This window comes from Astatotilapia calliptera, chromosome 5, assembly GCF_900246225.1.
Source record: "Astatotilapia calliptera chromosome 5, fAstCal1.2, whole genome shotgun sequence".
Classification (NCBI taxonomy): Eukaryota; Metazoa; Chordata; class Actinopteri; order Cichliformes; family Cichlidae; genus Astatotilapia; species Astatotilapia calliptera.
The window spans coordinates 33210720-33281885 of record NC_039306.1 but is presented as its reverse complement, the minus strand read 5'-3'; the positions used below and the strand labels follow the sequence as shown (position 1 = coordinate 33281885).

Below are 71166 nucleotides of genomic sequence, written 5' to 3'. Positions count from 1 at the left end.
TACACTGGCAAATGGATCTTTTATGATTCAGGAACCACAGTCGTCAGTGTTTTTCCCTCACAAGCAAACTCAACTTTAAGTTGCCATCTGTAATTCCAGTGTTATGAACCAGCAACCCATGTACTCCCATCAGAATATGTCACTTTTTAAAAACATATATTTGCATACTTATTTATTTTTAATGATGAGCCTTCATCAAGAGAGATGCAGAGTCAACGAAAATCAAACAAGTTTGTGACACCAAACTTCAGCTGTTGGACAAACGGTCTCACATTTGAGTCTAGAATACTTTGATATACGGGGGACTTCATCAGCAACCCAGTGATTGCAAGGTACCTAAATCATCACTCCTCCATGACTGTTTGACAGTTGATATGAAGTGTTTATGCTGCTGTTTGGTTTTTGCACAACATGACGCTGTGCATCACAGCCAAACATCTCCACTTTGCTCTCGTCTGTCCGAAGGACGTCAAGCGGTCTTTTAGTCTGTTCATATAGAACTTTGCATATCTTAGCCATGGTGCCATGTTTCTTTTTAGCTTTTTCCTGGCAACCCTTCCAAACAAGCCAGACGCGTCTTTTCCAAAATATATTGTCATGAACTTTAACATTTAACATGCCAATTGAGTCCTGTAGATGTTCTGAGAAGTACCTCTTGGTCTTTTGCAGTTTCTCTGTTGAATCTGACCTTGTGGTGAATTTACTTGGACTATAGCTGTCAGGGTTTGGTCTCTTTTGATAGTTTGCCCCTTCATGAAACCTGTACGGTGATTAAACAATTGGAAATTGGCGATGTTGACAGCCAGCTGTGCGGGCATGGAAGGCTGGACGATTGAATAAGCAAACTGGACCTGTCTACCATTTTTGTGCCACTGTTGCCTTATTATTGCCTTGTTATTGTTACGAGATAGTCTATGGCTCATGGTGTACCAGTCTTAATCTATTTTTAAACAATTCATCATGAGTACTATAGCAGTGCAATCATTTGCACTGGAGCACTGTTTCACACTACAGTACACCAATGCTGCTTATGTGTCCCCACAAACATAAAATGCCACGCTGTCCACATAAACCTCACAGTTATTTATTCTGATGCACTTTTCACAGCGTCGCAGCAGTATTCTCCCTCTTGCCTTTCAGGTCGAGCACTTTTGTACCTGCTGATGAAACCTGACAAACCTTACTAAGCAGTGCCAGCCAGCTCTATTTCTACTGTCAGGCCGGCCACACTACAGCACCCCCAGACACTGCAGCTGTAGTTTGTAGCATATTCTTATATTACCGCATTCTCCACAGCCTCAACCTCAACCTCTGTACTCTTCAAGCACCAAAGTTTCCATAGTAGTGAGCCAGCTTGTTTGGATGATGAAACTTTAATGATTCCCAAGAGGTAACTGAGCTGTTGCAACAGCAAATAATAGGATCCAGCAAAGAAAAGGATAAAATAAAAAGGTATAAGGTTGAACAAGTTGGAGATATTTAACATACAGCAACCTGTGAGAGCAGAGTTTAAAAGAAAACTCTTGAAAGTATTGACTGATTGGGCACGAAAACTCAAAGAAGCCACAGTTTAGTTGAGTGCATGTTTCAGTTGACTATGTCTGCTTTCTAAATCTAACCACATTTACTACAATTTTAATGATCTTAACTCATTTAAATGGTTCTGTTGCATTCTTGGTAGATGTGCTGGTTGTTATGTAGCAGTTTTCTATTCTGTTGCAGAGCAACTTTGCGATGACTGGATCCATCGGTGTAACTTTGTGCTGAACAATGGGGGGGGGGGGGGGGGGGGGGGGTCAAGATCTCTGTCTAAATAAATAAATAAATCTGGGTAAATTCCCAGATGATTAAACATGCAACTACTTTGCTGGTATTAACTGAAATGAGTAAAGAAAATCAACAGCCAATTTATGCAAGATAATTCATAATTTTATTGGGGGGGGTTATATTGGTTGGGTCTGATTATTGGAGGGGGTCATAACCCCCCTAACCCCCCTGGAAATTACACCCCTGACTGGATCAGACAGGAATTGAACGACCAGTCATTCGATTATTATGTGACCTGCTTAACCACCCACACACCAACTTCCCATGATAACAATAACTTGGCTTTGTCATTGTTGAGTGTCATTCCTCTGTTCTTCCTCTTTGTTTTCTGTCATTTGTCTGCTGGCTCTTAATTAATACAAGAATCAAATGTCTGAAAATAAAACAAAGGACAAAGGAAATTCTTCCAGAAGTCTCATGCTTTGTTCAGCTGCAACATTGCAAAGGTAAGTCATGCTGCTGCGTTGCCCGTTCAAGCATGCAGGTAAGGAAATTCCAACAAGTTGATTCTGTTCATCTTCACACAGTGCGGTCGTTGAGAGGCATTCAATCACTCATCCAAGTGACTGACAAAGAAATTGAAAAGTTATCTGCTTCAAACGGTTTAATCTGTAAATCTCAGAGTTTCTGTACCAATATATCCTTGAAATGGTGATAAAAGGTGACGTGACCATGCACTCGTGTCTTCAACCCAGTTGCAGATGCAGCAGCATAGTCAGATGAGACTGAAGAAGTCACTTGGATCAGTGGTGAAACATTTTTTCCTTGGAAAACGCTGCATCCAGATAAACATAATCAGCTCTCTGGGATGCTGCCGTGTTCATTTTAGAGAGCAGTTTTGTTTTGTTTTTTGGCAGGTTGTCTGTGTTGCATGGTGTGATCTCGGGGTGAATTTGCTGGATTGTCCACTCCTGAGAATTTGGCATTGTGTTAAACACATCTGAATGCTCCAGACAAGCAAACTTCAGTTTTTATAGATAATGTGCAGCACATACGTGTCTTAATTCCTATGGAAGGGTGTAATTAGTACATGAGATGTTAGTGTTTAGGACGTATTCACTCACTGCTTCTACGTTTGGCATCATGTTTATTAAATAAATAATAAGATGATATAAAATGTCCTGTGGTGTTTTTCATCTGAGATCATATTTACAACATTTGACACCTAATAAGGGACAGTTTATTTGTTCTGTGGTATTTATGGAAAAATTGATACATAAATAGTTGTGTAGATTGCTTATGACTGTTTCAGTTCATTAATCTGATTTAATCGTTTTATAAAAACCAACAGATTGACTCCTTATTTAATATCACTGTGTCTCTTTATCTGCACCACAGTTACTTTTTTGTCACTGACATTTCCTTTATAAAGGTTCATTTTATTTATTTGGACTGATGATGATTCTTTTAAGACAAACTCTCAGCAGACTGACAGCTTTGGTGTCTGTAAGTACACATGCTGTACTTTGTGAACTTTATTTTACGTTTTAAATCGATTAAAAAATACCTTCACCACTACAAATCTTAATACAGATGGGAATTGAGAACTGGTTCCTAGTTAAGATAAGATAAAATAAACTTTATTAGTCCCACACATGGAGAATTTGTTTTGTTACAGCTGAAAGTAGACAGTACAAAGTTACATGGCAAAAATTACGGTAGAAAAACACTGGAAGATAAGATGATAAGAATAAGACTAAAATGCTGTACACAATAGAATAGAATAAAATAAAATACTATATACAATAGAACAAAAATACTATACACAACTGAGTAAAATACAACGCTGTCAGAAAAAGAGAATTGCACTTAGTGATCAATTCCTTTGAATTGTTGTCTGCCTATCGATCCCACTTGTCAGGTCCAGTTGTATTTGCGCTACAATCAGATTATTTCGGTTCCTGCACAAAACAATGAGCGCACAGTTTTCATCTTTGCTTTCTTTTGTGTTCATAGCTAAATACTAAGAGAAAGATCACGTGTGTCCTCATCAGGACAGGGACTTGTGTTGGTGTGTGGCGCTGTAGCCTGTAGGTTTATACTGTTAGATGTTAATGATGAGACAGCGTGTTTCAGCTCAACAGGTAATGCCATGAATTGTATAATGAATATTACACCATAATGCATTACTCTTAAGAAAAGTGCTCTGTGTAATATGTGTAATAATTCCTTTTTTTGCGCAATGACCTCAACAATGATCACGACAAAGAGGGAAAATACCTGCAACATGCACAAAAATTGGACCACACAGCACATAATGTCTTTGCTGCTTAGAAATGGTGCCGACTCTTAAAGCGTCTCAAATAAGAATCAATAAGAGAATCGAAATCAGTAACTGATATGGATCAATGAAATTGGAATTGCTAAATTCCTTTCATTTCCCATCTCTTTTACTAACCACGTCAACAACCATAAAAATAAATAAAACATAATTCAGATGTTTTTTTGTGTGTTACTTTATTATGGATTTAAAAAATGTAAATATTCAATTTACAGAAGAATTTCTGTGCTTTGCTGTGACATTTAAGACTGTGGTGCTAGTTGCATTAGTTTTCTCTGAGATGCACACAGCACGATGTATAATATATAGAAATATAAATGATATTACATAGGGCCAAAAGGCAAACTTCCAAGGAACTCTCTGTAGACCATAAAGCTGTGGGTACAGGCAGGAAATGACCAAAACACTCATGAAAATGGAGCATATATATATATATATATATATATATATATATATATATATATATATATATATATATTTACACAGCGAGTTTAATAGCCGACACATTATTTCTCTGATATTAACTTTAATATAGGAAGAAAAGTGACTTTTGGCTTTTTGTGATCTCTTAACAGTGTTTCAGTTTGCCTGAAACGCGGCCGTGCTGTATGACAACAAATAGAAAATATGTTATTAGATCAATTATGAGTTTTTTTTTATGCACACTAACACAAACCCCTCTGGCCACAGTGACAGTTAGTGGAGGCTTGTTGTGCATGAACAGCCTGTGGTGATCTACATGCCACATGTCATAACAACTCTGACCTCAACTGAAGTCAATTACCCACACTGTCTTCCTGTGTCCCAGTTTGCCCCTCTTTTCTGGGGTTGTTAGACTCTGATGGTAGAGATTGGAATCAGGTCACTCGGCTGCTATCTCCACTCACCCATTAGATAGATATCTGCTCTATCTCAGCGCTGCTGACTGCACAGCTACCTGCTGCTACACTCTGCTCCTCACGCACACACATATATATGCACTTTACAACTCAAACCGGGCATGGTTTGGGCATGGGAAGAACCTGCACATGAATAAAATTTAAAACACCCATTATTTGCCAAGTGCTGTATTTTCTTTTGGGAAAACTTTGCGGTGTCCTGCACTTTTTAGAAAGATAGAAAGAATAACGTAGGCAACAGAACGGACTGATTTTTGGCGAGATGAAGACTGCTCAGTTCACTAATTGATAGTGAGAAAAGCACACTACAGTGGATAAATACTGACATGCTATTCAAAGCGAAATCCTGCACGCTCTTCATGGGCCGTGATTACTGGAAAGCACAGAGGGAGACATGTCATCCATACAAAAATGACCCTGACAAAGACACTCTTGAGTTTGTTGGGTCACAGAACTGGTTCAAAGCACGGAAATAGATGTGAGAGACACTGGACTAAAGAGAGAAGTAGGCCCACAGCCACTGCAAAGGGGAGATTTTGGGGTCACTGTTTCCACTAGAGAGACTCTGCCATAATGACCGATAAGAACATTGTTTATATCTGTAATATGAGCCCACTTCAAGCAGTGCAGTTTTGTTATCAGTCAGCAGTGTTAATGACAGTGAATTTTACACAGTCTGTTGATTTATGTTAACTTCATTTCATCCATCAGTCCTTTGTAGGGTTTGGGTCAAGGTTAACCCTCATAGTGATAACCCTAACCCTTAACCCTGACTCCAACCTTGTGCTATCAGACTATGTAATATTTATTCTTTTAAAAATTGTTCTTCTAAGTCTTGACAATCAGTTTTAACTAAAACAAATCAATAATTTTCCCCCAGCACTATTTGCTTGTCTCCAAAATGGTTAGAACTTATGGCACCTAATGGAAGCTTAATAACTGTGAAATGAAAATTTGGGAAAATTTTGAAAATGTTTCATATTCTGTGACCAAATACCTCAGCAGACTCCAGAGAGTCTCATTAGGTGAAAAACCTTTTGTATTTCTGTCTTTGGGTAAAGTGATAAACAGCTATTCAAGGGTTTTTGCTGCTAAATCAAAAGCCATGTCACCGGTGTTATTACGGATGCAACCTGTAGTTATAGCCAAAGTTATTATAGTCAACAACTATCAACTAATTAGACGTGAAAAAACATTTTCGTGAAGTAAAATAAAAATAATATTTTGAAAAAAAGTAAACTAAATATAACGAAATCAAATTAAAATAACTTTTTAGAGAAAATCTCCTTAGTTTTTGTTAGTTTGTTAAAAATGTGGAAACTTTGATGAACGTGTTTATTGAGACTGAACGTCTAAAAGACTGCTTTCAAAAACAGTCTGTTTGTACTGCAATACTTCTACTGGTTTTACTACATTTAGCCTCTGACACGTGCCCTCCATACAATGATAATTAGAACTAAGAACTTAAAAACAAACACTGAAATAAATTAAAGCTAAACTAAAAGTAAACAAAAACTAAACCGAAATGGCCAAACCGGCTCTGGAAACTAACTGAAACTAAACTAAAATTTAAAAAAGTAAAATAAAAACTCATTAGAAACGTAGTTAAAACTATAAACCAATCGGAATTCCACAAATACACATATTTCAGGAATCTGTGCACATGTTGGAATTCCAGTGAAGCTAACAGGCTAATGGCGGCGTTAACCTGAGAACACTGACTTTGTTTCTGTGTCCAACACGAGCGATGGCCCTCTTATGATTGTCTTCTTACACAACTTCATGATAAACGTTAGCTTTCATAAGAACGCTGAGCACAGTTCAACTTTTTAAAACAGTTTACAGCTCCTGAAAAACGCCAGGCTTTTCATTGTGAGCGTCAACCCTTTACCTGTTCGTTGCAAGTGTAGTTTCCTGCAATAATGTGACCCGTGACATCCACCCTAAATACGGACTGCACCATGCACACCAGAAGGAGGGAGGGGTGGCCCCTGACTGACAACCCTCTGAGATAAACACCAACAGTGGAAAAACCTCATAAGATTATTCTGCTTAGCTGACACAATATCACAGCGATAGTGCAGATCTGCTTATGTGTGCATTTAGAGCGAGCACGGCCTCTACACCACCCTCCAAGAAAGCGACAAACAGCACACACTCATACCAACACACACAGCAAACCGCACGGGGCGGCTGAATGGGACTCGAGACAAGCGTTGGGTTTTTTTTGGTTTTTTTGTGAGCGTGTCAACGTGTTACAGATGCTCCCATCCGATAAGCAAAGTCTGCATTATTTCTGAGAAGCGAGCACACCGCAACACCCTGTTTTCCGACCCCTCATCCGCTGAATGCAGCAAAACAACGCTGCGGAAGCGTGTCGAAGGCGAGAGCTGCTCTTCGCAAACATTACCCTATAGAGATACGCAGGCCACAATGACCCGATTGAGCCGATAGCAACATGCACAATGTTCTACAGAAAGCCTCCAGAGGACGGCGGGGACGCTTCGGAATCGGCGCTGGCTGAACGTCCCAGGTCAGCCGTGATGGGGTCAGATACTCGGACACCCATCGCCCTCCTGCATCTCCTTTTTTTCTCCTTGTCGTCCCTTCTGTCGTTCCCATCCTCTGCGTAGCAGGTTACACTTTGCCCTCCACTGATGGAAAGCAAATAACAAGCAGCATAAAAGGCCTGCTCTCTGTCCACGGGCACATACACGAGCACACGCACGCACAGCCTTGCACAAGATAACAAGGCCTCTGCAGGGGCGAGGGTGCGCAATGGCTGTGGTGGGTAGGTGGGTGGGTGATTCAGGGAGTTGAGGATCGAGGAGAGGTGGAAGGGATGGTGGTGGTGGTGCGGGGGGGGGGGGCTATGGCACTACCCCACACAAAGGCAGCCCTGAAATAGCCCCCTCACACAATGAGACCTGCCACTCTGTCTATGAGATAATGTCTAATTGAAAACACTGCAGCCATTGTGCTCCTGTCACCGGCTCTATTGTCCAGATAGCCCTCTCCCCCCCACCACCTCTCTTTTTCCATTGACGCAGCGCGATTGTTCCTTGCCATTGTGGCAACCCTACCCTCTCTCCCTCTCTTTCTCTGTCTCTCTATCTCCCCTTCTCTCTGTATTGTTATAATTTCATTACTTATTTGTTTTTTGTTCCGCTTCTCCTTTCACTCCCCTGCAGACCTTTTGTTCACCATATTTAGGCACTTCATTGGGATCTGCTGCCAATGTGTGTCATTGTGTGCCTGCGTGTGTGTTTCTGTGTGTGTGTGTGTGTGTACGTGTGTGAGCAGGTGTCAGTTTCATGAGGAGATAAAAACAGGAAGCAAGATAAAATAGCTCTCTGAGATGAAATAAAGCCCTTGCAGGCATCACATAGAAGGGGAGAGATTGGCTTTATCCCTACACAGCTCCTCATTCTGGCAATATGAAGCATGGCCCTCGGGCTTCATGTAACTTCAAAGTACAAGCGTTTATGAGGAAAACAGACATTATCCTGAACGAATTACAGTCTGCGTGGAAACTGGCTTTTATTGACATTGTGGCGTCCTTCCAGAAACGATGGATGACCCGTCACCTAACGATGGGGAAGAGGCAAGCGGGGGTCATGAATCACTACGTGGGAGAAGTGTGCCAGAAGACCGATTAACTAATGCTGAAAAACGTCCTGCCTTTGAACTTAAAGCTGACTTTTACATGGTTCTTCTCAATCTTTTGTTGCTCATAGAGTTTTAAGTGCTAATAAGCCCAGAGTGTTTGAATCGTTGATAGAGACCCGTGCCGGGTCTGTTTACCTTTGTGGTCAGGGAAACAGGGAAATGTTGACAAGAATAATATTTTGACACTTTTAATAGAACTGAAATCCCAACAGCTATGAAAAGGCCCAGGATGCTTCATGAGGCTAGGTGCTGTGAAACAACTGTAACAGTGAAATTGTGCCTGTGGCTGGAGGCTAGCTGTCATTTACTTTATGTGCTAACAGGTTAATTAATGAAGGGGCTGAATTATTGAAGTTTTGACTTCAATTTTTAGGTTTAGGACTTGCATCGTCATTGATGATGACTTACACCTCAGATGGATAACGATTTTTTGGGCATGAACATCATGTCTTTATGCTTTGGATCTGATAGAGAGCTGTAGTTCTAATAATAGGGTTTGGACACGGCACAAAAGAAACGAACAAAAAACAAAAACAAGAAACCTCCATCAAGGTAACTCACTATAATAGGTACTGACTTATAAATAACTGGACATGAATAACTTGAGCCTATTATATAATATTTCACAACAGTATATTTGTAATGAATTAAGCAGCTGATTATCTTTCTCTTGACAATACTTTCTTTAAAGATGTAAAGAGCGGTCAGGGGTCAAATATGACATATTTCAAATCTTTAAATGGTCATTTTTATATGTTGGCATTAAACACCACATTTGTAAAAATCATAGTTTCCAAAGTTCTAAGGCTTTTTGTTCATCTTTGACCAATAAGTCATTTGGTTGACCTTGAAGACATCTGTGGGTGTAAGGCAAATTTAATGGACTGTTAACATGATCCCACTCTACACCCCTAAAAAGTCTGATCAGAATTTATTCAAAACTTTTTTAGTTATCGTGTTACAATGCTTCCAAAACCATAACCCCCTTGGCGGAGCGAAAAACACAAACACCTGGAGTCACAGACAATCTGTTGGATGCTCTGTGCAATCGTCAGAGCTACTAACACCATCAGTCTTTCTAAGATTTAGAAGCTAAGTAGATTTTTCTGTAGGACAAGCCCCAGCAGCTTGCAGTAAAAGTGTGCTCCAAGATTGTCACTGGGGTGAATGAACACCACTCCTTACTCTTAGACGATATTGCTTTTACATTGGTCCACATGTTTGGACGCACACAGCCATTCAGCCCGTTGGCGTCAGCATGTGGGACTGACAAACAACAGCAGCAGAGAATAGAGATGAATCCTCCTTCCTGTTTCTGCAAATGGAAGTTAAGTAACTCATTTAGCAGCATTTGTGCACCAACACGTCAGGCTGCAAATGTCATAGTGGTTGAAAGAACGGCTCCAAACAATGTCAATTATTCATTCCTATGAACTTTGCTGTCAGCTAATCATGTCAAAGGTATCTCCTTTGGCTCTGCGAGCTTCTTTGCCTGTGGGGAAAAGCCCAAAGACACTGGATTCTTCTGCCATTACACAAGCAACAATACAGAGAAACCTTTAACTGTGAAATTAAGATTACTTGCAGCCATGGCAGCACTTAACACAGAGTCTGTTTTATCTCAGCTCACATTGTGTTTTGAATGATCTACAAGTGGTCTGATTGTTTTAAAAGGTGTTTTACTTGGTTGACATTCACTAACTGTCTCAACTGAACTAGACAGGTTTGTTGAGTACACACTGTCACTATATTTATAATGCACAGAGCAGAGGGAGAACAATTTAATTTTAGTGAGATTTTAAATGAGAATCACATCAAGGCCAGTGTGTTTTAAAGGAAAGTGTTTTACTGACGTGTTTTAGTTTAATGATTTAACGCATGTTTCACACTTGAGAAGGGATAAAATTGTGTTAATAAAAGTAAATAAAACAAACAATGCATTCTGGATCCATTTTTACAAGAAGCCTACTACACAGCTAATTCCTAACAACCTTCATAAAACCAAACTTTCCACAGGTAATCCGCTGAGGTCTAAGTTGTTGTAGGTGACGACCCCAAACCTTATCCTAGACAATCAAAATATGTTATCTTTGCAAAGAAATCAATATGAAATGGGTCGACCCTGACCCCATTTTGATTCTTATTGGACTATCGGGACAATCTAAAAAACTTAAGAGCACACTCCTATGTGCAACGTCATCCCCGAACTGCTGTGTTGTTTCGGAGCGGTGCGCCGAAAACATGCCAAAGCGCAAGTGCATCTTTTCAGACAAACTGCGAAAGAAATTTCCCTCGTACCATCCCGGTCGGAATAAATGGGAGGCGTAGTGCACTGTGTGCAGAGCTGGCACAGACTTTTGTGTGTCTAACAAAGGTGCCGGAGATCTTGTTGCTTACATGGACACAGAAAAACATAAAAAGGCTGTGCGAGGCGAAAATTCATCTAGTAAGTTGACTGAGTTCTTTGTTACACCTGGGAAAAACTAGGATGCTGTTGCTCTGCAGCAGAAGGTGCACTGACATTTCATACTATGAAGCATCACAGTAGCTACAGATCCATGGATTGGATGTTGTTGCTAAAAAAAGAAGGGAAAAAAAGCATTTCCAGACTTTAACACAGCTAAAAAGTTCAGCAGTGCCCGCACCAAGACTGAAGCTATTGTCAATGGTGTGATAGTGCTACATTCAGTGAAAGTCACTCTTGAAGCTCTTAATGAAATCCAGTACTGTGGCATTTCTCAGACTTCGGTAACCATGGAACAGGGAAAATATTCCCAATCATACTTTGACTGGAAGAATGGTGGCGTGCAAACAAAATTATTTGAGGTTAGAAACGCCAAATGAGACAGCAGAAACCATTGCACAATACCTCACTGGTACCTCACTATAATTTTTCTTGTACAGATTATTTCTGTAACATTATTTAATTCCAGAGGTTTCTAAGTTATTTTTTTTGCACTTGTTGACTTGTACAAGACTATATGACATTTTTTATTTAACCATTCATTAACTGCACAAAGAAGGCATCTTTTAAATATGTTAAAATCTTCTTTAAACAAACAGTATTATTAAAATTCTTCATGACTGGGCCAAATGTCCTCTTTTTTGGAAATCAAAATATGGTCACCCTATCTTTTGGAAAGTGGCAACTACCTTATGGTAAATTAATAGCTGGGCTTTACTTATACAAATTAACTGACTCGTGTCTTCATGATGATGATGACTTCAACTTGAGTTCTCCCTTTTTATACCTACAGTGGTAGTTAGCTAGTTAGCTAGCTTACAGCTGCAGCAAAAGAGCTGCAACACGAGCCAACGTTTAAGGAGAGTCTAAATACAGGCTGTCCTAAAATTTTCAAAGGGTAGGCTTGCATATGACACATGATATGCAGAATATTAATAAAACATTCTTACCTACAATATGTGCAAATACATGTGATTGACACACATGTATTTGTGTGTCAATCACAGGTTTTAAATGTCTACCATGTTTGCTGGTGTTTACTCTATATTTGATAACTACTGATTATATTAATTAAAAAACATTTACTGTGTGATTTGATGGCTGCTTCTTCAATTGTTAATCTCTATTGGATTGAGATCTGGTGAATGTGGATGCCACTTGAGTGTAGTGAACATATTTCCATGTTCATGTAACCAGGCTGAGATGATTTGAGCTTTGTGACATATGTTATCCAGCAGCCATAACTGCAGCCATCAGACGATGGGCATGCTATGGTCATGAAGGGATAGTCACCAGCAATACTCGGGTAGGTGTGGCATAAATCAGTTTGTATATGTGGTCTTCTGCAGCTGTAGCTCAACTCCTTCAAGGTTCGATGTGTTGTGTTTTCAGAGATGGATGTAACAAATGGTTATTTTTGAGTTATTGTGGCTTTCCAGCTTGAAACAGTCTGGTCATTCTCCTCTGACATCTGGCATGAACAAGATATTTTAACCCAGAAATCTCTTGGTTACCAAACCAAATCTGGTTTGGGTAGACTAAACAAGTCAGTGAGATGATTCAGCCCAAAAAGACTGGGGAAAGAAAAGAAAACAGGTTTAGCATCACACATGCTTTAACCATCAGTCAGTACAAATGCTTTCAGTCATTCATGTAATGTATTATGAGACAGCATTGTAAATTTGTAAATTTCAGATTACCATCTTGCAGTGTAAATTGCTTATATAGTCATGTGAAACGGAAAGCTTTCAGAACTCTATGCAGTCCTGTGAAAAACTAAGTAAACTCGTACGGCTTTCATAGGAGGGTAAGTAGTAGCTGAGTTCCACTAATCATATGCACAAAACTGATCATCAGGAGGTGAGAGCACCTCTTTAAAAGCACAGGATTTGGCTGAAAAGGAAAAGAATCAAAGTGTTGGAATAGTTCAGTCAAACTCGATACCTCAACTCGACTGAAATGCTGTGGTGGGGCCTTAAGAGAGCTGTGCACAAACTAATGCCCACAAATTCATTGAACTGAAGCAATGCTGTAAAAAAAAGTGGGCCAAAAGTCCTCCACAAGGATGTGAGAATCTAATAAAGTAATACACACAATAAGTACTTTGTTGCCTCAAGGATCTTTATATTGTAAAGACCTTAGAGTAATGGAGAGAAAAACCCACCAAGATGAACCCGTATGAGCACTTAGTGACAGTGGGAAGGAAAACCCCCCTTTTAACAGGAAGAAACCTCCAGCAGAAGCAGGCTCAGGGAGGGCAGCCATGCGCCATGATGTGGTGGAGGTGAAAGGAAAGAGACAGGATAAAGGACATGCTGTGGAAGAGAGCCAGAGATTAATAATAACTAATTATTAAATGCAGAGTGGTGTATAAACACATAGTGAGTAAAGAAGAAAGAGTGGATCGTGGTAAGCCTATTACAAGTAACTAAAGGGAGGATTCAGGGTCACCTGATCCAGCTCTAACTGCTTTATCAAGACGGAAGCTTTTAAGCCTAACCTTAAAAGCAGAAAGTGTGCTGTCGCCTGAATCCAAACTGGGAGCTGGTTCGACAGACGAGAGCCCCCCACGTGAAAGGCTCTGGCTGGGATTCTACTTTTAGATATCTCAGGAGTTAGTGTGAACCACGGCCTGTGCATAGTTTCTCACAGCACTGCATAGAGTCCTGTGAGAAACCTTTGTCACGTGACTCTATTTGCTGTGCATATTTCAGTCTAATAACGATCATTAAAAAGTTACTTTAAATATTTCCTGCACTGAGCAACAGGTAAATGAATAATATTTCATATCTAATCATTGATTACATCTTCTGTTGATCAGTGTCTGTGATATTGCTCAAGTTTTCCTTCCCCTCCTCTCTCTCCACTTTCCTCAAGCAGTGCCTCTGCTCACTGACCCCTTGCCACTTCTGGAGCAGCTTTGGCTGACGCGCACATCAGATTCAGTTACAGCCAAACAAGCTCACAATGAAAAATGCCTCCACATTTCCCCGGTTTCACAAACACTGTTTGAAACAAAAAGCCCTTATCAGACCTGTGTATTATTCACAGTGTTAATTGGAGGGAAAATAAGTGCATTGTGCATCTCAACGGTGCTGTTAAAACAAGATAAGGACCGCGCAAGCAGGTCCGACGCAGTGGCTATTGAATGAATTGTTTAATAGCGAAAGTGTGAACAAGTTGGGAACTGTGTGTTTTTTTTTCCTTTTTCTGGTGAACTGTGCTCTGGTGGGGCTGATGTGACCATTCTGGTAATCCCCAGGTAGGTGTCATTTATTTATTGTCACTAGCTGTAGCGTTATGTATTCAGGCAGCAAAGGTCAGCGTTAAACATGCGCACAAAGAAACACAATCGCCACCCGTGAAAATGCGATAACTCAGTAGGCAGCGGTAAGTGACACTGAACATAAGAGTGAAACATGGCAGCTAAGGAGACCCGCATGCAGGTTTCTTTCAATAGAGAAGTTTTGCTTCACTCTAAGCAGCTGTCGAGCTCGGGCCGCAGTGAACCTCACCCCCGTGTTCCTGACAAGTACGGCCCTCTAATAAAGTGGCAGCATTGCATGAATTAAAATGGTCCTCTTTTATCTTCAGGCTTTCAGAGAAGTTTCAGCAGCCTAACGGTTGTAGTTGCTTCGATTACTGAGTCAAACAGATGAAAGAGAGATGACAGATTAAAAAGGAAAAGATCATGAGGTCAGAACTTACGAAATCATTCTGTACTTACAAATATGTTTGGTGGTTCAAAACCACACACCATAACCCGGTTTGCAGCAAAGCGGCACTAAACTGAAGCAGTACAGTAAGAGCTGTTTCATTCACCCTGATTCACTTTAGTAAAGTCCATATTTGGTAACGTTAGGGCACAGAAAAGAAGTATATGGTTGCATGTGTTTCTATAAAGGGTTTCTGCATCACAGGTTAGAGCAGTGACAAGTCACTCCACCCTGTGCAAACCGAGGCAAACCGATTGTCCACTTTGAATAAAGCCAATAAACATGTCAGTGAAGCTGTTTGTTTGGTAGGGGCTTTACTGAACGCTGCCACGTCTCGGAGTGATACCATCTATCGCAGAGAAAAGCATCACAGAATGAATGAGTGCGTGAACAGGTACAAGGTTCACATACAGGTCGAACTCATCTGCCATCACAGTTTTACCCCAAAACTGCTGACTGACAAAGTCTTCAGCTGGTAATTATTAAAGATATTAGGTAACTGGTTAGTATCTATGTGCATTTAGTTTAGAGTCTTCACTGAGCAGTAATGTCCATTGCAGGGTCTTACATCATTTGACATAAACATGTCCTAAAGACAGAATTTGACAGAGTTAGTTGGAATGTGTTGATCTGGGTGAGTGAATGTCATAAAATTATTATTATTTCAACTGTTTAAAAAAATGCATTAAAACATTTAGCATTGCATTATGGGATTTAAAGAACTACATAGTTTACAGGCTACAGATACTAGGGACTCCAATTACTATTTTTACTGTTTGCCATTTCTGAGACATGTTGTGAAACATCAGACGTCAGATATGATTGCTGTCAGAGCCAAAACGGAACCTTCAAGTTTTAAGAATCTTTCTAAAAAGACTTTTCAGTGTCATAAACAGGTGAATGACAAAATAAAACTGCAATGCAGTTCACTCATGATGTCAAGCGATGATCATCAGCAAGTTCTTGGACAGGAGTTCAAAATGCTGTAGATTCTTAGCAGTGCTTTTGACATATTGAGGTGGCTGTAGCTCAGGAGGAAGAGCGGGTCTCTCTTGATGATGGTTGGAAGGTTGATGGTTCGATCCCTCCACAGTCTACATGCTAAATATCCTCAAGCAAGATACTAACCCCAAGTTGCTCTGTGATGCATCCATTGGAGCATGGAGTATCTGTTAGTTAGAAAGCACTTAAAAGCAAAGAAAACATTACTTGTGGCATGTTGCACAAAGTGCTTTGAGTGATCCAGGAGAGTAGAAAAGCGCTATATAAGAATCAGACCACTTACCATGTTTTATACTGAACAGTAGCCAACATCAGCCACTGTGAACTGCAGTTGATTATGATGACCCAAGTGTACCCCAAGAATTAAATGTGTATTTTAAAAGTTATCACTATTTAGGCTTTAGACTGCATGCGCTTTGCTGGAGATCTGTTTTTTTTACCCACTATACACAAAATCTCTTTCAAGTTACATCGTTTAAATTAATAAAAAGAAAGAAAATTCCACATCAATTCTACATTACTAACTTTTGGTAGATAAAGGTCAAAGTTGAGCTAATCTGTGTCCACAGTCAGAGATATGGATCAAATAGACCCAGAAACACATCAGGTTTGATGTTTGTAAACTGTCAACACAACTGTCGCTACTTCTGTCCTTACCATGACTTTTATGCTTCATCCTGGTATGGTTACTAGTGGAGGGCACACAACACAAACTAGCTCAACTGGATTTTTCTTCTTTGCCAGAATCCAGAACACGTTGTTTAGCATAATTTACCAACATCTTTTTGTTGTCTTGTCCATTGTGTCATTTCAAACTGCATTCCTATTGATTGATTAACAGCCATAAGCCATACAGACAGAAAGCAACTCCAAAGGACTGTATGCAAATCAGCATATGATTCACAAGCTTGTGGAACCACTTTTAGCAGCAATAGCAACTTGAAGCAAACTTTTTTTTTGTGTGTACGACTTTAACAGTCTCTCTCACATAGAGGAGTTTTAATTAACCCCTCTTTTCAATGCAGTTTAAGTTCATTGAGGTTTGTAGATGCGGCTCTTTTAAGATCCCACCACATCATTTCAATCTGGTTGAGGTCTAGGCTTTGTCTGGAACATTGCAACACCTTGATTTATTTTTCAGCCATTCTTTTGCAAAGTTGCTGTTGTTCTTGCAATCATTGTCTTGTTGCATGACTCAATTTTAACCAAGCTTTAGCTGCTAGGTAGAGCTTCACATTTGAGTCTAGAATACTCTGGTATACAGAGGAGTTCAGGGTTGACTTATTAATTGCAAGGTGCCCATGTTTGGTTTTTATCGAAAGGGGTGCTGTGAAAACAAGCTCCACAATGGTCTCGTCTGTTCAAAGGAAACAGTTGGAGAAATCTTGTTATTTTTTTTAGATACAACTTTATAAAACTAAACCACGTTTAATCTTCTTTTTATAGAGAGAAGCCTTTCTCCTCTATCACCATGAAGTGTGGCCAGATGGGCCACCCTTAAAACAAGCCATACTTGTTAAGTGTTTTTCTAATTGTGGTGTCATGAACTTTAACATTTAACATGTGAACTGAGGCCTGTAAAGTCTTACATGTAGCTCTTGGTATTTTTGCAGTTTCTCTGAGTCTTACACCGTCTGGCCTCTGGGTGAATTGCTGAGACAAACAATCCTGGGACGACTGCGACATTGTGAATGCTCCAGACCAGCAAAGTGCTAAAACTTCTTTTAGAGAGATGCTGAGACTTGATGATGATGAGCTAATCAAGTGCATTTGATTTGCAGCACCTCGCTGCTACTTACCCTCTTAATTCCTATGGAAGGTGTAAGGTGTATGGATGTTTTACAGGATGCTCTGCAGCCCACTCTTACTGTGCGATGTATGGCATGACTAAATATATTGCCATGATTGTTTCAGATTGGTACTCTTTAGTCTGGGACAACAGTCCATAATCGCAGTGTATTCCTGGATTTAGGCTACCAGCCAATAAAGCACGGCATTCAAAACAATCCCAGCAGAGGTTGGGAATCAGTTACTGTCATCAAGACATGTGACAGTTAAAAACTCAACCAACTGGTGAAACTGAAAATGCTCATATACCTCAAGGCGAAAAAGCAGCACATCACACCTTTAAAGCTAACCAATAATTTGGAGCAAGAACAAACACCCTTACTTTGTAAATATGCAGTCAAACAACATGTGACAATATTTAGAAAAAAAATCCATTGTGAACTCAGACTTGCAGTCTCGCTTTGACTGTGGCCCAAGTACGTTATGAATATCCTGCCAGTCAGCGAGGCAGGAAACAGACAGCCAGTGGCTCACTCTACCAGGGCTGCAGGGGTCAAAAGCCTGTCAGGTGGTGCGGCGGTGGAGGTGGTGGGGGTCAGGCAGGTGAGCCAGTGAGGAAAACAAAGAACCACTACTAAACCCCCACCCCCTTTTCCTTCCCCTATCCCGTCTGCCTTCTCTTCCTCTCAGAACAATCACCACCAACAGGACCAGGAAGTGATGTAGAGAGGAGGTTGATCTAACCGGGGCAGTTCCTTTCAGATAGGTCAGACAGGGGAAGAGAAGGTAGGAAAGACAGGCGTGGAAATGGGAAAAGATAGAAAACATACACAGCAAGTGGTGGCAGAGTTTCCTGTTTGGGTGTGCGTGTATGTGAGTGTGAGACTTTCCTATTTATAGAGTATTCCAGTCCTGTAGTGTTGTTCACTGATGACTAACGGTGTCCAGTATTGTTTTAAGCCCTGTGCTATTTCTTTTTTAAATATTCCTGCACTGTTGTGTTCTTTCCTTCATATCTGATCCTCATAGGTGTTATAATTATAAAAATAATGTCCGATGCCCAAGTGACCCTGACTGTGACAAAGGTCATGACAGCACTTTGAAGCTACCATTCTGTTCCGTGTTAGCAGCTGCCTCCATTATTGTTATTTTGACTTCAGGGCCTCTGTGGCTCGCCAGCATCTGCAGCGTCTCCCTTCGCTCAGTCTTCCTTGAGAATGTGAGCAGGCATGTGGCATTGAGAGTCAGTCGGGCCATTCCTGCGCTCATAGCACAGACACAAAGCATGTGGCACTTGACAGGGATGCCAGATGAGGGACGCACGCCACCACGAGCCGCAGCAGCCCCCTTGCCTTTTAAGACACACACTGAGGGGTTCCTGCCCTGAAAGGCGACACCTCGGCCTGCGCCACCGAGGCTCCTTGCGTCTTGTCTTTCCCCCCACTTGCGGACTCTTGTCTGTCCTCGGCTCCTCATTTCCGTCACACTTTCTCTTCCAGGGAGGGTAGCGCGGGGGGCAAGACTGTGTCGTATGTTATTAATACTATTGTTAACTGCACACTCAAGGCTGGCCTTCCTGACTCAGCTCATCATGTTACAGGTATATTGTGCACAGCAGAGAAATGGCCAATCCTGCTTTATATAATGCCATCTATATATATCGCGAGGAATGCCTTGGCCAATTATGGTTCGAAGCCGGCTGATTGTCATGATGGATCTGTCAGCAGACTTAAAGGCTTTCTTCTTGGACTAAAAACAGATGATGTCTTTTGACTGAGGTGATATTCTCCCTGTGAGCATCATTAAAAATGAGTAGACACAAGACAAATGCAAGAGACATTTACTTTACAGGCAGAAGAGATAGGGGTCTCCCAGTGATCGAACAGAACTGTTATTACTACTTTACTGATCGATTCTGACACTATAACTTTTGATAATTGTGCTGCGTGCTGGAATATTAGATGTGTTGGAGCGCCCTCTAGAGGCAGGTACCTGAGAGTACTATTGTTGGATGTTACTTGCAGATTTAAAGTTACTTATTGCAAGTATTAAATGATATGTATTTATTTATATTGGATTTAAATAAGAATTTGCTCTTAATCACTTGTCTGGTTAATCAAAGATCACACTGACTGACTGCATCTTTTTGTAGTACAAACCTCAAATTAAACCAAAATACAGCCTGGCCCTGTTTCAGTCTTGGCTGAGCCTTCTTTAGCACGATGCATAGACATCTGGGACATATAGTCAGAGTGGCTCTTTCTTCATATTCTGTTGATAGCTTTATTCATTTTGGAAAGTTTTAAGATATGTTAAAAGACTGAAATTTACCATAAATTTGAAAATTTGAAAATTGAGCTGTGCAATGGTTTTGAGAACCCTGCAGCTACAGTAAAGTTTTTATGTTTAAGGTAACAATAATAAAACACACACAAAAGTATGGAGAGATTTAGAAATTGTTCTGATTGCTACATAAGAATTTAGTTTTACTTGAACATTAATTACTGATAGATGAATATTTTTTAAATTACTAATTTAAGTGAAGCTTAAACTTTTTTTTGTATAGAAAAACTCTGTTATCATCATGCACATGTGTTGTCAGGCAGTGGACTGTTTTGCATCTTCTCTTAAAATGTATTAAATCTACAGCAGTGCTGAACAGATGGTGCTGTTCACTGCTAGCAGAGTGGGTTGGTTTTCCCATGGCGCCACCCAGTGGCGGTCCTAGCCTGTTTGGTGCCCTGGGCGAACACGCCCTCTTTTTTCTAAACTGAGCACCTGATGGCTTTGACCTTTTCTTGTCCATCTTCCACTGGTTTTAGTGTTGCACTACGGTATGAACATCCATCCCCCAACCCGAGGATCACCACAACATAACGTAATAGACCTACACCTTAAATCATAGATTGGCTTTGTCTAGACTCTAGGGTTTATTTCTGGGATTTTGCACAACCGAGGAGTCTAATCATGAATACATAATGGGCTTGGATTTACATCATTATGAATGAAATGTGCTCTATTTGGAAGCAGCATGTCTCCCTCCCCTTTCGACAGGTTGCGTGTGAGACTTTAAATCATCAAACTGTAAATTATACATTTTAAATTGTTATTGATCTCTTTACCCCGAGTCCTAAAGTGTATATTTATTTTCTTATTCTTCTTAGATTTATTGTTTGTTTACTTGCACTGCTGTAACTGGAGGCTCGCCGTCTCGTCTCTCTATATACTGTACTTATATAGTGGAGATGACAATAAAGTTTACTTTGACTTCAGCAGCAAGTAGGTGCACCGAGGGCTCTCGCGCTCACTTTTCGGTATAGAATTTCGAAAAAACGTCGGTGCAGATTATACGTCTGTATCATAATGTCTGGTGTTTTCGTGTTTGTTTGTTTTATTTTGCGAGTTGATTATTAGATGGTGCTAATAACCAACTGAGGAGGATGTCAGGATCTGAGGAGGAAGTGCGTCAGGAAGGTGAACGTACGCAAAGCTACTGGTCCGGACGGGATTCCCGACCGCGTCCTCAGGTCATGCGCGGCTCAGCTGGCTGGAGTGTTCACACACATCTTCAACCTTTCCCTCTCTCTGTCTGTAGTCCCAGCCTGCTTCAAAATGGCCACCATCGTCCCTGTACCCAAATCCTCCACCATCTCCTCATTGAACGACTGGCGACCTGTAGCCCTGACCCCCATCGTGAGCAAATGCTTCGAGAAGCTGATCAGGGACTTCGTTTGCTCTGCACTGCCTGACTCACTGGACCCTCTACAGTTCGCATACCGCCACAACAGGTCCACTGATGATGCCATAGCCCTGACACTACACACTGCCCTGTCACACCTGGAGAAGAGAGACACGTATGTGAGAATGCTGTTTGTAGATTACAGCTCAGCATTCAATACCATCGTTCCCTCAAAGCTGGACAGGAAACTGCAGGATCTAGGACTGAGCAGCTCCCTCTGCAGCTGGATCCTTAACTTCCTGTCTGACAGACAGGAAGCTAAGTGGTCAGACTGGGCAGCATCACCTCATCCACACTGGTGCTCCACAGGGGTGTGTACTGAGCCCTGTCCTGTACTGGTAAACGGACTGATTCTTATATAGCGCTTTTCTACTCTCCCGGAGTACTCAAAGCACTCTATACAACATGCCTCATTCACCCCCACTCATACAACTCAAGTGCAACCTAAACTACATTCATACAGATTCATACTCCGATGAACGCATCGGAGGGCAACTCTGGGTTAGTATCTTGCCCAAGGATATTTGGCATGCAGACTGAGGAAGCCAAGGATCGAACCACCAACCTTCCGATCAGTAGCTGATCTGCTCTACCACCTGAGCCACCCCACTCTACTCACTCTACACCTACGACTGCACGGCCATTAGCAACTCCAACATCATTGGGAAGTTTGCGGATGACACTACAGTGGTGGGTCTTATCACCAAAGGTGATGAGATGGCCTACAGGGAGGAGGTCAGCGCCCTGACCCACTGGTGTCGAGACAACCATCTCACCCTCAAAGTCGCAAAGACAAAGGAGCTGATAGTGGACTTCCGGAGGTGCAGAGAAGTACACACCCCCATCACCATCAACGGCGCTGCTGTGGAGAGAGTGAGCAGCTTCCGGTTCCTTGGTGTACATCTGGCTGAGGATCTTACGTGGTCAGTACACACAGTGAAGAAGGCGCAGCAGCTCCTCTTCTTTCTCAGGAGACTGAAAAGATTCTGCAAGCCATTCTTATATTTTGCTTGTTCTTATGTTATTGTATTTTGCACACCTCTGTTGCTTGTGAAGCTCGCACACAAGAATTTCACTCACATGTACTGTACCAGTGTATCTGCACATGTGATGTGACAATAAAAGTGATTTGAAATCCCCCGCCGCCACGCCCTCTCCTCCCTGTGCCGCAAGCAGCAAGCGCAGCTCGCAGCTCGCAAACGGAGGGCGCCCTTACTCCCCGCAAATGGCCGCAAGAACACCGATCGGTGCCTATGACATCCCCAGAATGCGCTGGCATGATGTCGGGGCAGCATGAGTACGAGCAACTTTTTTTTGCCGATGCCCGTTATGCCGCCCCCCACTACGATGCCGCCCCGGGCAACCGCCCATGTCGCCCATATCAAAACCCGCTAGTGGCGCCACCTGACTGCAGCGGTGGTAAAATTTACACACACACTTGTTATTTGAGCAAAAGTGCAGATAAGAATTACTCTGGCAAGGACTGATTTGACTTCTTTACTCGGCAAAAGTGTAAAACTACAGGCTCTGAAATGTACTCAAAGAATACAAGTAACAGTAGGTCTTGAATGAAGGTGCGCTAGCTTTAAACTTCCAGTTCATCAGATGTCACTGAGCGCTCCTTTTAAAAAGATAAGCGCTCTTCTTCCTCCTGTCATGTCTTTCTTACATCTTTCTCCATCTCTGCGTGAAATTATCTCACAATCATCAAACTCATCTTTTCTCTGGTAAGCAGCTGCAGGACAACTGTATGACAGCCTTTGCTGCTACTGTCTGATCTATTGGACACTGTAAACCTGAATAAGTTACCAGAACTCAAAAAAATTGAGGCAATCGATTGCCTCAATTTTTTTGAGTTGATCAACTCAAAAGTCAAATTTTTCCAGAACATAAAAGTTTGGATTACATGGTACTTGTATCTTTTGAGAACGGTCAACTCAAATATTTGCAGTTAATATGACTTAAAGTTTCAAGTTTACAAATTCAAAGAAATAAGTTCACAGAACTTATAAAAAATAAGTACACAACTACAACATTTTTATGTTAACAAAACTCAAATGTTTATTAGTTTGTGTTGTCATTATTTTAAGTACACGTTAGTCAAATATGTTGACTACTTGATACTTAAAAACATGTGACCCAAAACTTAAAATTTTTGAGGCAATTGATTGCCTCAATTACACTGAGTATCGGTAACTTAATATGCAAAAGTCATAAACATCTGCCATTGAACAGTATCTTGACTGCTCCCTTTTAGCACTATGTTGAAATTAAATACATTTTAAAAAAAAAATTTAAATACATTAAAAATAATTAACAAAAACATTTATAAATTAAAATAAGTACACCAAAAATTGTTTAGTCAGGAAAACTGTCAGAGTAATGAAACATAATGCCAAATAATAATATCAAAATGTGCTTTTGGCTCTCTGGCTAATATCTGAATAAGACAACAAGGCAGCAATTTGAGTGAATTACAATGCTATTTGTTTTACATTAACCAGTATCAAACAGTGAAATTTAGGTCATCTTGTGCAGCCCACAATGTTTTGGAAATAGTATTACGAAAAACATTAAAACATACAAAACATTAGTGTTGCTTTGCATTATGTTAATGAGAACAAAGGCACGTTGTATAGTTTGGACCTATTGGCTGAACACCTGTAGAGTAATGCAGGAATGTTTTGAGGCATTATTTAGATGAAAGGAGAGAACTTTGAACCAGTCTTTTATAATGCTTCACCCTGCATCCTTCTTTCAGATGAGTTCCTACATAACCAAGTCATTCTTGAGGGTCTGTAACCTGGGTGACAGTTTACCACTTTCTAGACCAAATAAAATCTTTTGAGTAAATTCTAAAGTGTTGGTCAGGCCTTTGGGGTAGCTGAGGTGAAGTGCATAGATCAGTCCAAACATTACCAGGAAGGCTTCACCAAATCTGGGGAGACTGAACACGGCATCACTTTCAATGACGACAGAGATTTTCACAGGTTGGTAGTGAACTGGACTTGTTGTGTCATGGTCACTGATGACAGTGAAGAGGGCCACTTCAACACCATCAAGCTCCAACTCATCAGATTCGTCCTGAATTAATGAAAAAGAGATACTAATCACAATCTAAACCAAGAAATACAACAGACGACATATAATTTCTCATTTTACCAACTCCCACTGAGATCCAATACCTCTTTTACAAGGGAGACCTGAGTCTCACTGTAAGAGGTGAAAAACAGAAGATCCATGTTCTGCACACATAAATCAGCTAATTCACCAGAGAATCAAGTGGTGTGAGATAGACTGAAACTAAGCTAAAGGAAATACACAGGAAAATGTTTTACTAAACATCTTATCACTTTCAACAAAACACCAATTCAGTTCATTCGTAGTGAGGAGACAGAAAAGACCATACATGGAAACCATATGGGTAGACTAAACAAAGGTAAGTCCAAACAGTGCATCAAAATACATGTTTGTACTTTGATGCACTGTTTATATACACAGTAGTATCTGTTAGATACTTAAGGACACTCACAGTGCAGGTTCTGAAAAATCCAGAGACATCCTCACGCAGATAGACAGGAAGGGCATGGAGAACGGTAGTGCGCTTGGTGTGGATATCATGGATTTCCTATTTCCAGATAAAAACAGAATTGTATATACTGGTGAGTTTACTGAACAACAACAAAAACAACAGTCAAATCAGAACATATGTCCACAAATAACCTGTTCACATCTTTAATACAGTCAGACAAATAGCAAACACAAAGTGGAGTAATAGCAAAATTCAAAAAGCTCATTTAAATCATTGAACCTGTCCAATGTTCCACTGGTTCAACCTATGAAAATGTGTAACAATCTATTATTACCTGTTCATTGTGAATTCTTAGAATTTCAGCCAGGGCATCTGCTGTCTGCTGTTAAAAATTTAGAGAGATTAAAATACTTTGTTTCATACTAGGCGACCGGGCGCCACCTCTAGAACAAGTAGTATCTAACTTTTTAAACAGCCTGCGACCCTCATTACAACAACTTAATGCTAGCTCTGCAAGCGCAAAGTTTCCTTCGGGGAGAGCAGCAAAGCACATAAAAAACACGGACCGACATTTCTGCTATTCTTTTCGACACGCACCCAAAATACAACTAAATATTCGTATTTTAACAATAAACTAATATCAACATTGAAAACTTACTGTAAGTCCAGTGATGCTAGTTGCTGCCGTTAGGTCCAACTTTCTCCAGTCGTCCGTGTTGCCTCTTTGGTGCTGTTCCCGCCCATATACCTTTACTTCTTCTGTGTTTCGTATTAATGCTCATTAGCGCCGCCTTCCGCTTCGGAGGGTGAATCAGAGATTAACTCGGAATAAAAATTGATTCCTGCAGCTGCTCAACATTTACGGAAAAAATTAAAAATATATATGTAGGACACATTGATAAAACAATGAATATTAAATGTCTGTGAAGGTTCTCAGTCATCCAGGTCATCGTAGTCAAAGGAACTTAAAGAAGTCCAGACGCTTTTCTTTGCAAGCTCCTTTGACAATGAATATTAAAATAAATACATTTTGTCTTTCACTAATGCATTTAAGACAATTTGATTTTACTTATTTGGTGAAACACTTTGAGATTTTATTGTATTTTAGCATGTGCTACATAAATTAAGTTTATTATTAAATCCTACTTGAAACAACAAAAATAACAGGACTTTACCATTCTTATATGTCCTAACTTAACTGTGTTACGTTGTGCTTAAGTTATGATTTTAAGTGATGCTTACTTAATATAGAAATAGTTAAATTCAATCAAATATTATTAGTTTCATTTACTCAAAAAGAAGAACATGTTATACGAACTTGACATATTTAAGTTAACAGAACTTTTTAAAGACTTTGAGTATACACTACTTAATCTGTTTAATTACTTTGAACATTCGGGTTTACAGTGGAAACATTGCACGTGAAACTGCATTATTTTGTACTCCTGGTTATTTGTATTCATGTTCTACTCTCTTGTATACCTCATCTGTTTGTATGTTGTACTCACTGATTGATTAATAAAGTTCTTGTTAAAAAAAAAAAAAAGCAGTGGGTGCGGACTTTGTCACTTTGTCCACCAAAAACGGAGCTGAAGAAGGAGGCTCTTGACTTTTAAGCCATTTTCGTCTTCCTTCGCTTACCTACAATGGAGATACCAGTGTACACGCTGGATTCCTTCACCAATTTGCCGTTCAAGGGAAACCCTGCGGCAATTTGTCCACTTCTGCATGTGAGTAAAACTATTTAGGCCACAGCTTAATGTGTAGTCTGGCGCTATGGCGGCCTGCATCGGTGCTTCGCACAAGTGCAGACCAAAGGCAGAAATTCGTTCTGCAAAACAAGCTCGACAACATGTGTTTTTAAAGGTATTTTAACTCAAACAATCTTTTATCAATCAAACCATGAAAATTAAAGTGGGTTTTTTTTTGTTTGCTTTCCCCTGAAAACTTTCTTATCACACAAGAACAGATACACACAATAAGATACATCAGCCTGCTGCTTCTAATTAACTTATTTAGTTGTTTATTCTTTTTCAGTCAGCAAACTTCGTCTGTTTGCCTGCCAGAAGCTTACAATAATCTGCTTTAGAAAGATGAACTCAAATGGAGGTCAGTCCACTACTGCCACCTGTGGCCAAGTGCTACTACTAGATTAACTTGTGACATATCTGCAGAAGAAGCTGAGTGGCTACACTTAAAATCGACCCACAAACATGTTGAAAGATGCAATGACAGCAATGTGGATTGTCAGGACTAAAACCAATCATTAAGTAAAGACAACAGGGATCATTTGTTTCTGTTTATTTAGCATGCACAACATTTGTAGTCTGGCCTCCATTTGAGACTGCTCCAGCTGCTATGTGATAGTCAGTAGATCTGCTACAAATTGCAGATCATATGCAAGTTTTGGAAATAAATCATGAATATTCCTTGCTTAGCATTAAAAGTAAACATTTCTAGCTCTCCCCCACACTCAAACACAGATGACAAACCAACTGACACACCTGAGTCACTCACTTTCTTAAATCCAATCACTCTCACTGGCTCTGTTTATTACTAATCACTGTGTAACAGCTGTAAATTCACGGTAACTGCCATCTCCTTACAAATGTTTATAGATTAACCACAATTATACAACTCATACAAACTCTCTCCAGCCATGTTGTTGTTTTACCTATACTGGCTGAAAATGTTCATTTCCAGAGAAAAGACACAGGCAGACTATGCTTACAGGATGTGATGTTACAACACCAGTGAAATATGAATGTGTCATATATTTGTTCAAGACGTATTTCTTTGTTATGGGAAGAAATATTGAAATCATCATGAACAACGGGAGTGGTGATTTCTATAACTTTGTGTATATAATTGTGCATTTCTTACTGATGTAGGCCACAAATAAATACATAATGCCATTTCATTTATTTTAAAGGTTTATTTGCAAGACATGCAATCAGACAAAATAGAAAGTTCCAAATGTATTGTGCATGAAACGAATTCAAACGTGGCGATAGAGCCAGGTGCAGATGTGTCACAAGTTAATCTGGCTGTAGGCTGTGGCGCTCGGCCACAGGTGGAGCTAGTTGACTCGACTCCATTTGAGTGAACACAAAGTAAACTGCACGCTTTAGTTGTGAAGCGAAAACACTGAAATCGGAGCAATAACACGTACGAGGGGAACGATAACGACGACAAGATTCTCCCGATCGTTTGCTCTTGCTGCCCTGTGAACAGCATCGGCGTGGTGTTAATTGTTTGCCGTTTTCACGATCGCCTCCTGCATGAGAATATCACCAGGTACACTCGCGACATTTTTAAACATTTAGTTGTTCATCATGAGCAACAAGATTGAGGTAACCTCACAAATATCACAGATGAAGTATTTGGTGTTTATTTGCTGTTTTGTTGGTAGCGGCTCCTGAAAAGCAAGTCGACCACACATCTGTTCGACCAACCCCTAAGGTATGGAACGCCAGGACTGCCATAATGAATTAATTAAATACACCATTAAATAATTAATAAATGTGGCAATAATTAATTAAAATTGGAATTAATTAAATAAATAGTTATGACACATGTAATTAATTAATTATTGACACATTTAATTAATTATTTATGTATTTCACATTTTAATTAATTATTGACACATTTAATTAATTAATTATTGACACATTTAATTAATTAATTATGTATTTCACATTTTAATTAATTATTGACACATTTAATTAATTATTGACACATTTAATTAATTATTTAATGATATATTTATTTATTTCATTTTGGCAGTCATGGCGCCTGGCTCTCATCATGAAATAATTTTATCTGTCAGCCTCACCCATCAAACTCAGGGGGCGGGGTTAACGCTGCCCATGCAGCTTCTCTAACATTTGATTGGTTGCCGTGCAAAGTAAGTCAAAACAGGTCGATCCTAGATAATCGATTGCTTGTGTAGACTTGGGGCAGCCAGGTATCCCAGAATGCAGATCAAATCACAGGCAGCAATGGTGGTGGTGTAGTTTTAAAATACCCCGTTTTTCTGTCACCAGCTACACTTTTAACAGTGTTTTAGCGGCGAATGTCGCGCCGTATGTCTGGTCAGGTTGTCAACATAGAACATGTTTGCAAAAGTGCTCAGATGTTTTTAGAGATTTCACTAGCTCTGCTAACAATTAGCATGCAGAGTGCACCGAGGGGGTTACGTTAACCGGTTTGTTTACATATTCCACTCTCCGTGTTCCACATGTTGCATTCGCAGATTCTCATTTTCACCGAACGATCGTCTCTTTCCGCCTGGTCTTGTGTCTCTGTGCTTCTGTAACATAAAGAACGAGCTGACATTTTTCTCACGAAACCAGCGATCAGCTCAACAGACCCTCAGTTTACCTGCATGCATCCTCCTCCTCATCTGTCAGCTGTTTAACACCTGCTGCTAATTCAAGAAACACGCCTAAGTTACCTGGTGATAGTCACAGTTTAACTGGGCAGCTCGATATAAAGCAATGTCAGCGCATTTTTCTGCACAAGATAAGTAAATATAGTGTTTTCCCCGAGCGCAGAGCTGCTGGAGCTTGTTTCCTTACAGAGCACTTTATAGGCGAACAGCTTCATCGGCGGCTGATGTCCAATCACCGGCACACAGCTTTGAAACCTCAGCTGAGTTTTAGCTCTCAGTGGTTAAACGCTGGACTTCATTCACTCAGGTTCTGTCTGTCGGGTCACGTTTACTTCGCTGTTTTATTTACAACTGAGCAAATCGGTTTGGCTGAGGTTAAAGTTACGTTTCATAACTGCATAGTTTCACAGACGTTTAATGGTTCAATGGCACATGTGTTAGACTGAACTATCATCTAAATATCATCTGTTTTTTAATAGTTATTCAACTGTATTCTAAGCACCAGCTGTCAGTTAGAATGTGATTTTTTTTCTCTCTGTTGGCAGAGGTATAAAAATGCGCAGGAAAATCTGACGTGCATGGCAAACTTCACCGACAATATTTAGGGAGGAATAAACACACATCAAACATAAATGAACCATTTGTCTGTCTCCATAATTGAGAGCATTTTCTCTTCTTATGTCAACACTCTCTCTCTCTTTTTTTTTTTTTTTTCTTTTTCGGTCATGTTATGTTTACCTGTCAAAGGCTTGTTACAAACTATGAAACACATCGTGCAGACTTCTGGATGTTAGAAGAAAACTAATACTGCTCATGAATGAGACTAAAGGCAGGAAGGTGTCCTTTAAAACTAAACATGTTAATAGGACCTCCCTATTTATATCATAGTTTATGATATAGCACGTGTATTTCAGTAATAGCCTGCTGAGGCCACTATACGTGCTGGCCTCATATCAAATGTGAAGGCAGACTGAGTCTATGTTTGACGTTTGTTTATATCTAATCTTCCTTTTCAAACATTTAAACAGCAGCGAGTCTGCAGCTGAGGGAATACAAACTCAAATTGTCGGAACAGGTTTGCTCGTTTCTTGGATTCATTTGGTGATTTATTAAATGTATAACTGTTATTCTAATCTGCTGCTGAGTCTCTTACACTTTTCTTTATGCTGTATATTTTCACGTCTCTGGAATAGTTGGCAGTTAGATAGTCAGCTGGGAAACTTTGTGTTAACTCATGGAGCTGAGGATATCGTGGATATGCTGACCTCGCTGCGTGGTGTACAGAGCGAGGTCAGCATGATTAATATTCACAATAAAAATATTAGCCGAACATCATGAAGTCTGTATGTGTTTCATAGTGTCGAACAACCTTTGTACAGTTAAAGCCAGCAGTTACTACATGACGGAAACACCAACTTTATCTCTTTTATGCGTTTATACACAGGTCACGCTGATTACTGAACAAAAACCCAAAGATCAGATGTTAAACAGATTTATTTGCTCTCTCTCCTCCTTAAACATGTTTTTAATGTTAGTTATAATTCAGAATTGGCGACTGAAACACGTAGGACACATAAGAACATCAGGAAATAAAACACCGATAAATATAACCTCAGTAAAAGAAGTCAGCGGGGGTTACTACAGCTGTGTACCGGGGCCTGCGCTTTGTCGGTGGGATTGCTTGCGAGGCGAGCGGGTCTATCCCACGCTTTGCCGTGAGACTGGGCAGACATCTCCGAAATCATCGAAGCACTTTTGCAAAGAGGCTGTATCTTGACAAACCGACCAGACACATGAAGATTAAACCACTACATTCTCTGCTAAAAAAATATTAAAACGGTATTTGGTGACACACAAACAGGGTTTTTCAAAGCTCAGTTCTGTTAGCTTCCACATGCCGGTTGTTGTGTGCTAGAAACAATGGCCACCAGGCCAAAGCAATGGTTTTGACTCGATCAGCGTTAGCCCCGCCCCCTGAGTTTGATGGGTGAGGCTGACAGATAAAATTATTTCATGATGAGAGCCAGGCGCCAGGACTGCCAAAATGAAATAAATAAATATATCATTAAATAATTAATTACATGTGTCAATAATTAATTAAAATGTGAAATACATAAATAATTAATTACATGTGTCAATAATTAATTAAATGTGTCAATAATTAATTAATTACATGTGTCATAACTATTTATTTAATTAATTAATTCCAATTTTAATTAATTATTGCCACATTTAATTAATTATTTAATGGTGTATTTAATTAATTCATTATGGCAGTCCTGGCGTTCCATAGTAGCTTAGCTGTAGCATTTGTAGCTGAGGGCTTCAGCTTCCGGGTAACAAGGAAATGACGTCATTCATGTAGATTACTGATTGGCAGTGCTAACTCGAAATTTCGAGTTACTTTTCTCAAAATTTCGAGTTAATATGTCGAAATTTCGAGAAAGTAACTCGAAATTTCGAGAAAATAACTCGAAATTTTGAGAAAATAACTCGAAATTTTGAGTTATGGATCCTTTTTTTTTTTTTTAGTGGCGGAAACGGGCTTCCATAAACCCCAGTTAATCTGGAACCGTGGTCATAGCAGCTCATATCAGTGACACTCATCACAAATATTTATATTTACTCATCAAATCGTGTGTTTCTAACAGGAGCTGAGTGATGACTTGTATTACAAGATAGCAGCAGAGATGAACCTCTCAGAAACTGCTTTCATCACCAGGATTAATCCCTCTGATAGCTTTACTACAGGTATGTCTGTTTTAATTCAGATCACATTTGGGTTGCCAATTCCAAAGCCTCTTAGATTATAATGCTGTAATGGAAAGCTCCCTTTCAAAAGTATACAGTATGGTGTATGATTCACATACTGCTTAAACTTAAAAGTAGTCCCTATAGGTGCAGGATAGAAATTTTTCAATATGGATTAACAAGTTTGTATGACTTTATAGTTATAAGAACCGTAGTATATCGTATTTGCAGAAAATAAAAAAGACTGAAATAAAATAACAAAAACCTGAAAACCTGAATAACATGACAAGTGAAATAAATGAGTCAAGGAAATTGTATGATAGGAAAAAATGGAGTCACTATTAAATAAAGAAGAAGCTGTGAGTAGTGGTGAAGAATTTGCACAGCTGTGAGGCTCTAAGAGAAAATGCCACGTCATTTTGTAATGATGTGAGCTGCAGGAATAGTTAGGAGTGTCTGAATCAAACCAGTGGCTCTGTTAACAAAGTGAGACAACAGACATTTCAGGGTCAAAATACAGTTAATTAGAGAAAAATATCTTTAAATCACCACAAAGTCTATTTCATGGCACTTTGTACCTATTGAGAAATGTCATTCACGAAAGGTTAGCCTTCAGCAAAACTAAACTAGTCCCGTCAGGCAGAATTAAGGACCCACAACCATTAGCAGGAGCTCATTATTTTTCAAGTTTATCTGTTCAATAGCTTATGTTTAGAGAGATCCTATACAGTTAAACACACACAGAGCTGCATTGTACTCACTTTGTGCACAAACTGTCCTCAGCAGTCTGTCGGGTCAAAATGTTACATTGTATGGAGTCCAAAGAACTGTGCAACAAGCTGTCACAGTGAAAAATGCAGTGTGCAGTCGGTCCAAGAGGAATGCAGGTATCATTAACACAAAGACAAAGAAGAAGCAGGAACAGATACAATAAGTTTAACTTCAGACTTAAAAATGTGACTTTTGAAGAAGGTCACCAGAGAACTTCAATCTATACATCTAAAAACCACAAACCAGGCGAGAAATTTGGGTGTAGTGATGGATGCAGACCTAAACTTAGAAAAACACATTAAGACAATAACAAAGTCAGCTTACTATCACCTCAAGAATATATCAAGGATAAAAGATCTGATGTCTCAACAGGACCTGGAAAAACTAGTCCATGCATTCATCTTTAGTAGGCTTGGCTACTGTAACAGCATCTTTACAGGTCTACCTAAAAAATCAGTCAGACAACTACAGCTCATTCAGAACTCTGCTGCTCGAGTCCTCACTAAGACCAAAAAAGTGGACCACATCAGTCCAGCTCTGAGGTCCTTACACTGGCTGCCTGTCCGTCAGAGGATAGACTTTAAAGTTCTGATGCTGGCCTATAAAGCTCTGAATGGTTTAGGACCAAAATACATCAGTGACCTCCTGACCCAGTATGAACCATCCAGATCCCTCAGGTCATCTGGATCCGGTCTTTTATCAGTTCCCAGAGTCAGAACCAGACACGGAGAAGCTGCATTCAGCTTTTATGCTCCTTATATCTGGAACAAACTCCCAGAAAGCCTCAGATCAGCTGAAACACTCAGTTTATTTAAATCCAGGTTGAAGACTCACCTGTTCTCAGCTGCATTTGAATAAAGCACCAAATCCACACTTTAAGCTTAAATTTCAAAACTTACATTTAACTACTGATTTTATCTACTGTTCTGATTTTATCTGTTTTGATTTTATATACTGTTGTTTGTTTGTTTTTGTTTGTTAATTAGTTAGTTAATTTGCTTGTTTTATTCAATTTTAAATCATGCTTTTTATTTGTTCTTGTTTCTAATGTCTCTGTAAAGCACTTTGAATCACCTTGTTGTTGAATTGTGCTATACAAATAAACTTGCCTTGCCTTGCCTTGCCTTACTCTGAATTATATTTGCTGAGAAAGGAGAAAAAAACTGGTTGAGCCCATATTAGAGGGAATTACAATAGTCCATATGTAATAAGATCAAAGCATGTATGACTTTTTAAAGAGTGCCTGATATTTAAATTAAATAAGTAAAAAGTGAACCCAAACCATGACAGTAACAGTTCAGTATTCTTCTTGTAATTTGCCAAAAATATCATCTGGCATTTGCAGTTCTCTGCTCACACACAGATGTTGTAGAGCCATCTCCCACATTTTTTCCTCATCTCCCACAATTTAATGACTTCCAGCTATGAGCAGCTTCTCTAAGGCTACGTCCACACTAGCCCGGATAGATTTGAAAACGGCATTTTCATCTGAAAACGCTCTGCATCCACACTAGCGTCTTAATTCGTTTTCACAGAGTTGTGCGTCCACATTTAAACGGCCGAAAACGCTTACGTTCTAGTACTGTGCATGCGTAAAACGCAAGAAGATTCGACCTACCTCATTTCTATCTGCCGTTTATTTACTTTCTGGCTCTTTGAAACGTCGCGGCAAAATGTTGAGGAAAAACACCAAGTTTTTTTTAAATGGACTAACAATGAGGTGGAGTTGTTGCTGCGAGTAACACAAAAGTACAACGTTGCAAAAGCGAGTGAGAATTAAAGAATGTAGAAACTGATATTAATCTTTAATAGGGCTGTCAAAATTGAGAGCAAACAAAACAACTGCTGTGTAATGCCCTCCTCGATCTTTGTTTAATTGGTCACATGACTGCATCATATGACTAACATGTGCCATCGTTTTCGAAAGTCTGCGTTTTCAGTCCACACTGCCATGCCAAAGCACCGTCTTCAAATATATGCGTTTTCGAGAGCGTTTTGAGAACGCTGCGTTTTCCTTCGGGGAAAACGCCGTCTCAGTGTGGACGGGAGGCCAATGATGGTTTCTAAATTATAAGGCTTTTTGTCAATCTTTAACCAATAAATCATTAATTGGACCTTGAAGACCTTTGTGGATGTAAGCCAATCACTAACATTATTATCTACACTGCTTAACTCTGTGTATTTGAAACTAATACCAAAACAAAACTGAAAAAAGTCTTAAATGTGTGATTAACAGGATCAAGATTCCGCCTTCGATGGTTTACACCAACTACTGAAGTAGACCTGTGCGGTCATGCCACTCTGGCCTCTGCAGCAGTGCTATTCCAACACATCAGTAAGATGCAACATTTACACATAAAAAGGTTTTTCAAAAAACCAAAAAGTGACATCATGGTGCACTAGAAAAGGCCGCTGGAGCTATTTTAAAAGATGCCTGTAATGCACAATGCAGCTGACTGCAAGAAGGAGCAAAGAGGTGCCAGCATGTAACCATATAATGGATTTTTTCCTTCAGAAAATGTAAATCCCACCCTGGTGTTTGAGACCAAAAGTGGAGATCTTTCCGTCACCCAGAAGGAGGAAGGGTACATCATGGACTTTCCTCTGAATCCCCCCACCAGAGTGGTAAAATAAACTTTTCCTGTTTAGTTACATGAACAATTTAATCAGATCCTGTAATGTAAAAAAACGAGTTCTTGTGTTTTATTAACAGTGTATAAAATGGCTTTCTTTCTGAACTCCCTTTATTTCAGGATCCCAACGACTTCAAAGACACCATCAAGGTCAGAAATCACATTTTTCTGAACAGTTTGAGAAAGTGTAACTACATTCCTGTGTGTGTGTTCAGCTAAGTCTCTGCCTTTACATGTGTGACACAGGCGGCAGTCGGAAACCTCCCGGTTCAGGAAGTTTTATTTTGCTACAACACCAAGAAGCTGCTGATTCGACTGGCTGACAGCTGTGACATGTTGGTTAAAAAACACTTTGCTTGTTGCCAAATTCAAAGGAATCTCAATAGTGGTCCTACTGTTCATGAGATCTTAAACATTTGTTCAGCAACAATCAATTATATTTCTCAGGTGCCCGGCTAGTGGGGCTTATTCATATGTTTAAAGCCCAAACAAATAATCAAGCAACTGGCCTTCTACACCCACTCATCACGTTTTAGTAAATGTATATGTGCTTTTTGTGTATTATCTCCAGCTCTGCGCTTACCGATCTGAAAGTTGACACTGTGGCTCTTGAGAATACTGAGAGAAGTGGAAGATTCTGCGCCGTCATCATCACTATGAAAGGTAATCGGAGCTGTGCGTTTCGTAGAGTTGTAGACTTGCTGGATCGGACCACATGTAGTAATTCCATTAAAATGAAGACGTAACAGTAAAGAATAAACCAGAGGAAACCCAACATGAAGTGTTTAAGCGAGGTGTGGTCCCACCATGTACCATCAGAAAAGCTTCAATGCACCTCTGTTAGAGGGATGAACAGCACTCTGCCAAAAACATTCCCTCATTTGGTGTTTTAATGATGATGGTGATGAAGAGCACAGTCTATGATTCCACTCATAATATAGGCCAGGGGTCCCCAATCCCAGTCCACGAGGCCGGTGTCCCTGCAGGGTTTAGATGTGTCCTTGATCCAACACAGCTGATTTAAAGGTTAACTGACCTCCTCAACATGTCTTGAAGTTCTCCAGAGGCCTGGTAATGAACTAATCATGTGTAGGGATGGGTATCGTTTAGGTTTTATCCGATACCGGTGCCAAATCGGTACTTTTGAAACAGTGCCGGTGCTTAAACGGTGCTCGAACCGGTGCTTAAAGAATGGAGAACACAAACTTTGTCCAAAAACCTCTCATGTTCAGCTGGTTTTTTTTGTAAAAAGATAACAATGTTAGCCTTTTCTGCAGCTATGTGGCATATATGGTATCACTCTTGGTTGGAAGCAGTGCTTAAACAATGGAAAAAACACAAACTTTGTCCAAAAACCTCTCATGTTCAGCTGTTTCCCACTTTTTCTTTGGTCATTTTAGCCTTTTTGGCCAGGGTGAAGGGAGCATCTGCCATCAAACAAGAAGACAGCCGCATGTAGCTATGATGATGTTTGCTAGTTCACCATACCTGCATTAATGTAATAACATGGTTAGCCTACTCAACGTAAATTACACACGAACAACATTAAGCTACTCACGCAGAGAAGAACGGCTGCTGCTGCCATCATCATCCGTCATCATTTCTGCTACACTGGCAGGGCTAGGGGCCAGGACTCTATTCTTCGGGTTTTTGGGGGATGTTGCTCCGGGTCCGATAACTGGCAACCCACCCGACGTGCACGGTGTGAGGTCTCGCAGCAAGCTATCAAATACGGCGCATTTCTCGGCTTTTAAAAAAAAAACGCTATGCGTCGCCAGGTGTTTCATCGGATTCTTGGTGTTACCTCCTTTGACAGTATCACAGTATCAGCTTAAAGCACTTGTTGCTGCTGAGTTTGCATCTTTTGCTGTGAAGTACAGCCAGACTTTTAACCGCTTCGCCTTGGACATTTTTAATCTGTAGCTCTGCTCTAACAGAACGTACGTACCTGGCCCCGCCTACTATCCTCGGAAACGTAAAATGATTGGCTAGAAGTGTATCACAGCTCAGGAAAAAAAAGCACCGAAATAAAGCACCGAAATGTGCGCTGCTTTTCGGTCTGGTTACTACCGTTTATGTCAGAACCGGTGCCATCATGGCACCGGACACCGGTACCCATCCCTAATCATGTGATTCAGGTGTGTTGACCCAGGGTGAGATCTAAAACCTGCAGGGACACCGGCCCTTGTGGACTGGGATTGGGGACCCCTGATATAGGCCTTTACTTGGGTTGAGCTCTGGGGAAATGTTTGATCACAGGACAAATGGTGCGCCGATTTCTCCTTTGCCGTCACCATCCTGTGGACTCGTTTGTTGCCCATTTTAATTTGTATAACAACATTCACTGAATGTTTCTGCCAACAAACATTACATATCAAACACTGCTAACATGTGGAAACAGGATCACCTGACTGCCAGCCACGATATGACTTCTACTCGAGAGACTTTTCTCCATGGTTTGGCGTCCCTGAGGATCCTGTCACTGGTAAGATGGTTGCTCTTTACTAGTATGTAATCTATAGACATTATTTCTCAAATAACATAATTCTGACCATGTTTGTGTGTCTAAAAACGTTTACATATAAGCAGCTGGACTAAAGTGATTAAAGAGGATGCATTTACAGGTGTCTTATTACTGAGAGAAAGTGTTAAGCTATTCCTGCTATGCATTCTTTGTTCTGGCAGGCTCTAACCACACAATCCTAGGTAGCTACTGGTCTGAAAAACTAGGAAAGAAGAAAATGCTGGGTAGGTATTTGAACATTCTCCGCCTTTTACTAATGTGTCATTTATCTGATGATAACAGACGTTGTGTTCCACTTTTATCCATAATTAACCTGCTTATTGTGTCTGTGCAGCTTACCAGTGCTCCAGTCGTGGTGGCGAGCTGGAACTTGAACTGAGGGATGATGGAAGAATCAACATAGCTGGACAGGCCATCACTATTCTGCAGGGAACAATCAAACTGTAGACTGAGACACATCCAAGAAGACGGCGTCTGATGTTCTATCTTAACCATTGTGTCCCTGCAGATAGACACTTTATGGCTCTTGTTTAAAAATTAGATGGCTAAAATAAAAAGAAAAAACGCACTCAAGTCCTAACTGTTCTATCCTGAAATGATTCAGCTAACATAGCTTTGTTACGCTCATTCATTCATAACATTACAGCAAAAAAATTACAACCAAAAGATTTTAAAATGATAAAAACAGAAACACAAAAACACAGCAGGTAAAATCCGAAGAGTCATGATTAGCCTTGTGGTCAGGAGAATTTTTAACATGTGCTACTTAATAATGAATGGGGTTCAATAAAATGAAGTACAGCTGATATGGACTAAACTAAAAAAATGATACTGCAGATTCGTTTTGATCCTAAATAACATGTACATATTCCTGAAATTAAAAGTCATCATGATGACTGTTTGTTTGTTTTGTTTTTTTGTATAATCTGTTCCTGCACAGATGTAGTTCTGCCGATCTGGTTTTTACTGACAAAATAATGGAATAAACTTGAGGCCCACTGACATAGTTAAGTTCTTTTAAAGTTGACATTTCTGGTTACATACTATAGCTCTATCATAGGAAACAGGAAATGGCACTACACCTAGAGCTGGAGAATGTTAACTTTTGTCACATACAGACGATGATGGATGTTGTCATGGCTTTTTAGTTTGTTTTTATGCTAAAGACCGCGCGTTTTACGCTGCCCGCAAACTTGCACAGGTATGTTCTCGCGAGGTTATAAACGTTGATTTGTTCTAGTGTTTTTATAGTGACCTCCCACCCACAGGGGCGCTCTTTCACATCACAAGACCTCCGTGCTGGCAGAGCACGCGAAAGGAAACCCGCCATTGAAGACGTCTCACAACGTGAGAGTTTCGTTGTAGTGCACTCTTTTAACAAAAGGTGCAATTTTTTTCAGCATATACCTACAGCTGGTAATTAGTTGGAGGAATGGCATACAGAGGACAAGGACAGAAGGTCCAGAAGGTTATGGTGCAGCCCATTGTATCCTTTTGTATTGCAGGACGACACTGCGCGGTTGAATTGGTTGCTACAATAGCTTAGTAGCTAGGCTAACATTTAGTCATTCGTAAACATTTGTAGTCACTCATGTGAGGAGAGGAGTTTTACAAGGCATGTAAGCTTTTTTGAAGACCAGTTTCACCCAGAGAAGTCGCGCGGGTATGAAATATGTTTGCAGAAAAAAAATGTGTTTTATTGAAATGCAGTCAGAAAGCCAGTGTATAGACTTAGCCGCGTTAATCCCGGGGAAACACCGGCTCTGTGGTTCCGTGTTATAGCTAAACGCAAAAGAGGCTAATTTCTGCCTTCAAACTACTCAATATGATACCATATGGAGGGTTTTAGGCCCACCAATCGATAGTTATTAACACCAAAATATAATATGATGTGGGAGAGTGAGGAAGTTACGGAATACTTACCTAACGAAAGTGTTTTGACAGTTAATAGCTATAAAACTGGAATTACTTTCATCTTCTCAAATATTTTAAAAATATAATTAGTTAATTGTTAGTGAAACTTGGTAGTGTTTTCTTTGATTTGCTATCGATCCACGTTTACATGGTCTCTTATGGGAATGCCAGCAACTGATATTACTGCTAATATGATGTAAGAATTACCTAAACCTAAAATAATGACAAAAATAAATGTAACTATATTTTAATTATTTGTTAAACAGATTTTTATTTACAAAAGGATCAGGGGAAAATAAAGTTTGCCCTCAAGATATGAAGCCGAAAAGCCAATTTTAAGCCAGGAAGAACCCCTGACCCAAACTCTGACTCTGAATCACATTTCCAATAACTTGGACTAAATGCAAATATAACCATTAACAACATAGGTGCACATTTTAACTATAAACATGTTGAACTTGAGTCTGTGTGTATGTCCTTGACTGTGGTTGTCAGAATCTCATTTTCAGGTACCTGCAAAATGTAAGTAGCTTTTAACTTTTTCGTGCATCCTTCTGATTAGTTTTGTTTTCTGGTAATTTTGAAGATAAAACTGTATTCAGTTTATTCTCTCTCTCATTCCCAGCGCTCACGGATCCAGGTTTGGTTGTATGAACAGGTGAACATGCGGATAGAAGGCTGCATTATCGTAAGTAACATACAACCTTTCTCCATGTTCTTGGTCAGTTTATAAAGCTTGATGTTGATGGGCAGTGTGGAAACCCCTCTTAGCCCTACGTCGTAACCTTCCAGGCCAGTCAGTTGTGGCGGGCTGCTTTGACCTGGCAGGCAGATTCCTCAGGAGGTGCACGTCAGGTTATGTGGAAGGTTATGGCATAGGGTTAAAGGGGATTTCTGGTTATGTTGTAAGCTACAATGCAGATTTCCCACTGAAGCATAATCTGAGCCTCAGTAACCACCCTCTGTAACACACGTTCAAATGTGTCCAGTTGGCAGCCAGTCACAGAGCCAGCCTTCCTGATCAGTTTATCCACTTATTTGGTGTCACAGTGTATCTTCTTGTATACAGCCTCAACCTTAGTCTTCCAGTTCAGCCTGTTGTCAGTGTGGATGACCAGGTACTTGTCCTCCTCCTCCACATTAGCATTCTGTCCCAGGATAGACAGAGGTGGTATAGCCACCCATTTTCTTCTGTCAGTCTGTCATCTCTGTGGTCCTATTCACATTCAGAAACAGCTGATTCCTCTCTGACAACTCCACCAAATCATCCATTAGTGCTCTGTACTCATTCTGCCCATCATTGATGCATCTGACCACTGCAGAATTATTAGTTTTGTGGTAAGTAAGGTCTGCAAGGTGAACAGGAGTGGAGATGGCTCAGTTCCCTGTGGAGCTCCTGTACCATGTCATCATTTTGACACCGAGCACTGCCCAGTTTTACATACTGTTTACTCGCATTCCCTTTAGCCTTCTCTAAGTAGCAGTGGCTGAAATGTGTTATACACACCAAAGAAATCAAAGAAGTCATCTTCACCATGTGCGTGTTGCTATCTAGATAGAAACAAGCTCTCACTGGGAACAAACCTTTGTCACTTGCTGTTCCCCTGTATGGCCACATTATATCCTAGCATGGCTTAAAATGATTTGGTCTAACTTGAAATGGCCTGATCTATGAGTAGCATTTCCACTCAGGCTGAACTTTCTGTGAGATCAGGCATGTACAAGTTCTAGTTAAACCAATGTGACTCACTTTTGTTGTCTTGTGTCTCATTGCCTTAGGGTTTCGATGAGTACATGAATCTGGTTCTAGACGATGCTGAGGAAGTCCACATGAAGACTAAGAACAGAAAACCATTGGGTAAGAGTGCATCACTTTTTGTAAAGCTGTTTTATTATTTTACTTTATTTACTTTACTTTATTTTACTTTATTATTTTTAGGAAGGTTGACTGTGAAAGGTAAGAATGAAGAAAAATTGTGTGTCATCAAGACATTGTTGTTTCTCAGGGATTTTTGAAAAACAGTTGTCCTGCATATCCCAGAAACTAAATGTTTTCAAATGGTGAAAGTGCAGGTCAATTCTGCAGCTGGACTGTGCTGCTACGAAGTCATGCTGTTTTAATAGCTGTGCTATGCGGTCTAGCGTTGTCTTGACGTCATCAGGATTATATATATAAATGTTGTTCTAAAGCCTGTATACAACGTTCAGCACTGCTGTCTTTCCACACCTGCAAACTGTCAATTCCATAGGCATAAATCCACCATCGGAGATGCAGGCTTATGAACTGAACACTGATAATAAGGCAGATGGTCCCCCTCCTCTTTAGTCCAGAGTTCATTTTTTCCAAAAATCTTGAATCATCTGATCACAGATCAGTTTTCCCCTTTTTCTCAGTTCATTTTGAATGAACTTTGGCCCAGACTGGAATTTCTGGATCATGTTCACATATGGCTTTCAACCTGCATTTGTGGATGGCACAGTGAGCTGTGTTCACAGACACTGATTTCCATAACAGAATCATAACAAATTTCCCACGTGTGGGACTAATAAAGGTTGTCTTATCTTATGTCTGATTTTAACGCAGTGCTGCCTGAGGACCTGACCATAGGTGTCTGTCTATATATATATATATATATATATATATATATATATATATATATATATATATATATATATATATATATACATATACATATACATATATACACACACACCTACACCTACACCTATGGTCAGGTCCTCAGGCAGCACTGCATATATATATACACACACACACACACAAACAAGTCATTTTATTCTGTTTTTAATTTACAATTTACACAGCATCACAACTTATTTGCAGTTGGGATTGTAAATGAAATCAACTCTTGGATTTTTGTGTGTGTGTTTGTTGGCGACTGTAGGTGGTTGGTGAGGATTGCTCTGTTGTTGCATCATGCCCCTGGCTACTGATCCACTTTATACTGATGTTAGATTTCACATTACCTTTACCCAGCGTTGATGGGGGCATGGTGCTTTGTCTGAAAGTGAACAGACACTTTGTGCCTCCCCTTGTCCAGCATCTGGCAGTTCTGTTCTAATTTAGCTTTGATCTCTCCTTCATTCTTTTCTGTGTTGCCCAGGGAGGATCATGTTGAAGGGAGACAACATTACCTTGCTGCAGAGTGTGTCCAACTGAGGCAAGAATGGAGATGTCTACAAACTTCAACTTTTGTAGAAGAAATTGGTTTTTGTTTTTCTTCAGAGATTAAGTGTTTGTGTTTATGACATGAATATTGTAATTGTTTCTTTCTACCACATGGATCTGTTTGGAGAATAAAGGTTTTTTTCTTTTCTTACAGTTGTTCTCTGTTAACTTTTTAGTGTTTCAGACTCTAGATGTGTTTTGGTTTAATGGACTGTGCTGCCGTCTAGTGGCAGACAGAACTATTGCAGTGCACGTATATAGGTCAAATGCACTGCAGCGGCGCAGTTGCATTTAATACGTCTGTCTTGTAAGTGCAGGCGCTATTGTGTGTGAAATACAGAAAATGAACATGTGCTTCCTCGTGTAACTTTTCTATGCTGTACATAGTACAGAACTGCTACAAAGAAAATTAGGGCAGAACTTGGGTGCATGCCCAAATTATGAGTGCAGACTACTTAATGTATATGTACGTTTTGTAAGTAGTGTATAGCTTGTTTATTTTACTAAATGCAGGGAGAATATAAATTGAAACAAATTAGGCAATGTACTTTATACAGTAAATGCTGTATCTACTGGTCTGATTAGCAAACGACACAGATGCTGTGAATGTTGATCTTGAATGTTATGTTGAAAAGTTATAAAATCAGGTTATTAATTTACTGGAACCACACACTACTTGGTTTAAACAATAATACCATTTTAGCTTTTGGCCTCAGAAAATGAGCCTTAATGTAGGCAAATTGATTAACGTAATTACGTAGTTAGTCGCTACGCAACTCAACGTGTCCCTGTTCTGTTGACTGGGAAACCCCTAGCACGGAGCTGCCAACGCCCGGCGTAAAGACACAAATAGAGGATACGGTATGGAAATTTTTTGCTCGTTTCTTATTACTATTTATTCTTTTGGGTAATGTTTAGGTCTAACTCTTGTCACTTTACTGTATAATATGAATTCCTAACACTGATTGTAATCAGCAGTTTATCAGACTCATTCAGCAACAGCATCCGCTAAGCTTAGCACAGCTCGTTAGCTCGCAAGCTAATTGGGGAGGACAGTAGTTAGCTAGCGAAACAGGCAGGGTGTCTATCGTTAGACCGGTGTGTAAATCGAGCTCCTGGAGTTACTCATAAAGAACATGCAAGTTTTTTAATTGGTGGTTCTGATGTTGTAATGATAAAATAAAACACCTCTTTGTTATTAAGATAAGTTGGTGACGAACCTAAGAATTGACTAGTTACGGTACGCGGTAAGTGGGTTAACAAACAGAATAAACGAGCATACCAAGAGTTTGGTTAAGTTGTGATTTTGTAGACAGCATAGTCCCATCGTATAGATGGAAAGCGTAATGTCTGGGTACTAAGGAAAAGATTCATAACACTGACCCTGTAAAAATAGGGGATCAGTTGTAAGTTTATCGTTTTAACAGCGGGCAGGAAATTAGGCCAGACTGAGGCCGAGGATGTGGCCGAAATATATGGCTAATGCTACCAAGCTAACAGATCTTTAAGTGGTAGTTATCTCTCAAGTGTGAGGTAAAATGTTCCATAATAGGATATTTACATGCTGATCCTAACAGCTTGGCACACCACTCGCGGCTGCGTAGTTAAACATGTTATAAACTCAACGGAAGACAAAGTCTAGTTTGAGATTTCGGGTCGGTGATGTCAGATCAAAAATACACATGATTGAGGTCTGTTTTTGTCAAGAATCAGAGGGTAACATTCTTTCCCCCCCCCAACGTGCGGAAGTACGTACATGTATCAGTGGAAATTAGAAGGAAGTTATGACCAATCCTTAAGGAAATACCTCCAACGTAACGATCATTACCGGTTTGTGTTTAAATGTACTGATATTTGATCATGTAGATGACATAAGTGTCTGCTTTAAAATAAATCCACACTGCTCAGAGGATTAGCTGACCCGAACATACAAAATCGCAAATTATACAGAGTCCATTTCAGTATGGCAGCTAAATATTTGGAAACTGTTATCAGGCTCAGTTGAGCCGCTTTCGCTATTAGTATTTAAGCAGGGCTGCAGTTAGTGCTGGCTGGCCTACAAACACAAATGTGAGGATTAAGTCTGGCGGCATTAATGCAGCTGCAGTCATCCTTTGGTGCCCATTGCCGTTGGCTTACTACATTGTTACACTTAGATTTATATTTTTTACTTTTACAAGATGAGTTGAGATTTTTATTCAGATTGATGGGACACACAGTAAAATACTTGTGTTCATACACTACTGTGTTTCATGGATGTCACGGTGTTCATTGTACAGTGAAATTGACCATGTATTCACCAACCAAAGAATTGCTGAAGACAGTGGCACTTTCTCTTAGTCAGTAATTAGTTGACTTGGTCCTAAGGCACAGTTCTCCTTGATGATGTGCGTTGGAATGTTGTCGATAAGTGTTATGCTTGATTCATCTGCCAACATCTGTAATAACAGTGTTCTTGGTTTTCGGAGACAGAAATCTGTCAGTTTGTTGATAAACCAGTGGTGTGTACTCTAAGTGGACTAGAACATGATCAGATACCGCCTGTTACTTGTCCATGGTGTCTGCAGCAGTTTGCACGTACATCTACGCAGGAGTGTAATCCCAGCCAAATGGAGTGTCTTCACTTTTAGGATCAAGATGCGGCATAATGCAGTTGCTTTATATATAGATTTTTTGGGATCAACCTTGATAACATATGTACTCTGATTAATCAAGTTTTGCATGTCTGTTTGACCTTACTTACAAGTCTGTGCATTTTCCTGTTATTATTGTAGGGTACCGGTATGTGTTTTTACAAAATGATTTAAACTTGAAAAAAATCAAAGCCAACTTAGTCTCTGTTTTTTAGTCTTGTGTCCTGGTGATTTTACTTTGAAAGGCCAGACTCTTTGGTGGCACCAAATTTTTGTTTATACTGAGAAAACTGCTGTGTAGCATTGTGACACACATGAAACAGTTATCACAACATTAACAAATTCACATGAACAGACAAGCATTTATAGTTCAGCATTACAATTCAGTATTTTCAGGCAATGTACGTATGGTCAATTTTTTTGTTTTTACATATTATTCACATTATTCACATTATTTTATAAAATCCCTCCTAAAAGAACTGCCCTGTATTGCATCACACCTGGAGAATTTCCAGCCGGAAGCGCCCATTGTTCAGTTTCCGGTAATGCTAGCTGCTCATATGATGCACTTGCGGTAATGGGTAAGCTCCATTAGCACGTACAGCTCCATTCAATTAGATATTTAACAGCTGTAATTGTGTTAAACATTGTTGTATTATAACAACATACTGGATAGAAACATGTTGTATTTTGTGATGAGGTTTTTGTTAATAAGGGGAGATTTGACTTGTGCTCAGAAAATGGTACACGTGTGGGGAAATGATTTTTGGTTTAGAAATGTTCATTATTAGAAGTGGACAACTTCATTTGATTGTTCTCTAATTGCTGGAATAAATCATTAAAGACTTATAAGGCATTTTAAACAATGACATATGCATTAGACATATGCAGTGGCATAGTGGTAGAAATCACATAAATCTGTAGCAGGTATTGCACTGATGATGACAGGGAAAAAAAACTTACAGGTCTAATGTAAAAGCCTTTTTTGAAAAGGAGTGGTATGTTGAAGATATTTGGGTTGTTAGTTGGGCACCTGTTTTAGCAGGTTCTGTTTCTGTGTTAAACACTGTAGCGTTTGGTGCCTGCAGTTTTGTCCCTCATGCTTCTCTCAATGACATCCCCACCCCCACACTGTGCTGCAGAGCTCTGCAGTGGCTTAGCACTGACAGACTGTAACTTACAGAGGAGAAATGGGGGAACAGTGTTGCTTGTGTACTACATACAGTGCGTTGTCTCTAAAATCAGGCACACACTGAACAATGTTGTCAGACCAAGAAAGTACTGCTGTGACATTATACACTACTTACCAAGAAACATGGAAAGACAGACAGCTTTAGAAATAAAAGCAAAAAAGACGAGCAGATGAAGTCAAGCAAAAGCTGTAGTTAAAGCTATACATAGTCATTTAGAAGTGGTTTGAGATGGATGATGATTGTTGAAGAACCATCAAATGACTGTCAATGAATATTGAATAGTTCTTTTGGTTGAGATTCCCATCTCTACGTAGAACGTGATATTAAATATCTACGATAGCCTAATATATCAGGAGTGCCTCAACCTCCTATATGCCTGTCAGTGACTCAGTTAGCATAACAGCAAAGCATCAGCCCCATCAATTAATTTTCTTTGTTGGCTTAGTCTGGTTCCTTTTCATAAATCACTTGTTGGTAAGTTTTTATTTCACTTAAAGTTACATAACAAATTGTTTCCTAGTCGAGTCTTCCTGTCCTCATTTTTATGCGCACTGTCTGCTCCACTCTTAGTGTGTTAGTGGGTGCAAACAAAGTGAAACTGAGAGCGGAGGAAAATGCAAATTAGAATGGCCATAATGGCAACAAGTGAAGAATTCACACTAAGCTGGAAGAAAAGTAGTGCAAATACATTAGCTTAATAACATATATATAATGAGCCCGTGTGCATCTTGTAATGTGGACGTTCTGACATGTTAATATGTGTGTTGGTTTCAACAATAAAACACGTCAGTGTAGGTAGAGCCTTGGTGGTGTTCCTACTGGCTCACTATCACAACTGAATAGAACAGATTTGTTGTTTCTTTTATTTGTGCAATTTGAGCTTTTCCTGTGATAACAGACAGAAAGAACTTTGTAGGTTAGCTTTACTCTTGGAGTTGTGTTCACATCTACACTACATTCATGTTTGATGTTTTAGTTTCTAATTTTGTATAACAAATTAAAACAAATAAAATAAGAGCATGAAGCCACCATTAGTGTTTTTGAGTCTGATCTGTTTCTTGGGCCATATGGGGAAGAGAGACTGCGCCAGCTGATGTTTTCCCTTTTTTCCCAAATTTCCTTTCATGTTTCCTTCCTTCATTTGTGTGAAGCAGGCCTGTGCTGTGTCCAGTTGTTAAGCTGTACTGACCCTCAGTCCATTAACTGTAAAAAGCTCATTGGAGCCTTTCCAGTTTAATTCCCGTAGTTAGTGGAGGTTACTGGTTTTCACTTCACTTCCTGTGGCAAGTAAATCACGATTTGTAGTCAGAGTTTAGGTAAAAAGTTCTTAACCAACATTTTGTCTTTTACAAATAATGAAAAATGCCATCTGGTACTCAGCTTACAAAAAAATGGCTAGTCCTTGGTCCATGCATTTTTCTCCTAATATGAGCTCACCTCAAACAAAATGCTCCTATCAGAAGTCCACATGTACAATGTAGAGTAAAATAATAATGATCAAAGATGATATTTTTAAATTTATCTGTGGTATGTCTGTGAAAGTTGTTCAGCCAAAAAGTAAATTATTAAATGTGCCTCTTTTCTTTTCCAGATCTTGAATGAGTAGCAAAGACTGTAACACACAGCTATGCAGACCATTAAGTGTGTTGTAGTTGGTGATGGTGCCGTGGGTAAAACCTGCCTGCTCATCTCTTACACCACAAACAAGTTTCCCTCTGAATATGTACCTACGGTAAGTGCATCAATCTCCATATTAGATTTTAAATGTTTTAGTTACCACATGTTCAGCGAACCACACGCACGTGAGTTTATATTTGCTTGTTGCACAATTTACAGAAGATTCAGCTGGAGTTTGGAGTTTGAGTACATACAATGCTGTTTGCATGTTTCCGTTGATCCTGCAGAGGTCTGAACAGGATGTTTGCTATTGTTGACTAATTGGCCTTGACCACTAAGTACGTGATCAAAGTTGTGTTCTGTATGCAGCTTTACAAACACACAATCAGGTCGAAGAACCTGCTGGAATATGGTTTATTTGAAGGATGTTGAATAAGAGTAATAGACGAGCAATTTGAATATATTATTTCTCAGCTCTGTAGTGTAAATAAATGTGTCTATAACTGTATCTTTAGTTCTATTGCGTTATGAGTGGCTGAGCTGATTTTGGTCTGTGTGTTGCAGGTGTTTGATAACTATGCTGTAACTGTAATGATTGGAGGTGAGCCCTACACTCTGGGCTTGTTTGATACAGCAGGTATGTTACATTTCACTTTCTATTATAAAGTAGGAATCATGCTTTCAGAAGCAGCTTGTCTGTCTTCACACTGCAGCCACAGGGGAGCTTTAGTAAATGTAGAGTTTGTGTGATGTTTTCTTTCAGTCAGAGTTGTGCTTTCAAACAATCGAGTTAAATATAATTTTTGTGTGGCTTCTCCAGGTCAGGAAGATTACGACAGGTTACGACCTCTGAGTTATCCCCAGACAGATGTCTTCCTCGTCTGTTTCTCTGTCGTGTCACCATCCTCCTTTGAAAATGTAAAAGAAAAGGTAAGTGTGACCTGCTCATTTTGGTGTTTTTCTGTTAGTGTAAAAATGAACATGTTGTAACAGTTTGTTTCATACTGTGTAATATATACTGAATATTGTTTATTTTGTAAAAATGATGAATTATGGGTTGCTCAAATTTTACTGGCAGGTACAGTACTAATTAGCCGTTTGGTACAAAAAGCCAGAGGGAAGGGAACTTGGTTAAAAATGCAGTGCTTGTCTGAGGATGCAAATGCCTTAAAAAAGGGTTAAAATAAAGGGCTCTCTTCAAATTTTTAAAATAAAATTAACATTTTCCTAATTTTGTTTAATAAGAAAACCCCCCGGTATTCCGCACATGTGTGGTATTGTGCTGACTCTTGTATTTGTCCATTTAGTGGGTTCCCGAGATCACCCACCACTGTCCAAAGACGCCCTTCCTTCTAGTTGGGACTCAGATCGACTTGCGAGATGATCCCTCCACTATAGAGAAGCTGGCTAAGAACAAGCAAAAGCCCATTACTCCGGAGACAGCCGAGAAGCTGGCAAGAGATCTCAAGGCTGTGAAATATGTGGAGTGCTCAGCCCTCACACAGGTACTGTATATACTTGGATATAAAAGATTTACAGTCACGCACACACACTCTCAGAGACGAGTATGATGGATACTTCAGTGGCAAGAACTAAGAAAGTGGAGGAAAGAGGAACATGCCTGTACCCCCACTGTCCTGTGCATGTTTGTTCTGCATGCTGGTTTGATCTTGGTAATTGATGTACCTTGTGGGTTCACTGATGTTGCTAGTTGGAAATGATCCTTGCTACAGTAAGCAGACCTTCATTTAGGTAAACTGTTACTTATTCAGCTGCACTGGTCTTGAGCATAGTCACATGGTAGATTAGCCAACTTTTCTTAACAGTGGGGTGGATTTTAAGCAAATGCACTAAATGTTAGAGTTTAGGATTCTGGGTGAGCAGACCTAAAGCGATTAAAGCGTAGGAAGGAGAGAGTTCATGTTTTGCAAACCTCTCCAGTATATGTGCTTGTTAAAGCCTGTGGGCTTTACACCACATCATGGACCAGCAATCGCTCCTGGGATCAGCTGATGGTGTTTGCAGTAATAGAACAGGCACAAACACATTATTGTGTCAGCATTTTGACTAAATGGCAAAGTAAAATGTTTCTAGTTTATGAAGGCAAACCTGCTGCTAGTTAGTTGTTTGTTTGTTTGGTTTTTTTGCACTGTTTCTAAAGAGGACCAAAGGTAGACAGTGGGCTTCGTGTCAAATTTAGGAGCGCTTGACTTCTCTGTGGTAGATTTAATGTTGTATTATTGAGTGCTTGTGTTGACTAAATCAGTCAGTGCCTTTAAAGGCTTTACCTGCTCAGTTATGTCCCGAGTTTGTTTGTGTTGGCGTTGATGCATAACTGTTAGAAACTGAAGCACAGTAAGCATGACTCGGAGGAGAGCAGGTGACTTGGATCTCTGATTCTGAACAATAGTGTTGATAAAGCTGGGGTGCCCCCACCTCCCTGCTCTGCTCCTTCCTTCCTGTACTCCCCCCTATCTCACTGGCACAAAAGTTGCATAGCTGCTGATGTCATTTCCTGTTTCCTGTTGGGGATCTCAACACCCAGGTCCCCAGCTCACTTTCAGCCCCCTGTTAAACAACTTCCTTGTCTTCATTCAGTGTTGACACGGCTGCACGGCACTCCTGGTCTTTATGCTATGAAACCTTCCTCCTCACTCTGCCATGTTCCTCTTCTTCTCCTCCTCTTCTTTGGTCTCTCTCTCTGTGTTTGCTCTGCTAATTGCACTCTTGTTCTCTTCCCGCTCTTCCTGTCGTCATAGCGAGGGCTGAAGAATGTTTTTGACGAAGCTATCCTAGCTGCCCTAGAGCCGCCTGAGACGCAAAGAAAGAGGAAATGTTGTTTATTTTAAACTTTCTGTGCCACATCGCTCATGTCTTCTTCCTGTCATTGCTGTTTATCCGTTTTTCGTTCCCTTGCTCCACTTCTCTCCTCCTTCCCATTTTCTCTCTCTCTCTCTGCATTTGCTGCTTAAAACTCTCATCTGTCTCAATCTCAGCCATCTATTAACAGATCCACCAGTTTGATACTCACACTGCTGCTCTACTCTGCATCAAGATTGCGTTTCTCATCTTTGTTCTGTGGCTTGTTAAACTAACCAGAGGCCTTTCTGCACTTAAAAATACTTGTTGCCTTTTCTAATTTGGTTTACTCGGCATCATATCTTCATATTTTTCTTCTGGATTAGTGTGTCCACCTGCATCATTTCACATCCTAATTCTTGGACCACTCTGTGTCTTAAACTGTTTTCACACATGAACTCTGGACAGTCAAACACAGTTGTCCTTTCTGGAAGGATAAATTCTGCACACAGATACCTCCTTCATTCTAACATGGACTTAAACGCCACCACGCCTCTGAATTGAACTCATTCTAAAAGATGAGATTAAACATTATTGTGTGTGTATTTAAGAGCCACTGAAAATTGATCGCAGTCAGTGACCACATTTTTTTAAACGTGTCACTTTCTGTAGTTTATAGTGCTCCAGACACATAATGTTAGGGTGCTGAATGTAGTAGCACCAGCAGTCTTCTTTCCTTTTTAAAATACAAATGGAAAAAGAATAGAGCAAAACTAGCTAGAAAATACAAACTAAGAACTCACACATCTGTGCAGTGCTGTTTACTCACTGCTGTCTGTAGGCTGTTGACACAGTCTGCAGACAACTTTCCACTCTCTATGTCAGAGTGCTACAGGTCATCTGTTTTACTTTCCACATTGTTTGTTTGTAATTTCAAATTAAAGAGAAAGCAGAAATAAGCCTAACACCAATATTAAAATCATACAATAATAAAATGTGAATAAATAGCACAGCAAGAGCAGCAGCTGTGTACATTGACAGTCATTCACACACTGTGTTGAAACAGCCGGGTCGGTAAAGCTGGTTCATTGTGACACCGTCTGAAAGGTTTGTGTGTGAAAACGTCTTGAGTTTAGCTTATTAACAAGACCTGTGTCTAACAATAGGTGGCTAGTGTCTAGAAGGATACATCCTTTGTTTGGGATGGTCCTCGACTCTTCTCTCTGCTCTGTGCGAGTAGTAGTCGTGTGAAGGTGGTGGCTTTACAGGCTGAGATTGAGCTTACACTCAACAGAGCTTCCATTTCTAATGCTAAAGTATTTTTTATACTTCTACAGTTATGTTTAATTTATCAGAATCTGAAGTGTGACTGTGGTTTCTCACGCAGGGCTTTTAACTGCTCAAGTCACCTATGGGAGTGTCTGACCTCAGCAGACATTGCTATGTGCTGGTGTCATGGTACTCTCATTGATCTATTTTATAGCTAAGCCACACTTGATGATACTTGCAAGCCGTGTTTAGTGACTTATTTCGCTTTCTCTACATATAACATCAGTGTGCCATTACCTGTGGTACAGATTGTTGTATTAGAAGTCTATATAATAATAAAAGCTATAATTGTGTGAAATGACTTGTGAACTGAATTAATAAAGGACAACTTAACTTGCGCTCATCTGGCTTCCGTCTTTTTTCAGTGCCGTGTCAGAAGAATTTAGTAGTTTGGTCAGCTGAGATAGGCAACGCAGTGCAGCTCTGGTTACCTCACATGACTGAGCTCATGACGTAAGCAGTTCTGCTCGGGTTAATACAAAGGTTCCCCTCTTGCACTCGGCAAGTGCTTGATTGTGGTCATGTGTTTGGAATATGAACCAGTGAAGTCAAGAAAAAGTTCTTGTTTGCCGTTGTAATGTCAAGGGTTATGTCCTGTTTTTCCTCCACTTGCTTGTTTGACTTGCCTTTGATTTCGGCTGTCTCAGGTCAGCTGCACTATGCAGACATGCATGTGATTTGTGTTGTTGACACTTAATCCCTGATCTGGCTTACACCACTGAAAACACCACAAGACATCGTTTCCCACACACAGACTTTACTTGGGAGGGTACTCCAGGGATGCTGATGGCTAACTAAGTATAGTGTGTAATTATTTTTTATTTACAGTGTGATCGATTTAGTCACTGCTAAGCATGTAGACTAATAATATAAATTCTGTAATGCAATTGTTTGGTTCTGCAGTCAGATAAACTCCAACTAAACTATGCTGGACTGCAGCTGGTCAAAGTAGACTTTATTCTACTTAAAAGATGTGCTTTAAGGAGTTTAATGTAGAGGCAGCAATATTTGCGTATTATTGTCACAGAGAATGTGTGCTATTATTTTAAAAAGCACGGGTGCACCTCCTGTGTCATTTGTCTGATTCTGTGGGAAACACTACATGACAGTCTCCTGACTTGTTCATTGCAGATCCTACTTGGAAATTTTGTTGTTGTTTTATCTTTTTCTTTGCATTCCCACCAGCTTCCCCTCTTTCTTATGAAACCCCTCTGAATTACCTTCAGTGTGTTTTGCTTTTTCACTGTCCCCCCCCAGTTGAAGCCATTTCTGCCTTTTGTTGCAAGATCTTTTTTTTGTTCCTTTTAAATCTGTGTGTGTGTGTGTTTGCGCTGCTCCCTCATTCTGTTTGTATGTTTTTGTTCACAGAAAGGACTAAAGAATGTGTTTGATGAGGCGATATTGGCTGCATTGGAGCCCCCAGAGCCCAAGAAGAAACGCAAATGTGTGCTGCTATGAGAGGCTCCTACCTTTCCAAAGCACACACCCCCTTCACTCACGCATACACACACACACACAGAAATACACACGTCTTTAAATACATACATCCCTGCCTCTCCCAAACCCCCCTCCCTTGCTCTGCTAAGGCTGCTTGACAGCATTGTTTTCCTTGTGGAAGACTAGGAAGAAAACAGCCTACCAAGTTTCAGATAATTCTCTGCAATAATAACAACCAAGCTTCACCCCTGCGTCTGAGTTCGGGATAAAACATGAACGTTACATGGCTAAGAACCCAGTGAGGGCTCAGACAGGGATCCAGATACCAAGCATACTCACAAGTAGAAATCCCTCTGTCGAGCTTTGGATAGCTGATTTCATTAGTTCAGTCAGTGTTGTGGCCTAATCGAGTTCTAGCTGTCCAGCCGTGTAGTCGTCTTCAGCCAATGTAAAGGTTTCGTGGACATAAGCCCAGCCCCAGCCCCTCCCAGCTGCTTAATTAGCAGCTGCTCATGCTGCTGTTCCCGTCGCCTCAGTTGACGAGCACGCTCATTGCTCAGCCCCCCTCTATGTTCTCACTCAGCACTACCACAAGAGATGCTAACAGAGTAGTGTTGTTGATTTTGTTTGCCAACACCTCCTTTATCCCTCAAACAGTCTGAGATATTTACTCGATGTTCCAAGTAGACGCGCTCTTAACCACTAGGACACCGTGGGGGTTTGACACAGCTCGGTAATTCAGTCAAGGCTCCATCAAGCCTTACCTCCACAGTACAGAGTAGCAGTCTTTTTAAGAGTGTGGAAATCACTTGAAAAGCTAAAGGCATTCATTAGTAATGGGTCTCATAGTCGACCACAGGAATTTGCCTTTTAGATGGAGGGAACTTAAACAGTGTTAGCAGAACAAGCGGTTGTTCTTCATGCGTTGCCAGGGACCAAGTAGAATACTGTTTTCACATTGTCATCACCGTACACTGAGAACGGGCATAGCAGAGACAACTGTGTTAAATGACGAATGCTTATTGGCCAGACAACAGATGAGCAAATGTGAATTTTCACCAGATTTCTGTGCCAGGTCAGAATTTGGTGCCTTCCTGTAGTGCGTCATATCCAGGCAGAGGTGTGAGGCCTGTTGTACCTGTTCACACTGTACGGCGCTGCATGTAGCTCGGCCTTGGTCTCTGTTCTAAATGATAGGTTTAACAGATGTAATTATAATGTAAGCTGGCACACAATGTTCATGTAGGCTCCAGGTGTTTTTACCAAAATCTGTTTTTCTTTATCATTTCTGTTTGTGTGTTGTTGTTGTTTTTTTTTTTTTTTATTATTATTTCATTCATATATATATATATATATGTATATATATATATATATATATTAGAATAAAAAAGGTTACTTTCACTCCTTTTACATTTTAGGGGTCGGAACTCATCTGAACTCTCGCCCGCCAGTTTATACCAAGTAAACCTCTGATTGGTTTAGCTGAATAAAAACCTCCAATGGCAGCGAGACTGTTTGGTAATGATTATTTGTGATTGGTTGGTTCTTGTTTTTCTTTACTGGTGGCTTAGAGTTGGGTCGACGTCCAGCCCAAGTCAGTAAAATTATTATTATAACCTGTTGTTGTTTTGGTGCAAAACCAAATGCTTTGTCTAAAGTCTTTGTTCTTTGTATATGCATTCTTTTCAAAAATATTAAACTTATACCTTAATTGCCTTTACCACTTTGCACTTGCTGTTCTTTGTTTTTCCAGCCAGCAGGTGGAGCTGTCTAATCACATCTCCATCGTCTATATCCTTCATTCGAAGCTGATAAATGAAAATGTTGCAAAACGCCCACAAAAGTTCACTGAAATGTTTTGGGGTTTTTTTTCCCATTACAAAAACCTAAAGCATCATTACAAAAAATATTAATTATGTTGACAGGTTTGAACAGATTTTCAGGATTGCATTGTCAGAATATTTAAGTTTAGAGGTCCGTACGTTGGGAAGGTGTGTGTTTACCTGCTGAAAACTACTTCGCTTAGCACGTTACCATGTTATCCTGATGAGAGACGAAACCATTTTCCTACTCATGGACTCATGGCCCGTTTTTTTTTTTTTACTATGTATCATTGGTGATGCTCTTAAATTGAAGGGGGAAATGTAAGTTGTCTCCATTACATACAGTATTCATCTCATTACATAAGTCTTACCTTACATGGTAGTAAAGTATAGCCCCTTGTATATTTGGAGGATTCCCAGCATGACAACTTTGATTAAGCTATTCTGTAATACTTGGCCTGTAATTAAAATACTGATCATAGTTAAACTGTCTAGCCAGATTTTCATTCTTTTCAAAATGAAAGTGCACTGTTACTCTAGTGACTCGATCCAGAGGTTCAGCCTCAAAGAGAGATCAACAAACCAACTTGACTAGGTAGGATTTTTTCCTTTTGTAAGATAGCATATTAATTGGAGCCTTTTTTGTTTCTTTTCTACAAACCAAGCATCCCCATTAAACTACAGTGACTAACACCTTGTGACGTTACCTTGCTTGTGTGCATTAGAATTATCCATAGACTATATAAAAAGATAGCTGTAGCTGGGAGCTACAGCTATCCATCCATTAAACTTCCATTCATTTTAATGGCCAGTAGAGGGCAACATCTGAATAATTCAGATTATATAAAAATCTAAAGGAAAACAGCCGTGCTTTTGCTCATATAGCACCAAATCTCAATAACAGTCACCTCAAAGTGATTTAGAAGGATACAACCCTCATTGGGGAAATTCATGTATTCCTGCAGCAAAGTTACAGGCAGATGGAGCATCCGGATTCATGGTATTATTATTATTATTAAAGGTATTATTTATATTGTAAAGACCTAAACTCCAGCAATCGGACGACCTCTTATGAGAAAGCACTTGGCAGCAGTGGGAAAGAAAAACTGTGGGTGGGGGGAGGAAGACATGATAAAAGACACACTGTGGAAGAGAGACAGAGATTAATAATAACTAATAATTGCAGAGTGGTGTATAAACACAGAGAGAGACATAGTGGGTCAACTTCCCTCTTAAGGGTTTAAATACATGAAACTCCACCATTTGATTGTAGAAGTTTCTTGGATGGCAGGTGAGATGTCATGAAACTTACAGAAATCCGGTCCCTTTCTTTTCAAGCTCCTTTGACTATCATCACCTGGATGACAGATCACCCATGTCCTTCAAAACTTCATCTAGCCAGTGCCATATTTTAAAGATGATTAAAACATAGTTTGAACGTTGCTATTCTCGAATGTGATCTTTTATTTCCTATCAAATGAATCACTCGCCTTCCATCACACGCACACTCACGCAGGATCCAGCCGTGTGCTGATGTCAGATGGTGTTGAGTGATCGGTATTGTTTTCATATAGCTTGCACAGATGTCCCAAAATTCCTCAAATGACAGCATATGAGGGTAATCTCCCAAGTTTCATGACCTGGATCATCTGCCACAGACAGTTGGGATGGATGTTACGCAGCAGCCCCCACCACCCCTCACCCGTGGATCCCTTATTCACCCTCATCCACCCCTGTGAGGCGTTCACACATTCCCTGAGTTTCTGGAGTGCTGTCTGTCAGCGCCTTCTTCCGCTAAAGAGACGCTGACAGCCATTAATTATCACACGGGCTGAACGAAGGGCATTCCTCTCTGCTGAAATATTCATGCAGACACACACGCAGATGCTCCTCAGCCCTCTGCATCCACACACATATGCTGAGAGACGCCACCTAGCCTCCACCGGTCTTCGTTGCATTTGACAAATGAGTAAACGTTTTGTTCCAAGCAGTTGTCCGATCCCCGCCGAGCCTGGGACGAGCAGGCCGAGGCCGGGATGTAATAACCGCTCACCACACCAGCACACATAAAAACACACGCAGCGCTGGCCTTCAGCTGCATGTGCTGCACCCACTTTTATGAGACGATTTTATGATGATCTGCACAGATACTGATTTGTGATGAAAAGCACGCTGAGTATTTTAGCAGTTTATCGGAGCTAAGCTGTAAATCACCGACATCTCAGCTGTATACAGTACGAGGGCATGTGTGCGCGATGTGTGTGTGCGCGCATGGAAATAACTCTCCAGTGCTGGCTGAAGCCACAGGACACAGTACTGAACGCTCGACAGTTTGTGTTGTTTCAGTGTCCAGAGTCGCTTCCAACACACAGAACACAATGTGGGTTTTTTATGTGGATGTTGGCTGAGGTGTAGAGGTGCAGGTTTGGTTTAATTGCTCTCCAGCAGGTAGAAGGGGGAAGCTGAGAGAAAACTGAGGGTGGAGAGTGTGGGGTCTTTATTTTTACGCCAGCCGTGTTATAAATCATTGGGCGAAGTGGCCCTGAGCACTTGGGTTTAGTCCATCGAAAAGCTGTTTGTACTGGATGAAGAGATTGTCATCCTTGCTCGGTGCCAGACACTAACTGATGCAGCTTACAGTTACCCAGCATTGGGAGCGCTTGGCCACACCTAGAAAAATCACTGTGCAGTTGTTTTTGACCCCACTTACACTGAACTTCCCTCCTTATAGCACAGTGCATTTTAGGGAACATTGTAGGACTGTCTGCAATGTTCCCTAAAACATTGGACTACGAAACAGCTACCAAATCCCTGTATTTCATTCATTGAACTATCTCTTGTTCATCAGTAGGAGCAGAGTGATGCAGGTGGCAGATAGGCTGGTGTGGCAGTAAGTTTATTAGTAAATCAATGTGCTTAACTTCAGCTTTGGGTAAAGACCAAAAGACAACCAGCTAATCCATGACTCATGGTGTTACCATTCATGCAGGTAGGAATCATTGCTGCTTCCCAAACTGAATGATTGGTACTCTGGAATCACAGTCCAAGAAAAACAATGCAGTTAGTGTCTCATAAGGTGATTCAAAAACAGATGACCAATGTGACAGAGTTAAGTTTTCTCTTACACTCAGGTACAAATTTATTTTTTCTATCGATCGCTCACAGTTTTTTCCCCAGGGCTGGCCAGGTGGATGTTATGACTTTTTTTAGGCAAAGTATCTGTCCAAAGATCTGTTTGTTTCTTGAACTCTGCAGGCTCGTTGAGATATTTTCTGGTAAAGTCTCACCTGGCCTTCCTGCTCTTGAGTGTAAGTAGTGAGTTGTAACCCCCCCCCCTCCCCCCCCTTTCCATTCATGAACGCATCTCTTGATCGTAAACTTTGACACTGTTATGTCGACTTCCTTAAGACTGTCCTTTTATGATCAGTAGATCATAGTTAGATGTTGAGATTTTCTTAAACAAGAACCAACAAAGTAATCTCATGCTGTCTTCCGGAGCCGTTAGGACTGGCTGAGTTGGCCAGCAGATTTCCTGTTTGTTTTTTAAGAATGTACCACATTGTTGATGTGGACACTTCTAAAGTTTTTCATTTCTTTCTTGTTAATGTCTTGGTCTTTGAGCCTAATGATGGTCTCCTTCACTTTTGTTAACATCTCTTTGGACTACAAAACAGCTACCAAATCCAAGTTTAACACTTGGAATTAAGTCCTGATCTTCTATCTTCTATTTGTCATGGAATATAATGAATACTGTATTTGGAGTAATTGGACCACTGCTTGTCCATCAATGGTCCAATTAATCGTGAGGCTGGGGCACTGTGTATAAAGGTTAATGCAATACTTTTAAACCCCTTAAATCAAAGCTGGAGTCCTCAGTCACATCTTGACTATTTGATTTGAAATTCACTGCGGCTGCGTACAGAGGAAAAGCTATGCAAAGTACGTCACCGTCTAAATACAGCACTTTCATTTTACCTTTCTGTTCATTTGGACATGGACATCAACACATTTACTTGAAACGAGTATATTTTCACTGTCACTGTGTTTGTTTGGTCCTCAATTAGAATTATAGAAGTTTTTAAAAGGTCTTTAAAATTCGTAGGCGCCCTGTGTGAGTGGAATACGTGTCTGACAGCCAGGCAGCCATCAGGTGAGGCTACCACTGGTCACCGCAAGGATTATTTTGACACGGTGGGTTGCTGTTAGTTAATAGATACATGTAACGCACACACACACACACTCTAACCTCTTTCGCCCGCATACACAGGCAGCTTTGGTTTTGGGAATATGTGTATTCAGTGTCCAGGTGTTAAGGGAAAGTTCTTTGCAGTTAAGCTGATGACAGACATGTGGCTATAACTACACATAAAGTATGTGTGCAGGAGCAGACTCAGTGATCCTCCATACCAGCATCCAGAGATGAAGCTGTGGCAGCTAAAGCCCCCATCAACAGTCTGATCCACCATCTCTGTGGGGGAGAAGCTGTTTCACTCCTCCTCCTCTGATGTTTCCTTATCTGATCGGTCCGCTTTGGGATGAATTGTAATCTGAAAAATCTTAACTCGCTGTTTGGAATTTTACTACGATCTAAATAATTTTTGCATGTGAGAAATAGGCCGTGTTAAATTTCACTATAAATGCCTCAGCGCAAGTCCAAAACCCTTGGTCACACTTGGTTTTTACTTACGTTTTTATGTTGAATAGCACTATTAAAAACTAGATGTGTAGAACCTGGATCGCTAATCAAGCTTCAAAAAAGTATTTACAACAAAATATTCAGTCACAGAATTTTATTTTGATTGTTTATCCCTGTTTTTTATTATTATTATTATTACTATCTAGTTTTCCTGGCACCTCATGTTGAATACACCCTCACTTCTAAGCTCTGAGAGGATGCGACACACATTAAGTATGTGGTACTGGTCTGTGTAGTCATGGATAAGTAATAAAACAAAAGCATTTGTTTCAGTCTACACCCCTCTCCATCTGTCTTTTGAGGCCTTTAAATTCAGCCTGGTTTCACTAGAAAACGTCTGATTGCTGATTTGTTTGGGATTATCGTCTTGTTCCATGATCCAATTTAAGCAAACCTTCAGCTGTCAGACACATGGCCTATCGAGGAGCTCATGGTTGACTCAGTGACTGCAAGGTGCCCAGATCCTGTGGTTGCAAAACAAGCCAAAGTTATGACCCCTCCCCCACCGTGCAGGTCTGTGTGCTGATATGCTGTGTTTGTTTTTTCCCCCCAATGTGGAGCTGTGCATTAAATTATATAAATGTCATATTTCATGAACTAACATAAGACTGGGCTGTCATACCACAGACCGGAAGTTATAGGTCTTAGTGGTTTATGTGGTTTCCAGGACTTTCATTATAAAATCCCCAGTGAGATGCTGAGAGCATATTTCATGGGAAACATTACGGGAGATCCAGGATTTTCTATCATTCGATTGACTTGATCTGTTCGGGACTCCCAAGCAGTGTAAGGCAGGTAGAATACAGCACACACATTTTTAATGTGAAGTGTCAGATGTAAAACACTGACGCTGGTGTCTCACTGGCCACCAGCATGGTTTTAACAAACACTCTTCTTGTGTTGCACAACGCGACCGTTTCACAGCAAAAAAGACTGGAGACACTAAGAGGAAAGCCGAGAGGGAAGATGAGGGGAGGAGAGCAGGAGGAGAAAGAACTGCAACTGTCATCATAAACAAGAACCATCTGTCTCATTTGTGTAACTTGTTTTCTTTTAATATGAGAAGTATGCTGAAGAGATCTGGGAGTTTGAGAGAGGCCTGGGAGGGCTGGGCCCTGGGCTAAAGCCAGCCTTCTCCTGGGTTCTCTGAGCGACTGGCATTAATATCCAGCCAACCTGCAGAGTTAACCCTTTGCACGCTCACAACACAGACTGATGGAGAAAGACGGCAAACTTTTAACGGGCTTTAACCTTTAACGTGTGTAGGTAGCTGAGTGGTAAATGGAGCTGTCTGAGGGATGAAGTGTTGGAAGGGAAATGCATTGGGATGAATACATGAATATATTCCAAATTTAATTTTAAAGAGCTCCCCAAGATGCCTTTTAATCATGCTAACACCGTGTCTGCAGAGAGCCAGAGCTAATTCAGAATTCCCAGGCTTGGTTCCATAAGTGAGGAAACTTCACTATCCAGCTGATTTGATCCCACAGAGCAGCCTCAGAACAAATCCTTACCTGATATTCTGTAATGTTTTTGACTTTTTTTTTTTTTGACAAAAGTCGTTCTTAATAATGCATTTGAAATCACAAAACTTCACTTTTGCAGTAAATGAAAAGAACCAACCCCCCAAAACACTACACCTGAGAATATTGTTTAGGGAATCACAACTTTATACCCTTAGCAATGGTCATTTCGGTATCTATAGTAGGGTGCAAAAGTCTTGCAAAAACCCTTACTTCTTTATGTTTTGCATGAAAAATGGGAAATGAGTGCAGCGATTTATTGAAACGTGGAAATACAGTATATGTGAAAAAACAGAGTTTGTACAACTGTAACAAGCTTGAAAGTCAATTTTTGGTGTGATCATCTTTATTCTTCAACGCAGCCTGAACTCTCTTAGGCAAGCTTTCTTGTAATTTCTTTAAGTAGCCTTCAGGAATAGTTCTCCAGGCTTTTTGAAGGACTTTCAACGCTCTTCTTTGCTCTGCTGATGATGGCACACTGCTTCAGTAATGTTCAGGTCTGTGCTCTGGGGAGGCCAGTCCATGACTCATAGTGTTCTCTGTGTTTTTCTATCCAGGTATGCTTTTACTGAATTCACATATTAAACAAAATTACCTTTTTCAATGTGTTAAAGAAGATAGGTAGACAGATTATTTTCCAAGAAAATATATATCTTGAAAAGTATCTGACATATGAAGCTACAATTTCACAGCAATCTTTATAAATTAATAGGCACGCGGCTTGGTTGATTTGAGAGGGATTGACCCTGAAAGTAAAGAGAAGCAAGCCACTCTCTGTCCTTTAATATGTCAGTGTGACTCATGTCTCTTTCTTCCTCTCACTCTCTTTGTCTCATGTGTAAGATGGATAATTTAATTACAGTTTGGATTTTGGTCTTTAAGTGAGCGGATAGCCCACATTGTCCTCATAATCCACTGCAAAAATAACAATGATAGTTTGATATTGTTTTCTTAAGTTTTACACGTGCCTGCATCTACTAGGAGCAGTAGTGATAAAAACATTAACATGTAATTACAAGGCCAAGCCCAAATGACTCTAATGTGTCCAAAATCAGAATACTGGAGCTGTGCCTGAATGTCATGTTGAAAAATTAGGCTTTCACCACTCAGACTCTCTCCACACAGATCAAAATCTGATGGTACATTTCAGAAAAAAACATGGCGGGTACAGGAAAATTACTTTTTAATATAACTGGGTACATGACCACTTTGACTGAGAGGTGTGGAGCTGTAGTTAGGCCTCGCCTCCATTGATTTGGCACAGTGAACTGGATTTCTTCACTTTGTGGTGAAATGCTGTGTGGTACAAGTGGTACAAGGCTTATTCAAGAGAGCTGCACTTCACCTTTGGTGAGTAAAATTCTGGTATTTTAGTAGTCTGATGCTTAGCTGATAGGTGTTCATCCCGCCCATACAGTTTATGGCCTACTCACTAGGGACGGGAATTGATAAGAACTTAATGATTCAGATTTAGCGTGTTAGAGGTATTTCCCCTTGTGATCAGTGTTGGGGCCATTACTCAAAAAAAGTAATGTATTACACATACTACACAGAACACAACGGCTTTAGCACCACTCTGAGTTCTTGGCTAGCTTAGCGTTAGCAGGCACTGAAGATGTGTCAGCAGCATAATGCGGTTGATTCCGCTGTGGACGCAGTTTGCACTTTATCATTGAACTGTTGTCCTTTTGTGCAATAAAAAAAATTGTAATGTCAATATCCAAGCTGCAGGATGCACCACTATTTTCCTCCTCTGGCACACAAACTAGCGCAAGTGCAAGGGGAACCGATAAGCTGAAGGTCCGGAGACACATGATGAGGGGTTCAGTCATTCAGTGGACGAATGCACGTCTGTCACCTCGTTGCATGTCTATGAAAGGTGTGTGTATTCGATAGTGAGTGCCTCTTTTTGTTTGGGGAGGTTGGTTATGGCCTGTTAAACGTTTGTGTGGATGGTATGCTAGGTATTAGTCTAATATGTCAGCTATGATTAGCTTAAACATTTATGTTTCAGTGCTCATAAATCCAGATTTGTAGCATTTTGATTCTGACAGACTCTCTAGTGTACACAGATTAAGTTGTAAAACCCCCACTGTCAGCCTCTTGTCTCTGCCACAACCACAGAAGACCACAAGAAGCATTAGCCTTCTCTGGCTGGCTCGCTGTACAATATATGTCACTATCTCAGCGTGCGTGCACACACACACACACACACACACAAATTTGGTTGCAGACTTTCGCAATCAGTGTGGCCACCACCACCCACCTCATGTGGGCCATCACAGTGGCTTAATGAAGGACAGATCTGAGAGTGGTTACGTTTTCCGCAGAGTGGAGCGCTGACTGGGTCCAGTGTTAAGTCAACGATATTGGAGACGAACGAGCAAGCAAGCCAGAGCTGGAAGGGTGCAGGGGGGGTAGCATGATACTGATAGAGATAGAAGGAGGAAAAAAAAGCATATGCCATGTGGTCTGCATTTCACTATAATCCCTGTTCTAGCCTGGTGTTCCTGCTTGTGCTCCTTCTTCAGCCCAAACCCAATCAGACGGGCTTTGAAATCTGAGCAGTCGCTCCGGTTCTTCCCAAAACTGCCTTCCCCACGCTGCAGGAAATACATCCTTGGTTGGTGTAGCATAAGCGCTGATATATGGTGCATAAACTGTGTTTATAGGTGTCAGGGGTGCAGGAAAACATCTCGGGGTGTACTGCTCACACACTCACACACACACACGCACGCACACACACAAAATACTGCACAGTGCAAACTGTGGCCACATAATAATGCAGCTGAAAGACACGGGAAATGGGTGATTTTATTGAAATATGTGTATGTCTGTCAGCAGAGCTCTGTGTGTGTGTGTGTGTGTGTGTGTGTGTGCGTGTGTTTGGAGTTGGTGGTGGAGACTCTGCACTCTTTTACTTTCCATCTTCTTGACTATTATATCTGCCTCTCTCTCTCTTACACACACACACACACACACACACACACACACACACACACACACACACACACACACACACACACACACACACACACGTTTTATAACAAAAAGCGACAAAAGCCTTTTTTTTGACACAGCATATATTCATTATTAACATACATTCATAGGCAGTATAGTCTTCAGTGTATAAGTCTTTACAGATCTACAGTATGTCTCTATGATGATAGCAAGTTATTATAGGAAAGCTTGGCTTTATGATGGTGGTACAAGATGACAGTAGAGTCCTGAAAGTGGCATGAGAAACTGTGTGTGTAGTGTGTGTGTGCGTGTTAGGAAAGGAACAGGGAACACTTGGTCGTGTGATTTTGTGTTTGTTGCTGTAGGGCGAGGGCTCTATGTGCGCTTGGAGAGAAAGTGCTTCAGTCATCATGTGTGATGAACATGCTCGGCAACCCTCTGGCAGACCCCTTTCTTTGTATGTCTGAATGTGTATTTACATTATGTCTGTTTGGAGATGCAGGCATGTCGCTGTGTGTTAACTTGACTGTGTGTTGTTTGCATTAAGCTGACTAGCATTTGGCAGATGACAGCGTGCAGCACAAGGTCAGAACCCGCATCGATTCTCAAACGAGCACACAGGGTGATGCCAAGGACATGCGCCGAAGCTGACGTAGAAAGTGTTTTTCATGGAAGCTGTCTGGTGTGTGTTTGTGGCTAGCAGCTGTGGGTGAATGCAGGTGTGAGTGTTTTGTTTGACCGACGCCCATCACCTGCCTACTGAAAAAACAGGACACAGCTGACAGTGGCTTTCGTCCGTCCGTCATCGTCCTCTTGTCGTTAGGAAGACAGTGGATGAGTGAGTAGAGCAGCATCAGGGTGTTGCGGAGGGCAAAATAAGCGACTGAGAGGCAAATGAGCCTCAGCGCAGCCATGTATACTCAGAAAGCAAATCACAAAGTGTTCCTCTTTGTTGTTTTAGCCTGTCCTGTGACAGACTCGCAGTCTCCATTTTTGTCTCCAAGTGAGTCCCTGAAGCAGCAGCAGCAACAAGGGCTGACGGCCAACAACCCTCCTCCTTAACACAACCCCCAAACCCCCAAACTGCCTAGCCGTTTGTCTAGTTTGTCCATGATAATCTCCACTCGTCGGTTTGTCTGTAGTCCTTCTATAACTGCCCCTGTCAACCCCCTCAGCAAAACTCTCAACAAATAAGTTAAACATTACAAAAATAAGGATCAATGACAAACTAAATATGACTGTGAGGGAGCGAATCAGGAACTGAAAGATGCTCTCTACTTGAGAAGAAACAAACAGACTGTAGCTTTATAGGAAATCCCATGCCTAATCTACTGATGTCCACTAAGGTGGCAAAAAAAAATAAAGGATCGGATGACCTTTGACCTCTCAGGCAATCAGTCTGTGTCTGTTGAATAGCAGTAGGAGGCTGGGATGGTTAAAGGAGATGAAGGAACTAAACAAGTCCTCCCTACTCCCTCTTTTCTTTAGCCGATCAGGAGTACGGGGCATTTTTTGTCTATCAGCAGTTCCCTCTGTGCCTCCGCCTCCATCACCGGCACGTGTGAATCTCCACCATTTTACGGCACTGTTTGCATTTGACGTAACAGCACCAGTGGAACTTACAGCTGCACCTGTCCACCACCTCCACCTCCTGTGTCTGGAAGCCACGGCCGCAGCACATCAGCTCACAGCCGTCGATGGCCTTGGATGTTCGGTTACACTGGCGACCCACCGTGCCCAGCATCCCTGGCGTGCGTGGATCGTAATCGCAGAAATCTGGACTTGGTTCCAGGTAGACCAGGTCTTCATCCGTGTGAGGTTTGAACTGGGAATTGCGAGGAACAAGGACTTTGGTTGTGCCCACCTTCCGCTGCTCTACCTCGGTAGCGCCGTCAAACTTCTCCTTGATGATGTTGCCCACCTTGCGAAATGGTGGCATGGCTTTCCAGCAGGTCTTCACCTCACAGGAGCCTGAGACGCCGTGGCATTTGCACTCCACACGCATGTGAGACAGGATGGCCTGCAAGGATTCCAAAGAACATTTGGTTTGCTGAAACAGCTTTAAAAGCAGCAGATCTGGATGCCAACATCTGTTTCTATAACGCTGAATTTGCTCTCAGTAACACCTAAAACAAAAATGGAGCTTTGACTCGTATTTCTATTAAATGACTTGATACCTGACTTTGCATTTATCTCAAATAATTTGTGTTGTCTTTTAGTTTTCTCACATTTTTTTAGATCTCTTTTCAGTAACTTCATATTTAATTTGGACTTATGTTAAATGACTGAAGACCAGACTTGATGTTTCTTTTTAAAAGAAACTTGACTGAAAATTAATGCAGTGCCACCCTACAAAAGGGCAAATCGAATTACTAGAGACTTGATTCGAGGGTTTATCTCTTATAATTTGGGGCTTAACTTTCTATTTGGTTATGCTCACTTGGACTTTTCTCGAATGGCTGGACTAGACTACTAACATCAACAACATTAAACTTAAAGAACTTGTGACATGATTTGAGAACTCTGGGTTTGACTTTCTAGGCTGACTTGAGAATTGACATTGACTTGTCACATATGGTGTGACACTTGGACTTGTTTTAAATAACTTGATCACAACTTGGCTTAAGCCTGTTTTTAACGTATATAATCCTGACTAGTTTTTTTTTTTTTAACTGAAGGACTAAAAACCTTTCAACTAAAAAAACACTCAATTTAAACTTATTCTCAAGAAGTTAAAACCTGACCTAGATGGACTTGTCTCAAATGACTTAAGATTTGACTGTAATGGACATCAAACCCCTACAAAAGGTAAAAACTACTTTTTAAAATATCTTGATCCTTTGAATGGCTGGAGACTTGACTTGGGAATGTGTCTTATAACTTGAGGCTTCTCATCTACTTGAGAGTTGACCTTGGATCTTCTGTAAATAAATTCAAGGTTTCAAGCTTTTCTTCAAGCTTTTTTTTTTTTGTTATCTTGAATGACTTGATTGTTTCAAATAATTTGAACATAAGCCACGGCTCTTTATCAACAGCAGTGGATTACCTTTCTGCCGGCCTCGTTGTTGTGCAGGTTCATGAGAGCCCGACTGGAGGACTGGCCTTTACTCCTCTCCCTCACATCGACAAAGGACTGAGAGAAGGCCACTCCATATGCAATGTTATCGCTGCAGCCTGACCACTGGAACCCTAATAAAGGATATTAATACAGAGACAAGAAACGGTCATTGTAAGGCTTTTAAATGTTGCACTGATACTATACCACAAGCTATTTTTCAGTCAGGTTTTATTCTTCATAAACTTATAATTTAATGTGGAAATGTGTGTGGGGTGGTTTTAAAATGTCATCATTAACAGTCTCACAGTTATGTCTGCTTGGAAAACAATTTTCATATTATATAGTCTTATTTCTGCATTAAACTGTACAGGATCAGTTGGCCCTTGTGTTTCCTTTTCTGAGTGTGTGTTTGTGTGAAAGAGTGAGAGAGACCTACCCTCTGGACTGACTCCATGTACATTGTGGTCACAACCACATTTTTCCAGCTCCCCGCTGCTGCAGGCCCTCGTGACCGCAAACGCCACACTGGCTGCTGAGATGGCATACACAAAGGCTGCTTCACGGGTGCCTAACACACAAGCATAAACACAAGCACACAGTCACATTGTGTCATTATGCAAATGAAAAGAGCTTGTACTTCTGAATGATCAGATAAAGTGTATGTGTGTGTGTATACACACAAAAGTGTGTTAAAATCTAAAGAATTGGGCCCAGACATTAATACGCTGGAGCCAATAGAAATGGAAACAAGCTCAAACATTTCACAGTATATAAAACATGATGAGTTATTTATGTTGCACTTTTGTAAATGCAGAACAGATAAACCTGTTTTAGCATTATAGACCAGCTTTAGTGTTGTCTGCCATTAAAGTGTCTTCTGGAATCGCTGCAGTGGATGATCTTACCTTGCGTGACCACTTTCCCAAACACAGGCATCGACTCCAGTGTGGAGCAGTTCCATCGACGGTTGCGAAACTGAAACTGACACTCATCTATAGCCAGCTGGGCTCCACGACGCACCGCATCCATCACCTCCACGCTCCGCTTACAGATCTGAACCTGTAGTGGACACACAGGAGCTGCGTCACCCACAAACGAAGAGCATGCAGCTAGAAAGTTTTTACTGTTCTGATCTAAGCTTAAAATTAGTGGCATGGATACTTTGAGAGGTGTGACAACAAAGGCAGCCGGAGGGGATATTTGTCTTTTAGGACTCACGTTAGCTAAAATGAGTCACTGGGTTGAACTTGTCAATTTTGTTGATGCTCTTGGGTCTTTTAGAGCATTCGTAATGGAATTATCTGGAAAATAATACAGTTTGCTGTGTTTTTCCACCTATCCAAGAAGCTTCCCCATCAGCATTTAATTAGTTTGTCACTTACACTGATAAGCAGGTCCATTTGTGCACTTCATGGATGTAGTATTCAACCCAGACTTGCTCCTCTAGCTAATGAATTAGCTCCCCACCCTCTCATCTGTTTATATAGTCATTTCTGAGTCCAAAACCAACATGGGCAAAAATATGAGTGCTTCAGAACAGATCCTCAAAAAACGGTTACGTTCATCTTTTAATTACGGTGTATTGTTACTACCTGTTTCGGCACTTCATGATGCTTATATGCTCAAACTTTCAGTATTAGCATAATACATTATAACACCTATGCTGCATGTGCTCTAATAATTTGGTTTGTTGGTATGCTGGTAGTTATGTAATACTTGTATTCTGTCAGAAACCAAAATACAAGACAAATTAAATTTGACCTGATGGAGGGGCCTCATGACAAGTAAGAGGATCATCAGAATTAAATTCCATTGTAAATTTTCCTGGAGGGAAAATGTCATTGTAATCAATCCGAAACTTGTCAAGAAAATTTCACCCCAACCACAAATGCCAACTTTGGGGTGGCGCCAGAGGAAAAGTCAGGGGATCAGCAAAGTCATGTCTGGGACCCGGGAATGTCTGTAGAAAATTATGTCCCAATATATCCAGTAGATGTGGAGATATTTCGCTGGATAATGAAACGTTTGGGATTACTGGTGGCACTACAGGAAATGTCTGGGGATCACCTGAGTCAATAGGAGTCAGGAATGTCAGTGTAAAAATCAATGGCAATGCAACCAGTAGTTAGTGAGACATATCAACATGCTAACTTTACTACCTCTAATTTCCATGAGCCTATGAGTTCCAACGATCATGGCAAAATTTTGTCCATATTGTTACCCATATGGTTTTCTTGAACATATGTAAACTTCTATATGTAGTTTTGTAAATGTATTCAGTTTTGTTTTGGATGACCTCTTGGATTTAATTTAGTAAATGGAGCCTATATGTTGTTAGTGAGGCAGGACAGACCACAGGTAACCGCTCAGTGTGCACGGCTGTGCGTTCAATTCAGGTTGGAATTTTCCAAGTTGAGGATTACAATTTCCAAGCTTGGAGTGTCCAAGACTGACAATACCGAATGTAAACGATCAAGATGGCTTACCACGAGAAACCTTTTTTTTTCATGGCAGGCAATGCATAGAAATCAGCAAAGCTTAGCTGGATATGGAACAGAGGAGGACAAAACAACAGCTAGAAGTGGCTGGAACAAATAATATCACCACATATCTGTTTAAAATACCTGACAAAGCAGTAAACCAAATGCCATAAATGTTGCAAACAATGTCATAATGTAGCCTAGAAGCCTTTGATGTATTCTGTAGATGCTACCATATCAAGTAACAGAGTAATTCATTTACGTCCATGGTGCTGAGAGCAAAGAAATACGGTCTCTTTAAAAATGATTGAGAACGTTTACATCAACCCCCTTAGCTTGTTGGGGTTGATGTACAAGTCAGGCCCCAGTTTCTGAATCTTCCAAGGACTCATCTATGAAGTGTTGTCCTCTCAAGAGGAAGCAGGCTGGTTTTGTTTCTGCTAACAACTGACATCAGAAAACCAACGAGCTAACAATCCTTAAAACCGCTTTATGTACACTTTTTTTTTTTACGCTCAAATTCTTTG

The 71166-nt window shown here is 40.5% G+C and overlaps 4 protein-coding genes and 1 long non-coding RNA gene across 9 annotated transcripts in view; 3 read left to right on the top strand and 2 right to left on the bottom strand.

Moving 5' to 3' along the window:
• Nucleotides 1-23752: 23752 nt before the first annotated feature.
• LOC113021741 (uncharacterized) lies at nucleotides 23753-25769 on the bottom strand. 2 transcript variants are annotated; one of them, XR_003272346.1, is made up of 3 exons: nucleotides 25576-25769; nucleotides 24918-25299; nucleotides 23753-24469 (listed from the first exon to the last, which is right to left on the bottom strand). It is a non-coding gene; the product is annotated as an uncharacterized LOC113021741 (long non-coding RNA). The 2 variants fall into 2 exon arrangements; XR_003272345.1 differs by having other exon boundaries at nucleotides 24918-25013.
• Nucleotides 25770-26450: 681 nt separating this feature from the next.
• Nucleotides 26451-38991, top strand: LOC113022987 (phenazine biosynthesis-like domain-containing protein 2). 3 transcript variants are annotated; one of them, XM_026168995.1, is made up of 10 exons: nucleotides 26452-26647; nucleotides 31962-32061; nucleotides 35069-35167; nucleotides 35348-35457; nucleotides 35586-35615; nucleotides 35712-35800; nucleotides 36037-36128; nucleotides 37867-37950; nucleotides 38151-38213; nucleotides 38324-38991. In XM_026168995.1, the coding sequence occupies exons 1-10, from the start codon at nucleotides 26564-26566 to the stop codon at nucleotides 38434-38436; spliced, it is 864 nt and encodes a 287-aa protein (XP_026024780.1). In that variant the 5' UTR covers nucleotides 26452-26563; the 3' UTR covers nucleotides 38437-38991. The 3 variants fall into 3 exon arrangements, with proteins under 3 accessions (XP_026024781.1, XP_026024780.1, XP_026024782.1); XM_026168997.1 differs by lacking the exon at nucleotides 26452-26647 and adding an exon at nucleotides 28060-28214; XM_026168996.1 differs by lacking the exon at nucleotides 35069-35167 and having other exon boundaries at nucleotides 26451-26647.
• A 256-nt stretch (nucleotides 38992-39247) lies between these two features.
• snrpe (small nuclear ribonucleoprotein polypeptide E) lies at nucleotides 39248-43243 on the top strand. The gene is made up of 5 exons (XM_026169001.1): nucleotides 39248-39475; nucleotides 40399-40425; nucleotides 40529-40591; nucleotides 41683-41761; nucleotides 43026-43243. The coding sequence occupies exons 1-5, from the start codon at nucleotides 39422-39424 to the stop codon at nucleotides 43079-43081; spliced, it is 279 nt and encodes a 92-aa protein (XP_026024786.1). The 5' UTR covers nucleotides 39248-39421; the 3' UTR covers nucleotides 43082-43243.
• A 619-nt stretch (nucleotides 43244-43862) lies between these two features.
• On the top strand, nucleotides 43863-55403 carry cdc42 (cell division cycle 42). 2 transcript variants are annotated; one of them, XM_026168999.1, is made up of 6 exons: nucleotides 43863-43951; nucleotides 48508-48648; nucleotides 49098-49170; nucleotides 49354-49463; nucleotides 49841-50038; nucleotides 51293-52999. In XM_026168999.1, exons 2-6 carry the CDS (start codon nucleotides 48544-48546, stop codon nucleotides 51380-51382), a joined length of 576 nt encoding a protein of 191 aa, XP_026024784.1. In that variant the 5' UTR covers nucleotides 43863-43951; nucleotides 48508-48543; the 3' UTR covers nucleotides 51383-52999. The 2 variants fall into 2 exon arrangements, with proteins under 2 accessions (XP_026024784.1, XP_026024783.1); XM_026168998.1 differs by lacking the exon at nucleotides 51293-52999 and adding an exon at nucleotides 54030-55403 and having other exon boundaries at nucleotides 43869-43951.
• Nucleotides 55404-65169: 9766 nt separating this feature from the next.
• wnt4 (wingless-type MMTV integration site family, member 4) overlaps nucleotides 65170-71166 on the bottom strand; it is a 26416-nt gene continuing 20419 nt past the window's right edge. Inside the window, exons 3-6 of the mRNA XM_026168994.1 lie at nucleotides 69065-69218; nucleotides 68596-68727; nucleotides 68148-68290; nucleotides 65170-67121 (exon numbers count right to left, since the gene is read on the bottom strand). Coding sequence (XP_026024779.1) covers nucleotides 66651-67121; nucleotides 68148-68290; nucleotides 68596-68727; nucleotides 69065-69218 — 900 coding nt within the window. The 3' untranslated portion in view covers nucleotides 65170-66650. The remainder of the gene's footprint in view (nucleotides 67122-68147; nucleotides 68291-68595; nucleotides 68728-69064; nucleotides 69219-71166) is intronic.

What these genes read in the sequence shown, in the direction of transcription:
- LOC113022987 (XM_026168995.1), top strand. Translation starts at nt 26,564, where the DNA reads ATGGAGATACCAGTGTACACGCTGGATTCCTTCACCAATTTGCCGTTC. An exon ending in CGTCATCATCACTATGAAAG is followed by an intron (nt 36,129 to 37,866) that starts GTAATCGGAGCT and finishes ATGTGGAAACAG; the next exon opens with GATCACCTGACTGCCAGCCA. An exon ending in AGGAAAGAAGAAAATGCTGG is followed by an intron (nt 38,214 to 38,323) that starts GTAGGTATTTGA and finishes GTGTCTGTGCAG; the next exon opens with CTTACCAGTGCTCCAGTCGT.
- cdc42 (XM_026168998.1), top strand. Translation starts at nt 48,544, where the DNA reads ATGCAGACCATTAAGTGTGTTGTAGTTGGTGATGGTGCCGTGGGTAAA. An exon ending in GGGCTTGTTTGATACAGCAG is followed by an intron (nt 49,171 to 49,353) that starts GTATGTTACATT and finishes TGGCTTCTCCAG; the next exon opens with GTCAGGAAGATTACGACAGG. An exon ending in AGTGCTCAGCCCTCACACAG is followed by an intron (nt 50,039 to 54,029) that starts GTACTGTATATA and finishes TTTTGTTCACAG; the next exon opens with AAAGGACTAAAGAATGTGTT.
- snrpe (XM_026169001.1), top strand. Translation starts at nt 39,422, where the DNA reads ATGGCATACAGAGGACAAGGACAGAAGGTCCAGAAGGTTATGGTGCAG. An exon ending in TTTTCAGGTACCTGCAAAAT is followed by an intron (nt 40,426 to 40,528) that starts GTAAGTAGCTTT and finishes TCTCATTCCCAG; the next exon opens with CGCTCACGGATCCAGGTTTG. An exon ending in TAAGAACAGAAAACCATTGG is followed by an intron (nt 41,762 to 43,025) that starts GTAAGAGTGCAT and finishes TGTGTTGCCCAG; the next exon opens with GGAGGATCATGTTGAAGGGA.